Source organism: Rhinatrema bivittatum, chromosome 5, assembly GCF_901001135.1.
Source record: "Rhinatrema bivittatum chromosome 5, aRhiBiv1.1, whole genome shotgun sequence".
NCBI lineage: Eukaryota > Metazoa > Chordata > Amphibia > Gymnophiona > Rhinatrematidae > Rhinatrema > Rhinatrema bivittatum.
Genome location: NC_042619.1, coordinates 4,048,601 through 4,101,973, shown reverse-complemented (window position 1 = coordinate 4,101,973; position 53,373 = coordinate 4,048,601). Strand labels below are relative to the sequence as shown.

The 53,373-nt window shown below is 44.4% G+C and overlaps 1 protein-coding gene across 1 annotated transcript; it reads right to left on the bottom strand.

Annotated features, from left to right (window-relative positions):
• Nucleotides 1–27,440: 27,440 nt before the first annotated feature.
• LOC115091563 (olfactory receptor 56A4-like) lies at nt 27,441–52,995 on the bottom strand. The gene is made up of 3 exons (XM_029601743.1): nt 52,886–52,995; nt 31,733–31,785; nt 27,441–28,381 (listed from the first exon to the last, which is right to left on the bottom strand). The coding sequence occupies exons 1-3, from the start codon at nt 52,993–52,995 to the stop codon at nt 27,441–27,443; spliced, it is 1,104 nt and encodes a 367-aa protein (XP_029457603.1).
• Nucleotides 52,996–53,373: the final 378 nt, after the last annotated feature.

Genomic DNA, 53,373 nt, shown 5'->3' with positions numbered 1-53,373 from the left:
AACAGAGAGTAGGATTATATGGTCAATTTTCTCAGTGGAAAAGGGTAAACAGTGGAGTGCCTCAGGGATCTGTACTTGGACCAGTGCTTTTCAATATATATATACATGATCTGGAAAGGAATACGACAAGTGAGGTTATCAAATTTGCAGATGATACAAAATTATTCAGAGTAGTTAAATCACAAGCAGATTGTGATACATTACAGGAGGACCGGCCAGCCTGAAGAAAAGGTAAGAGCCTGCTCGCGGATCACAACAAGATACATTGAAAAGTTCAGCCAGTGGAACTACCAGGACTTCACTAATTTCCCTTACCACTCTCAGATGTTTCCCATCTGAACTAAGCATCTTATCTACTTTGAGTTTAGTTAGCTCTTCATGAAAATACTTTTCTAAAAATTAAATCTTATTTGTGTTCATTGTATGTGGTCCAGCTCCTGGCCCTTCCACAGTGAACATAGATCAGAAATATTTGTTAAGTAATTCCTCTTTTTCCTCATCAGTCTCTACATCTTCCTCCTCTTCACCTCTGAATCTCACAATGCCATTTTTGCACTTCCTTCTATCATTAACATCTCTAAAAAAGTTTCATCTCCCTGTTTTACCGTATTTGCTATTTTATTTGAATTTTCGCATTCCTGACTGCTTTCCCAGCTTCTCTTAGCTTTTCCAGATATTGTCACCTGACTTCCTCTATCTGCAATCTCTGCCGTTTATGAATGCTAACCTTTTCCCCCTTACCTTTTCAGCTACTTCTTTAGAAAACCATAGCAGCCTCTTTTTCCTTTTTCCTTTACTTTCTTAACAAAAAGGTTATTTGATCTTACAATATCTGCTTTTAGTTTTGCTCACTGCTCTTCTACATCCCCTAGATTTTTTTTATCCAGTTAACAATTCCTTGAGGTTCTTCCCCATTTTAACAAAGTTAGTTTTCCTGAAGTCTATGATCCTCACCTTCGAATGAACCTTCATCTTCTGCAGCATAATACTGAACCACACCATCCAGTGATCAGTGAACCCAGATGATTAGTCACTATGACATCACAAATACTGCCCCCGCTGGCATACAGCAGGTCCAGGATAGCCCATCTGCCATGTGGATTCTGTTACCAGTTGGCAGAACAGTCTTCCCAACAAAGAATTCAGGATCGCACAGCTTCTAGAAGACACTGCAGCTGGGATGTCTCAATCAACATCTGGCAGACTGAAATCCCTAGCATTAGCAGCTCCCCTTTTATAGCAATTTTGTGGATATCCTCTATTAAATCTCTATCCATTTCTTCTGTCTGTGACAGAGTTCGATATGTTATACCAAATAAATATTTGTGACTTGGATTGGCCACTGTTGGAGGTAGGATACTGGGGAATGGAACAACTCCCCTATGAGGAAAGACTAAAGAGGTTAAGACTTTTCAGCTTGGAGAAGAGACGGCTGAGGGGGGATATGATAGAGGTGTTTAAAATCATGAGAGGTCTAGAATGGGTAGATGTGAATCGGTTATTTACTCTTTCGGATAGTAGAAAGACTAGGGGGCACTCCATGAAGTTAGCATGGGGCACATTTAAAACTAATCGGAGAAAGTTCTTTTTTACCCAACGCACAATTAAACTCTGGAATTTGTTGCCAGAGGATGTGGTTAGTGCAGTTAGTATTGCTGTGTTTAAAAAAGGATTGGATAAGTTCTTGGAGGAGAAGTCCATTACCTGCTATTAAGTTCACTTAGAGAATAGCCACTGCCATTAGCAATGGTAACATGGGATAGACTTAGTTTTTGGGTACTTGCCAGGTTCTTATGACCTGGATTGACCACTGTTGGAAACAGGATGCTGGGCTTGATGGACCCTTGGTCTGACCCAGTATGGCATATCTTTTGTTCTTATGTTATGTAAATAAAAGCTTCATTCTCTCTATCCAGATTAGCTGGGTTTAAAAAGGATTGGATAAGTTCTTGGAGGAGAAGTCCATTAACTGCTATTAATCAAGTTTACTTAGGGAATAGCCACTGCTATTAATTGCATCAGTAACATGGGATCTTCTTAGTGTTTGGGTAATTGCCAGATTTTTGTGGCCTGGATTGGCCTCTGTTGGAAACAGGATGCTGGGCTTGATGGACCCTTGGTCTGACCCAGCATGGCATGTTCTTATGTTCTTAACCCACAGTGCCTCCTCCTTATCTTGTAAGCCCAGCAATGCTGTTGCATTATGCTGTTCTTTATATATAATGCCACATCTCCTCCCTTCCTTTGTACATGGTCCTTCCTGAATAGATTGTAGCTGGGTATAACTGTATCCCAGTCACATTTTCTATATACCATATCTCTGGGACTTTATTTCCCTTCCTATGGACATTAGTATATACCTACCGCTTTCCAGATGTTGCCTGCTTTTTCCCATTTTTATACAAGTATTTAATATTTTACTTATATTAAGGTTTTGTTCAGCTGTCCCTGATGATTCTAGTTTAAAGACCCCCTCAATAGGTTTGCCAGTCTGTTGGAAGATGCTGCACCCCTTCTTTGACAGACGGACCCCATCTCTGCTCAGAAGTCCTTGAAATATCATCCCTTGGTCCAGGAAGCTGAAATGCTTTCATCACAAAATCCATTAAGAGAAAGGGCTTGAGGCACCCCCTACTCCTGGGCTGTGTCATATAACTGGAGCAAGGTCTAGGCATTGAAGCTTGGCCAAGTAGTTAAGGACTGGTCCCTATCATGTGACTGGAGCAAGGTCAGGTTGGCACCTGTTATGTGACTGGAGCAAGGTCAGGTTGGCACCTGTTATGTGACTGGAGCAAGGTCAGGTTGGCACCTGTTGTGTGACTGGAGCAAGGTCAGGTTGGCACCTGTTATGTGACTGGAGCAAGGTCAGGTTGGTACCTGTTATGTGACTGGAGCAAGGTCAGGTTGGCACCTGTTATGTGACTGGAGCAAGGTCAGGTTGGCACCTGTTATGTGACTGGAGCAAGGTCAGGTTGGTACCTGTTGTGTGACTGGAGCAAGGTCAGGTTGGCACCTGTTATGTGACTGGAGCAAGGTCAGGTTGGTACCTGTTATGTGACTGGAGCAAGGTCAGGTTGGTACCTGTTGTGTGACTGGAGCAAGGTCAGGTTGGCACCTGTCATGTGACTGGAGCAAGGTCAGGTTGGCACCTGTTATGTGACCGGAGCAAGGTCAGGTTGGCACCTGTTGTGTGACCGGAGCAAGGTCAGGTTGGCACCTGTTGTGTGACTGGAGCAAGGTCAGGTTGGTACCTGTTGTGTGACTGGAGCAAGGTCAGGTTGGCACCTGTCATGTGACTGGAGTAAGGTCAGGTTGGCACCTGTTATGTGACCGGAGCAAGGTCAGGTTGGCACCTGTTATGTGACCGGAGCAAGGTCAGGTTGGCACCTGTTGTGTGACTGGAGCAAGGTCAGGTTGGTACCTGTTATGTGACTGGAGCAAGGTCAGGTTGGCACCTGTCATGTGACTGGAGCAAGGTCAGGTTGGCACCTGTCATGTGACTGGAGTAAGGTCAGGTTGGCACCTGTCATGTGACCGGAGCAAGGTCAGGTTGGCACCTGTTATGTGACTGGAGCAAGGTCAGGTTGGTACCTGTTGTGTGACTGGAGCAAGGTCAGGTTGGCACCTGTTATGTGACTGGAGCTAGGTCAGGTTGGTACCTGTTATGTGACCGGAGCAAGGTCAGGTTGGCACCTGTTATGTGACCGGAGCAAGGTCAGGTTGGCACCTGTTATGTGACCGGAGCAAGGTCAGGTTGGTACCTGTTATGTGACTGGAGCAAGGTCAGGTTGGCACCTGTCATGTGACTGGAGCAAGGTCAGGTTGGCACCTGTTATGTGACTGGAGCAAGGTCAGGTTGGCACCAATTTTAAAAATGGCACCTACTGGGCCCAGGGCTAGGAGGGTGTCTTGGGCCCCTTTCTCTTGACGGATTTCATGCGTTTGAGGTATTAGGGTGTAGAAGACTGATCAAGGACTGTAGGAAGGCCCCGCCCCACTAGAATCAATGATTCATCATGACCAATAAAGTGATTTTTACATTTTGGGAGTTGGGGGTTGGGGGTTAGGTCCAGGGAAGGGAATCTCTCAGATATTTTGTGATATGCTGGTTCTTTTGGACGTTATGGCCTGCTTGTTGATTGAGTTTGGGGAAGGGCATCCATCATCTTATGACCACTGGCTGATATTTATTTTATTTGGGTGCTTGGGCTTCCTCAAGTGCAGCCCCTGGGTAAGGAGGGGGTCAAGTTTGAACCCCATATAGGGGTTTACTTTTTGCCAACTTTATTGTTTGGGTTAAGGTGGCCCTTTAAATTTAATATGGGAGCATCGGGAAGGCAGTAGACGTGGTAATAGCAGTGAAGGTGTTTCCCAGTCATTCTTCAATTGTTGGGTGCTTCTGGGACCTGTTGAAAATAATGAGAAAGACCTACCAAAGTCCCTGTCTTTTCCTCAGCTGTCCTGCAGATTAAATTAGTTTGCCTGTGGAATCTAACTTCCACCTGCACACTCAGAATTCCTGCTTGCGTTCATGTTTGTTTACTTTCTTGTTGCTTGGAAGCACAAAGTGTCTTATCATTTCAGACTACACTATGGACCTGATTTTCAAAAGCATTTACATTCTTAAAACTGGGTTTTATATGTGTAAATGCACTTTACCTATGTACGTGGGCTTTTGAAACTTGCTACAATATGTGCCATTGAATTGTCAATAGTTTTTACCTGCATTAAGTGCACTTAAAGTGGATAGATGGATTTCAAAAGTTGCTCTGATAGTATTTACATTTACATGTGTAACTCTTTTGAAATTGTATGTATTTATAAATCGATGAGGTGCACAGTTTCATGTTGCCATTTTTGTGGATCCTTGTTGCTGAGGTTATAGAACTAAAGAGAGCAACTAGAAATTTTTACTACAAAGATCAAATGCTACCAGTCAAGTTCACAAGAAATAAAAAGGTCCATATTTAGCCACCATGCAGCTCTGCTACTTAGCCAGGAATATTTAACCATCTAACTAATGCTGTATATTCAGCAGCGCAGCCACACCACTAAGTATACCCAGTTATCATAATGTTATGTACAGCAGGCTAACTTTAGGACAGCAAACCAAATCAACTCATCAGAACATGCCATACTGGGTCAGACCAAGGGTCCAGCAAGCCCAGCATCCTGTTTCCAACAGTGGCCAATCCAGGCCATAAGAACCTGGCAAGTACCCAAACATTAGATAGATCACAAGCTACTATTGCTTAAAACTAAGTCTATTCCATGTTACTGTTGCTAGTAATAGCAGTGGCTATTTTCTAAGTCAACTTAATTAATAGCAGGTAATGGGCTTCTCCTCCAAGAACTTATCCAATCCTTTTTTAAACACAGCTACACTAACTGCACTAACCACATCCTCTGGCAACAAATTACAGAGTTTAATTGTGCGTTGAGTGAAAAAACTTTCTCCGATTCATTTTAAATGTACCACATGCTAACTTCATGGAGTGCCCCCTAGTCTTTCTATTATCTGAAAGAGTAAAAAACCGATTCATATCTACCAGTTCTAGACCTCTCATGATCTTAAACACCTCTAACATATCCCCCCTCAGCTGTCTCTTCTCCAAGCTGAAAAGTCCTAACCTTTTTAGTCTTTCCTCATAGGGGAGCTGTTCCATTCCCCTTATCATTTTGGTAGCCCTTCTCTGTACCTTCTCCATCGCAATGGAGAGATTACTTACCTGATAATCTCATTTTCCTTAGTGTATGCAGATGGACTCAGAACAAGTGGGTATAGTGTGCTCGTGCTAGCAGTTGGAGACGGATCTGACGTCAGCAAGGGGTACATATACCCCCACAGGAAGTGCAGCTAATCAGTAATCTTCCTTGCAAAAGCTTTTATGGATATATGTGTAACTGACCGATCGATTAAAGGAACATGATTACCCAGACCGATTGATAGTAGCTGGAGACCACCAGTGTTCATAACCGGAAGGCGTCGACACCCGGCAGGGTGGATGCCCTATATAAGGAAACATGGCTTACCGTGAGTCGGTGAATCCCCATGTATACTGGCAGCCGGGCGGGATGCTGAGTCCATCTGCATACACTAAGGAAAACGAGATTATCAGGTAAGTAATCTCTCCATTTCCTAGAGTGTAGCAGATGGACTCAGAACAAGTGGGATGTACAAAAGCTACTCCCGGACTGGGCGGGAGGCTGCCCGAGGTCCACTTAGGATTGCCCTCGCAAATGCTGTGTCCTACCTGGCCTGGACGTCCAGACGGTAGAATCTGGAGAAGGTATGGATGGAGGACCACGTTGCCGCTTTACATATCTCTGCAGGCTGCAGCATCCTAGTTTCCGCCCAGGAGGCCGCTTGCGCTCTGGTAGAGTGAGCCTTGACCTGTAGAGGTGGTGGTTTTCCTGCCTCTACGTAGGCTGCCTTGATAACTTCTTTGATCCAGCGGGCGATGGTTGCCCGTGAGGCCGCTTCCCCTCGCTTCTTCCCACTGTGAAGGACGAACAGGTGGTCCTTCTTATGTACTGCTTCCGACATTTCCAGGTATCTGGACAGCAGCCTGCCGATGTCGAGATGGCGCATTACTCAACCTTCTTCTGACTTCTTCAAACCTTCCGTGGTGGGCAAGGATATGGTTTGGTTGAGGTGGAAGTGTGAGACTACTTTGGGTAAGAAAGAAGGAACCGCGCGAAGATGGATAGCCCCTGGAGTGATTCGGAGAAACGGATCACGGCAGGACAGCGCTTGTAGTTCTGAGATGCGGCGCGCTGAGCATGCGGCCAGCAAAAACGCCATCTTCAAGGTTAACAAACGGAGGGACAGGCCTCGGAGGGGTCTGAAGGTGGGTCCTGCTAGAAATTCCAAAACTAGGTTGAGGTTCCACAGGGGCACTGGCCACTTCAGTGGCGGGCGAATGTGTTTGACTCCTTTCAGGAAACGTGAAACGTGTGGGTGTGTGGCAATGCTGTTGCCGTCACTCTTGGGACCGTAGCAGGATAGTGCTGCCACCTGAACCTTGATTGAACTGAGGGACAGACCCTTCTGAAGTCCATCTTGCAGGAAATCCAAAATGATGGGGATTTTAGCGGCATGTGGATTGGTGCTGTGAGTGTCGCACCAGGCTTCAAATACTCTCCAGATCCTTATATATGTTAGTGATGTGGAGAATTTGTGTGCTCGGAGGAGTGTATCTATTACCGATCCCGAGTATCCTCTTTTCTTCAGTCTAGCCCTCTCAATGGCCAGACCGTAAGAGAGAATTGAGCTGGATCCTCGTGGAGGATGGGACCTTGCCGCAGCAGGTCCCTGTGTGGAGCCAGGGGTAGTGTTTTCCCTGCCAGTAGTCTTCTCATGTCTGCGTACCAGGGTCTTCTTGGCGAGTCCGGGGCCACAGGTAGGTTTCTTCTATGAATTTAGTCGTAAGAATTTGGAAAAACGCTCAGTGAGCGTGAGGTAGCTCCAAACTGCTTTGGAGACGGAAATTACTGATTAGCTGCACTTCCTGCGGGGGTATATGTACCCCGTGCTGACGTCAGATCCGTCTCCAACTGCTAGCACGAGCACACTATACCCACTTGTTCTGAGTCCATCTGCTACACGCTAGGAAATTATATCTTTTTTGAGATGCGGCGACCAGAATTGTACACAGTATTCAAGGTGTGGTCTTCACCATGGAGCGATACAGAGGCATTATGACATTTCCGTTTTATTCACCATTCCCTTTCTAATAATTCCCAACATTCTGTTTGCTTTTTTGACTGCTGCAGCACACTGAGCCGATGATTTCAATGTGTTATCCACTATGACGCCTAGATCTCTTTCTTGGGTTGTAGCACCCAATATGGAACCCAACATTGTGTAACTATAGCATGGGTTATTTTTTCCCTATATGCATCACCTTGCACTTATCCACATTAAATTTCATCTGCCATTTTGATGCCCAATTTTCCAGTCTCACAAGGTCTTCCTGCAATTTATCACAATCTGCTTGTGATTTAACTACTCTGAACAATTTTGTATCATCTGCAAATCTGATTATCTCACTCGTCAAATTTCTTTCCAGATCATTTATAAATATATTGAAAAGTAAGGGTCCCAAAACAGATCCCTGAGGCACTCCACTGCCCACTCCCTTCCACTGAGAAAATTGCCCATTTAATCCTACTCTCTGTTTCCTGTCTTTTAGCCAGTTTGCAATCCATGAAAGGACATCACCACCTATCCCATGACTTTTTACTTTTCCTAGAAGCCTCTCATGAGGAACTTTGTCAAACGCCTTCTGAAAATCCAAGTATACTATATCTACCGGTTCACCTTCATCCACATGTTTATTAACTCCTTCAAAAAAGTGAAGCAGATTTGTGAGGCAAGACTTGCCTTGGGTAAAGCCATGCTGTCTTTGTTCCATTAAACCATGTCTTTCTATATGTTCTGTGATTTTGATGTTTAGAACACTTTCCACTATTTTTCCTGGCACTGAAGTCAAGCTAACCGGGCTATATTTATTTATTTTATTTAAAATCTTTTCTATACTGTCGTTAAGCTAGTTGCCGTCACAATGGTTCACAATAAGGCTCATAATTTAAAACTTAAATGAGTTGAGTTATATTAAACAGGTGCCATCAAATACTGTAACATAGTTTCATATTAAATAGTATTCTGTGGTTGATAAGTCATGTCCATTTTAAGTATATCAGCTGTAAGATAAATTAACACTTAAGTCTGAGATAAATTAACACTATAGTTTCCTGGATCGCCCCTGGAGCCCTTAAATATTGGGGTTACATTTGCTATCCTCCAGTCTTCAGGTACAATGGATGGTTTTAATGATAGGTTACAAATTTTTACTAATAGGACTGAAATTTCATTTTTTAGTTCCTTCTGAACTCTGGGGTGTATACCATCTGGTCCAGGTGATTTACTACTCTTCAGTTTGTCAATCAGGTCTACCACATCTTCTAGGTTCACCGTGATTTGATTCAGTCCATCTGATACATTACCTATGAAAACCTTCTCCAGTATGGGTACCTCCCCAACATCCTCTTCAGTAAACACCGAAGCAAAGAAATCATTTAATCTTTCCGCAATGGCCTTATCTTCTCTAAGTGCCCCTTTAACCCCTCGATCATCTAACGGTCCAACTGACTGCCTCACAGGCTTTCTGCTTCGGATATATTTTAAAAAGTTTTTACTGTGAGTTTTTGCCTCTACGGCCAACTTCTTTTCAAATTCTCTCTTAGCCTGTCTTATCAATGTCTTACATTTAACTTGCCAACGTTTATGCATTATCCTATTTTCTTTTTTTTTTTTTTTTATAATTTATTCTTTATTCAATTTTCATTCAAAAGAAACTTTTAAACAAAAATATACATAAGTAATATCGAAACAATAAAATTAAACTTAAATAAAATAAACTCTTATTTAAACGTCATGTATCTCAATTACATTTCCAATAATTAGGGGGGAAATAAACTTTATATAACTGGCAATATAATTATAATTGAAAGGAGAGAGAGTATTTTTCTTTATTTTTGACCATCTATACTACCACCTTGTATAAACTTATCCTGTAAGAACGTCTCCAAATGTAATGGGTCTAAGAAACTATACTTATTTCCTTGATATGTAACATAACAAATACAGGGGTATTTTAAGAAAAAAGTACCCCCAATTTCTAATAATTTAACTTTCAAGGAAAGGAAATGTCTCCTCTTAGCCTGCGTGGCCCTTGAGACATCAGGAAACAAATATTCTTTGACCACAAAAGTTCAAATCTTTATGTTTGAGAAAATCTCTAAACAATCTATCTTTGTCAGACTCTAATTGTAGAGAAACAAATAGGGTAGCTCTTTTCTGTATGATGTCTATAGACTCTTCGAGGAATGTTGAGACTCCTATAGTTGAAATCTCAATTTTCTCCTCTTTTTGTTCTGCCAATTTATCAGGAAAATAAAAGGTCTTAGAAATCACTTGTAACTCTTCGTCTCCATGTTGTAATATATCTTTCATGTATTTTTTCAGCATTTCTTTTGGAGATAAGAGTCTAGTCTGGGGAAAATTAGTTAGATATAGGTTTTTATACCTCATCATATTTTCTAATTTTTCCAGCTCTTTATGAGTGGATAAACTCTCTCTTATATGTATTGTTTCAGTTTCTTCCAATAGTTTTATTTATTTATTTATTTATTTAATATTTTTCTATACCGGCTTTCACGACTAGTAGTCGCATCAACCCGGTTTACATTTAACATTTAGTGTAATGAACATAAAACTAGATGAATTGAACTGGTGCAGGAATAGCAGTTACAATAAAACCAGGAAAAATACAACTGGGAGAGGAGGAAGCAAGAAGAAAAATATAGCAATAGGTACAAAAAACAAAATTACAAGATAATATTTACAATATGTACAAAATTAAAGTCAAGACTAAAGGTGGTCATGGGCTGGAAAAATTGAGGCTAAAATAGGAAGAGTATGATGAATAAGGCAGAGTGATGGTCTTTACACTGGGATTCTGGTAACATGGGATAGCCTGATTGAAGGGTAAGGTTTATATGGATCAATCAGAGATCTGATAGGCTTTTTTAAAAAGCCAAGTTTTTAGCCTTTTTCTGAAAGTTAATAGGCACTGTTCTTGGCGTAGCTCAGATGGGATGGAATTCCATAGACGTGGTCCTGCTGAGGATAATGCTCTGACTTCCAATGATTTATGTTGGAAGGTTTTGGCGTGTGGAACATGTAAAGCTTCTTTGTAAAATTCCCTAGTAGGTCTGACAGAGGTGCGTTTTTCAAACGGAATTTGTAGATTTAATGGTGCCTGAAGTTGCGTGGCTTTGAATATAGTAGTGATGGTCTTGTACATAATTCTGTAATGAATCGGTAGCCAGTGGAGGGCTTTCAGGATGGGGGTGATGTGGTCGAATCTCCTAGAGTTGGTCAACATTCTTGCAGCTGTATTCTGCACCATCTGTAAAGGTTTTGTATGAGAGATGGGGAGGCCTAGTAATATGGAATTACAATAATCCAGCTTGGAAAAAATAATTGCTTGAAGAATAGTTCTAAAATCTTTGGAATGGAAAAGATGTCTGATTCTTTTAAGGGTGTATAATTTATGAAAACAATCTTTGGTCGTTTGGTTAATAAATGGTTTTAGGTTTAGTCGGTTGTCAATAATTGCTCCTAGGTCTCTTATGTGTGAGGTTTGCAGGTTAGCTGGTGGGTTTGTGGTAATGTCGTTGTTTTCTGGGGCTATAATGAGAAATTCCGTTTTTGAGGCATTGAGAATGAGGTTTAGACTGTTGAGGAGTTGTTTAATCTCGGTTAGACAGCTCTCCCAGAATTTTAGAGTGTTTGTAATGGTTGTTTTTACGGGGATTACGATCTGAACGTCGTCTGCGTAAAGGAAGTGTTTCAAATTTAGTTTTGTAAGAAGGTGGCAGAGTGGGAGCAGGTATATATTAAATAAGGTGGGTGAGAGGGAGGAACCCTGTGGAACCCCTAATGAAGATGGATGGTAGCGAGATTCTTTGTTGTGGATTTTTACCTTGTATCCTCTGTTCTTCAGAAAGGTTTTAAACCAGGTCTGAACACTGCCTGAAACTCTGATGTTTGCCAGTAGGTTTATAAGGATGTGATGGTTGACCGTGTCGAATGCCGCCGAAAAGTCAAGTAAAATTAGAAGGAATGCGTGTCCTTTGTCGATGCCGGCTAGGAGGAAGTCTGTGAGAGAGAGTAGAAGCGTTTCTGTGCTTGCTGCTCTACGGAATCCAAATTGGTTAGGAGATAAAATTTGGTGGTCCTCAAGATAATTAGATAATTGTGCATTTACTATTTTTTCCATAATTTTTGATATGAAGGGGAGGTTGGAGATGGGGCGGAAATTGCCGGGATCATTTGTGTTAAGGTTTGGTTTTTTGAGTAGAGGTTTTATTGAAGCCGTTTTAAGGTCATCTGGGTAGATTCCCTGTTCAAGGGAGCAATTAATGATGTCCGCTAGAGTTTTGGAAATCGTATCCGGGATTAGTAAGAGTATTTTGGTGGGTAGTTGGTCAAAAGGGTGTGATGAAGGTTTCATTTTCTTCAGGATTGTTTGTATGTCCACGGTAGAGATGGGTTCGAATGAGTTGAAAGCGAAGTCTTTGTTATGGTAGAGAAATGAGGTATTGTAGGATGCATTTGGGTTTGGTGTCAGCTTCATAAGGAGGTCGGCGATTTTTTTATTGAAGTAAAGAGCCAGTTCATCTGCTTTAGTCTGTGCTTGGTCATCTGGGATATCTGGAGTGATGGTTTTTGTGAGACTGGACACGTAGTTGAACAAAGCTTTTGAATCAAATATGAGGTGGTGGATCTTGCAGGCGTAATAGTCTCTTTTGGTTTTTAGTGTGCTGTTTTTGTAGAGGTGTAGGGAGCGTTTGTAATCCTGAAGTGCTGCCGGTGAGGGGGCTTTTCTCCATTTTTTTTCCTTCTGTCTTAAAGTGGTTTTGAGTTTTCTTAATTCCTCATTAAACCATGGTTGATTCTTAGGCGCATTGTGTTTGGGATTTTTTGTTGTTAGGGGACATAATGTGTTGGCTACTGATTCTGTTATTTTAGCCCATGATTGAACAGCTGAGTTAGGAGTGGAGAGGTCAATGAGTGAGAGGTCTGGAGCTAGGTGCTTGGCTAGGTGTTCCGAAGGGCATGTTTTCCTGTAAAGAAATGGTTGAGGGGGGAGCAGATTGTAGCTCGGTTTAAACAGTGAGAATGATGTGGAGATTAATGAATGGTCTGACCATGGGACTTTGATGCACTCCGGGTGTTCTGTGAGTGAAATGCCGGAATTAACAAAAAAGAGGTCCAGCGTATGACCAGCTTTGTGCGTGGGTTTGTTAATTTGTTGCTTGAATCCCAAGGCTGTCATGGCCGTGAGAAAGGCTTCGCAGTTGGGAGAGAGAGGAGACTTATCCACATGAAGATTGAAGTCTCCCAGGATAATGGCTGGTGAGTCTAGGTTTAGGTGAGCTGCTATTATTTCCAGTATAGGAGAGGGATCAGATTCAAGAAAGCTTGGGGGTGCGTAGACTAATAGAATTTGAAGAAATTCAGATTTAAAGAGGCCTATTTCAAGTTTAGTTGAAGAATTGATGGTATGATGTGTAAATCTCAGTGTTTTTTTTGCTGCAAGGAAAATACCCCCTCCTCTTTTTTTTTGCCTTGGAATGGAGAAGAGGTCGTATGTTTGTGAAGGTAGTTGGTTTAAGAGGGCGATGTCTGATGTTTTGAGCCATGTTTCAGTTATGGCACAGAAGTCTGGGTTGTTATCTTGAAGAAGGTCGTTAAGGATCAACGTTTTGTTGGTGATCGATTGAGCGTTGAAGAGGATGAAGGTGAATAATGTTAGTCCTAAGAACTGCGTGGTGGGGGAGATCATGATGGGAATGAGAGATTTGTAAGTGTGTGGCCTGTTGATCATTGTAGGTATAGTAGATAATGAGCAGGCCTGATGAGGAGTAGGATAACTTGTATATGTTGACTCCTGGATGGTAGGTTGATGTGAGTCCTGGATGCAATTGGATGGATGCTGGATGGTGTTGAGTGAGTCCTGGATGCAGCTGGATGGGTGCTGGATGGTGTTGAGTGAGTCCTGGATGCAGCTGGATGGGTGCTGGATGGTGTTGAGTGAGTCCTGGATGCAATTGGATGAATGCTGGATGGTGTTGAGTGAGTCCTGGATGCAGCTGGGTGGGTGCTGGATGGTGTTGAGTGAGTCCTGGATGCAGCTGTGTGGGTGCTGGATGGTGTTGAGTGAGTCCTGGATGCAGCTGGATGGATGCTGGATGGTGTTGAGTGAGTCCTGGATGCAGCTGGATGGGTGCTGGATGGTGTTGAGTGAGTCCTGGATGCAGTTGGATGGGTGCTGGATGGTGTTGAGTGAGTCCTGGATGCAGTTGGATGGGTGCTGGATGGTGTTGAATGCGTGCTGAATACAGTTGCTGGAGAGTTGGACGAGTGAGGATGTGTGTTATTTGAAACGTCCGTTCAAAGTGAAATAGGGTTTACTTTTCTGCGGTCTGTTGGAGCCGAAAAGCTGAGAGGCTAGCTCTAAAGCACAGGGCTATTGGTCTTTTTACGGGGACGCACGAAGGGGCGCACTAAGGGGCAAGCCCCTTAGTTCGCGCTCCTTCGTGCGCGCGACGCCCGGCGCGCAACGCTGTCTTGAGGTTTGTAAAATTTAAAGGTCTCTGCTTCCCTCCCTGATTGGCTGGCTGAGTCCCAGGGGCGTGGTTTACTCACCGCGTTCTTAGATTGTCTGGCCGCTGAATGTTGTTAAATTGCTGGGTTCCGGTGCCTCCTCGGCACGGCTTACTCTAAGTCAGCGAGCAGGCTCTAGCCCGGGTGGGTAACGGGAGCCTCGGTCGAGGAGGTGGAAAAGCGCGGCGTGGTTAGTATCAGGAGCGGGAGGGCGCGAATATGAACGCCGCCTGGAGGTTTGTAAAATTTATTTTATTGTTTGTAAAATTTTATTGTTTTATTGTTATGTAATATTGTTTTATTGTTATGTAATATTTATTGTTATTGTTATAATTTTATTGTTTGTAAAATTTATTTTATTGTTTACCTTCACTAAATCTTCCTTTAAATTGGAGACACCCTTTTTTTGTTCCTCTAATTGCAACTTGTTTGAATTCACAATAGCTGACAGTGACATATTCATTTGGGATACATTTTCATTCATTTTTTACATCATTTGCCATATATCTTTTAATGTAACATCTTCAGGTGGGTCAGTAGGCCATTGATAACGCCTTTTTGACTCTCCTTCAGAGTTACTAATCGCTTCCACATCACAAGAATCAGCAGAGACACTCCCCATTGGTGGGCTGCCCGATTCCAGGTGTAAAAACCCATCTGGTAATGTTGCCAAAGGCTGCAGAGGGAGTGATGGTCCGGTGCCGGGGCTCAGGGAAGCTGAAAATTGCCCACCTGAGATATCCCCTGATGGCAATTCAACCCCCTTGAATATGTGGTTGTCCATTGGTCCCCTTGATGTTATAGGGGATATGGGAAAACTTTTAACTTTCCTTTTCCTCCCCATAATATGAGTTAGATTAGGTCAGAAAGTCTTCCAGTATCCAAAATGAATCTCTGGACTCACCCACTGCTTCTTCCGGTCTTCTCCGGGCTAAGCCGGGCAAAGCTGCGCACCGGCAGCGGCAGTGCGCCACTTCCTGGCGATTATATGGCCAGTGACTTACAAATGACATCACTAGTCCCGCCCCCTCGATCGGGGCTCAGCTGTTCCCTCACGGCGTTTTGATGGTACACAGTCCCGTGCAAATTCCAGAGACTCTGGGGGACCTCTCTCTCTCTCCCTTCAGCAGGTTCCCCAGTTTAAATGCCACTTCCTGGCGATTATATGGCCAGTCACTTACAAATGACATCACTAGTCCCGCCCCCTCAATCGGGGCTCAGCTGTTCCCTCACGGCGTTTTGATGGTACACAGTCCGGTGCAAATTCCAGAGACTCTGGAGGATCTCTCTCTCTCTCCCTTCAGCAGGTTCCCCCCTCAGCAGGTTCCCCCTATCCTATTTTCTTCTGTTGGATCCTTCTTCTAATTTTTGAATGAAGATCTTTTGGCTAAAATATCTTCTTTCACCTCCCCTTTTAACCATGCCGGTAATCGTTTTGCCTTCTTTCCACCTTTCTTAATGTGTGGAATACATCTGGACTGTGCTTCTAGGATGGTATTTTTTTAACAATGATCCTGCCTCTTGAACACTTTTTACTTTTGTAGCTGCTCCTTTCAGTTTTTTTCTAACAATTTTTCTCATTTTATCAAATTGTCCCTATTGAAAGTTTAGCACGAGAGCCGTGGATTTGCTTATTGTCCCCCTTCCAGTCATTAATTCAAATTTGATCATATTATGATCACTATTGCCAAGCGGCCCCACCACTGTTACCTCTCTCACCAAATCCTGTGCTCCAATGAGAATTAGATCTAAAATTGCTCCCTCTCTAGTCGGTTCCTGAACCAATTGTTCCTTAAAGCTATCATTTATTCCATCCAGGAACTGTATCTCTCTAGCATGTCCCAATGATACATTTACCCAGTCTATATTGGGGTAATTGAAGACTGGTGCAGGCAAAAACTTGTCACCACCAAAACTTGTCAGTGAATCTTATTTTAATGTTATAATGTTCCAAAACACTTTATACTTTCATTTAGAATGGCAACTCCGTAAAGCATCAAATTTCAGCAGTCCCCCGACACGGTCCCGTGTTTCGCTAGGCTGCATCGGGAGGGACCAGGTACATGATTATATCTATAAACACAAAACAAATATACATAGTCGATTGGTGGAGAAAGGCTACATCAACTACAGAGAAACTTTTAACATGTATTTCACATACCTGTGATAGCGTTATACGGAGCGCGAGCGCCCTCACAGGTGACAGGTATTTAAAGAGCAGAAAAGGCGCGAATCTAGAGGATCTCGCGAGAGCTGTCAGCCAACCTATCTGTCAAAACGTCAGCAGTTCCATACACTCAGTCAAACAGGAACCATTCTATGTCTTTATTAAGACCTTTTGGGAAAACTGTATCCAAAGTGAAAATCCATCTCTGTTCCCTCCTTCCGAGAATCTCGGGGAAGTCGCCACCCCGAGGCGGGCGGCGAACCACCTCAATTACCGTGAAGGAGAGATCAGAGATGGTGTGGCCCGACTGGGCCCAGTGAGACACCAGGGGCTCGTCCATCCTCAGAGAACGAATGTTAGAACAATGTTCTATCATTCTGGTTTTTAACATCCTAGTAGTTCTCCCAACGTATAGAAGTGGGCAGGGGCAATTGACGACATAGATGACTCCTTTAGTCCTTCACGGTAATTGAGGTGGTTCGCCGCCCGCCTCGGGGTGGCAACTTCCCTGACACACAAGGGATTTCTACCCATAAAGATTCAATTTTGTATTTAGTCTCATGCAGGATGTTTATCCTGTTGGACTCTATGCCATCCCGGACATAAAGCGCCACACCTCCTCCCGACTGCTCCTCTCTGTCATTGCGATATAATTTGTACCCCGGTATAGCACTGTCCCATTGGTTATCCTCTTTCCACCATGTCTCTGAGATGCCAATTAAGTCTATGTCATCATTTACTGCTATACATTCTAATTCTCCCATCTTACTTCTTAGACTTCTGGCATCCGCATACAAACATTTCAAAGTTTGTTTTTTGTTTGTATTTTTATTCTGCTTTTTAATTGATAGGGATGAGTTAGAATTTTTTAGCTCAGGTGAGTTTTTAGCTACAGGCACTTGGACTACTTTTCTAATTATTGGAACCTCACTGTCGGGATGCCCTAATTCTAATGCATCATTAGTATCCTTTAAAGATACCTCTCTCCGAACCATGCGCTGCTGAACGACTGTCGGCTTTCCCCTTTGTTCTAGTTTAAAAGCTGCTCTATCTCCTTTTTAAAGGTTAGCGCCAGCAGTCTGGTTCCACCCTGGTTAAGGTGGAGCCCATCCCTTCGGAAGAGACTCCCCCTTCCCCAAAAGGTTCTCCAGTTCCTAACAAAACTGAATCCCTCTTCCTTGCACCATCGTCTCATCCACTCATTGAGACTCCGGCGCTCTGCCTGGCTCTGGGGACCTGCGCATGGAACAGGGAGCATTTCAGAGAATGCTACCCTGGAGGTTCTGGATTTAATCTTTCTACCTAAGAGCCTAAATTTGGCTTCCAGAACCTCCCTCCCACATTTTCCTATGTCGTTGGTGCCCACATGTACCATGACAGCCGGCTCCTCCCCAGCACTGTCTATAATCCTATCTAGGTGACGCGTGAGGTCCGCCACCTTCGCACCAGGTAGGCATGTTACCAGGCGATCCTCACGCCCACCAGCCACCCAGCTATCTACATTCCTAATAATCGAATCACCTACTATGACGGCCGACCTAACCCTTCCCTCCGGGGCAGTAGGCCTTGGGGAGATATCCTCAGTGCGAAAGGATAATATATCACCTAGAGAGCAGGTCCTTGCTACAGGATCCTTTCCTGCTGCACCCGCTTGATGCTTTCCAATCATGAGACGTTCTTCCTCTAAGGCAGCACCAGGGCTGCCAGTTGAAGTTGGGACTTGACTACTATGTCCCTGAAGGTCTCATCTATATACCTCTCTGTCTGCCTCAGCTCCTCCAGGTCTGCCACTCTAGCCTCCAGAGATCGGACTCGTTCTCTGAGAGCCAGGAGCTCTTTGCATCGCATGCACATGTAACATACCTCTAGGAACTAGGGCAGAGAAATGTTGAATCATCATTGTGACATGAAAAGACTGACAATAGAGTGCTGTCTCTTTAAGAGCTGAGGGGGGGGGGGGGAAAGGAGATTCAAAATTGGATTGTATTGAGCATGTGCGAACAGATCACTGCTCAGCTTGAACAGAGTTCCTGCCCTGCTCTGAACTAATAAATATTATCTGTGCTGATTAAGGTTCTCTTTTCTGGAAACCCTGCTCTGGATGACTTGGGAGTAATTGAACTGTGCCCTGTCAGGATTTGAAGCTCTTCTTTCGGATAGAGGCTGCTGTATTGTGGATTTGACAGTTGAAGCAAAGAGCAGTACTGACGCCCTCTTCAGTTCTAAATTCAAATGGACACACAGTAGGGTACAATCTGGGACTTTGCTTGTTCAGAGACTGCTTAAGGTCGGGTGCTATATCACATGCTGATTCTGGTTGAAATACTTAACATGAGTTTATGACAAAGTTGAGTTTTCTCTTGTACTATATACAAGTGTTTATATGAAAAATGCAGATGCTTAGGAAGTGAACAGATTTATTTCAGTCATTCATTCCAGTAAAGATAAAACTGTTACTCACTAAAGAGCATGTGGATTCATTTCTGATACTGGGTTGGGAATCAAAGTGCAGGTTTCAGACACAAGGAGTCATAAAGAAAATTGAACTGCAAGGGTTACAACAAATTCTGGCGCATCAACGTGGGGCGGTGTTTCTTTTTTTTTTTCTCTCTCTGTCTGACCTGCTACTGAGCGACCCAGCATCATTAGTGAAGTGAGCACAGTATTCTCTTTGTTTCTTTCTCATACAAAATGGAGTATTGCAAGTACTATGATTGTATTCCTGATAGATCTGTTATTCTGAGTTCTGTAAATCCTGAAATATCTTTAGCAAGTGTAGAAGATGCATTAAGCCCAGCAGGTGTAGTTACAAAATTGAAACGTTTAAGAGCTGAGTCATCTGATCAAGTTTTGTGTGAGTTTGAAGAACCGCTTTCTATAATTATTTTAGAAAGAATGAGCTTAAAAGGGGAACTGGACAGTCAGTGGATCATTTTACCTGTCTTAGATGAGACAGTATCAGAACAGAATGTTGAGTCAATGTCCCCTGAAACATGCACTGACCCACTAGTGAGTGACATACTTTTAGATATGACAGATCGACTTCAAGAAGAATTAGCATATATAGCTGACAGTCATAAAATCAATATTCAAGATCTGAGAAAAAGAACATCTGCTCTCATGATTGAGAGTTTGGGGTCACAAGAAAAAGAAACACGAGATATGGATCAATCACCCCAGAGTATATTGCAGACTCCAGTTAAAAGCCGAAAAAGAGTCCCCAACTACTTGGATGCTATGCTAACCCAACATCCTGTGGCAGTCAATTCTTCTCAATATTCCATTCCACCAATTTCTATTCCTGCGGATGTTTCAAAGGTTATAGTGGAGCATGTGATCAAAACTCCTAAGGAAAAGGGTGCAGAGTTGAATCATACGTACTACAAAATTAAAGTTTTCTCTGGAAATGTCCCTAAACCTAGTAATGAAGGAGACTATGAAACTTGGCATATTCAAATTAAGCAATTACTGCAGGATCCAGATCTCACCGCAGGTGCAAAAAAAAGGAAATGAATTGAAAGTCTCCTTCCTCCAGCTTTAAATATTGTCTCTTACATAGGTAAAAGCGCCACAGCAGAGCAGTGTTTAGAGGAACTGGAGAAGGCATATGGCAGTGTAACTAATGGAGAGGAATTATTTTTTCAATTTATTGAAACTTTCCAGAATGGCAAAGAAAAATCTTCAGACTATTTGAGAAGGCTTCAGGTCCTGTTACAGAAAGTCGTGGAGCGGGGAATTTTCTTTGGGCTCGCCCCAGACAGGCAGTTACTACAACAGTTTGTACGTGGGTGCTGGGAGGAGACCCTGATTACCCGACTGCAATTGAGGGACTTATTAGAGAGCCAGTCGAAGAAACTGCCACAGTACTCGGAGCTGCTATTTAAAATCAGAACGATTGAGGAAGAAAGAAACATGAAAGAATCTAGGAGGATACGTCAATTGGGAGTTACCCAGATTAAACCTGTAAGCAGGACTTACCTAGCAAATGACATAAGCATTGCTCAACATATGGCAAGTGAGTTTAAGGTGGGATCTGAGTTGGGAACATTTTCAGGAGAAGATAATGTTTTGCTCGCCCCATTGATCACTCATTGTAGAGCTGCCAATTCAGAAATAGTAAATAGCCCTGTTGCAAACAGCATGATGCGAAGAAACTCTTGGGTAGAGAAGATGCCTCAAAAAGGGAGGCATCATCCCAAGATACTTTCATTTTGCTATAACTGTGGAGAGAATGGACACATGATGGGAGAATGCATCAATCCTGTAAATGCTGCTCTAGTCCAACAGAAATTGCGGGAAAAATTTGAGAAAAAAAAAATACCCAGCATTAGGCAGGTTTCAAATACTCCTTTAAACTAAAAAGGTGCTTTTGCGAGGGGCAGACAAAGGCACCAAATGCAATTCAGATAAGTCCCAAAAGAAAAATATCCAGTGATCATATCCCACCATGTCCTCTACCAGATGATGTTTTGAAACGCCTCGTGGGAAAGGTTTGTTCTGCAACCGCTTATTTGGATGGTGTGCAGTGCCCTTGCTTAGTGGACACTGGCTCTCAAGTGACGTGCATAACACAAACCTTCTATGAAGACTATTTATCACATCGGAAGCTATACCCGCTAGAAGACTTACTTTGTGTTACGGGTGCAGGAGGTCAACCTGTTCCTTATCTGGGGTATATTGAAGTTGAAGTACAGTTTCCCAAGGAGGCCTGTGGAAGTGGGAACAAATATTCTGTCCTTGCTCTAGTCTGTCCCGATCAAAAGAACAAACCCCTGCCTTTAATAGTGGGAACAAATATTCTCAGACATCTAATACATGACTGTAAAGAACTGGCTGGCCCAAATTACCTTAAGGAGTTAGCCATGGACAAAAATTGGGTAACTACATATCAGACCTATGTTTCTCATCAAAGTTCCAATCAAAGAGTTACTAGGCCAATGATGGCTAGATTGACCAGCACCAGACCAATAGTGTTCGAAAGGGATGAAGCGAAGGAAGTGGAATGCATTCTGAGAATGCCCAGACATGGTCAGAGTTTGTCCATATTGCTTGAGGCTTCAGAAAATTATCCTCTACCCGGAGGCTTACTAGTACAACCTCAACTCATCCGAACTGGCAGTAAGTCGCACACAAAGGCTAGGGTGCTATTGAAGAATATATCGGATTGTAGCATCAGTTTGCCTCCTAGAAGGACATTGGGTGTAGGTGAGCCAGTCGATATAGTGAGGACCATGAACGTTACAGGCTCGACCTATAAGGATGGTGCTAAACTAGAATCTATTGGAGAGGGTAACATGGAGTCTGAGAAGGTGTCGCTAGACTTCGGAGATTCTCCAATATCTGAAGAGTTTAAACAGCATATAGAAAAGAGAATTAATCAAGAGGCAAAAGGAGCATTTTCCTGTCATGACCTTGATATTGGATGTATTCCAGGAATAATGCATAAAATCACCCTGTTGGATCCAACTCCATTTAAAGAGCGCACACGTCATGTATCCCCAGCTGACTTTGAGGATCTCAGGCAGCACCTGAAGGAGCTATTAGCCACAGGAGTGATTGAGGAGTCTGATAGCCCTTATGCTTCACCTGTGGTATTGGTTAGAAAGAAGAATGGTACCTTGAGGATGGTTGTTGATTATCATAAATTGAACAACATAACCAGAAAAGACTCCTATCCGTTGCCTCGAATTGAGGAGACATTCACTCTCCTATCAGGTAGCAAGTGGTTCTCAGTACTAGATCTCAAGAGTGGGTACTATCAGATTGAGGTAGAAGAAATGGATAGGCCTAAAACTGCATTCACCACGCCCTTTGGAAACTGGCAGTTTAAGAGAATGGCTCAAGGACTGACAAATGCTCCAGCAAGTTTTCAAAGAATGATAGAGAAAGTAATGACTGATATTAATCTACATGAAGTTGTGGCCTTCTTGGATGATCTTATAATATTCTCGGACACACTGGAAGAGCATGAGGACCGATTGATGAGGGTGTTACAACGACTGTTGAAATGTGGATTGAAGCTCTCTCCATCTAAATGTAAATTCTTTCAGAAGTCAGTGAAATATTTGGGTCATCATATCTCAGAGAAGGGGGTGCTCCCCGATGAAGAGAAAATTTCAGCCATTACTAAGTGGCCACAACCTAAAAACATTAGAGAGCTGCGATCTTTTCTAGGATTTGCGGGCTATTACCGAAGATTCGTGAATCAATACTCACGCTTGGTGAAGCCGCTCAGTAATCTGTTGGTGGGACTAACAAACAGTCGAAAGGATAGGAAAGAAGCCCGGATTCAAAGTCAGCAGCTATTGGGTATGCAGTGGACCTCAGAATGTCAGAAAGCATTCGAAATTATAAAGGAAAAACTCACGGTTGCCCCTGTGTTGGCTTTCGCAAATTGGAAGCTACCTTATGTATTACACACTGATGCCAGCACTACAGGGCTAGGCGCTGCACTTTACCAAATTCAAGAAGGAAAACTGCGAGTGATTTCATATGCCAGTCGTGGGCTCACTAAAAGTGAACGGAATTACCCTATCCACAAATTGGAATTTTTAGCCCTTAAATGGGCAGTTTGTGAAAAATTTCATGATTATCTATATGGTGCAGAGTTTAAAGTAGTGACAGATAATAACCCTCTGACGTACGTCCTGACGACTGCTAAACTGGATGCCACAGGTCATCGATGGTTAGCATCCCTCTCCCTGTACAACTTTGACATCGGATACAAATCTGGTAAAGTCAATATAGATGTTGATGGGTTGTCTAGGAGACCACATGATCCTGAAGAAGATGATGAAGAATTTTTGAAATATGAGGAGAGGGTTGCCAAGATGCTATCTCGTGTGAAGACAGATCAAGAAGGAATGGACACTCTATCTAAGGTAATATGTAAGGCGGCATTCCAGAAGCATGATGTCTCTATTTTGACACATATTTCAGAAGATTCTGGAGACTACGACACTCCCATTACACCTCATTCTACTTCCAAGTTTGAGTGCAGCCCTGGTGCCTTGGTGGAAATCTTACCTGCAGGAGGAGATGCTGTTCCAGATGATTTTGATGACCCGGACCTGTGGCCTGGACAACCCTCCCTACCTGGGTTTACCTTGGGTGACTGGAGAGTGTTCCAGAGGGAAGATCCATGTTTATCCCAAGTCATAATGATGCTGGAGAGAGGTGAGAAATTTGAAGATCGAGACAGGAATCGGGAGCATCCAGAATTGCGATTATTCTTCAGAGAATGGCAAAAACTATGTCTTCAAGAGGGAGTACTTTTCAGAAAAGTGATGAGGAGTGGAGGACCACACCAACAACTTGTGATTCCAAGAAAATATCGTCAGAGAGCTCTGGAGGGGGTACATGATGAAACTGGCCATCTGGGTTGTGAACGGACCTTGGACTTAGCACGTGCACGTTTTTATTGGCCGAGAATGGCACATGGGGTAGAGCAATGGGTGAAGACATGCGAAAGATGTGTGCGGAGAAAAGCTAGAGCAGAAAAAGCAGCCCCCTTGGTAAATATAAAAGCTTACGCCCCCATGGAGCTAGTTTGCATTGACTTCCTTACCTTAGAGCCTGACGACAAGGATACACGAAATGTTTTGGTAGTCACGGATCACTTTACTAAGTATGCTCAGGCATATCCCACTAGAGATCAGACTGCAAGAACTGTTGCTGTTACCCTGTGGGAGAATTTCATCTGCCACTATGGATTTCCAAAACGAATCCATAGTGACCAAGGAGCCAATTTTGAATCTGAACTCATTTCAGAGCTATGTAGAATAGCAGGCACTAAATCCAGAACCATTCCATATCACCCTCGAGGAAATCCAGTAGAACGCTTCAATAGAACCTTAATAGAAATGTTGGGTACATTAGAGGATAAGCGTAAGGAACATTGGAGAAAATATGTTCGGCCACTAGTACATGCCTATAATTGTACTCGGAATGACAGTACTGGAATTTCTCCGTTTTTTCTCATGTTTGGAAGAGAACCTCGACTTCCAATAGACTTATGCTTCGGCATCAGTCCAGTGGGTCATAACGCTAAAACTCATCACCAATATGTACGAGAGTTACGTCAGAGGTTGAAGTATGCATACGAGCTGGCTACTCAGGAAGCTGAGAAACATCAACTAGCCAACAAACGCAGATGGGATGCGAAAGTAATGCCATCCTCAGTGGAAGAGGGTGATAGAGTATTGGTCAAGAATGTGAAGTTGAGGGGCAAGCACAAATTGGCTGATCGGTGGGAGTCTTCAGTGTATATTGTGGTAAAACAAATTGAAGGTATACCAGTCTATGTGGTGAAGCCAGAAACAGGGGATGGACCCGAAAGGACGTTACACAGGGATCTACTGCGCCCCTGTGGATTTATTTCTGGAAGAGAAGAGGCTGATATTCACTGTGAACCATTCAATAGTACCAAGCAATTGATGAAAAAGCAGAAGGAGGACGCTGAGGATAGTATGGATGGCTCTATCATGGAGAGCGGAAGTTCAGATCCAGCTGAACTGGAAGAGAGTCCAATTACTGGTGAAATTCAGTCAAATGGAACATTAAATCCTAATGCGGAGGAGTTTCATCCAGAGTCATGGGAAGAGGATCCTGTGGAAGTTAGTATACCAGTAAATCATAACAATTCATGTGATTTGAACAGCTCAGTCAATGAAGAACAGCGTGCATCCTCCTCGGGGAAGAGGAAAACTCTTGATGAATCAATGACCAAAATAGGACTTCTACCGTTACCTCAAAGATCGCAGAGACCAAGGAGACTGCCTAGTAGATTCGATGACTTTGAAGTGCAATTGCCCAAGGGGTTGCACAGCCACAACATATTGAGACAGTCATATTCAAGGAATCCATTGGAGACGTGTATATCCATGCAGCAACTAAGTAGTATGATGCAAGAGATATTGAGCAAACAAACAGAGTTAATATATAAACTGTGGACATAAATACCTGCCGGGGACGTCAGGTTTTACGAGGGGACCATGTAACATACCTCTAGGAACTAGGGCAGAGAAATGTTGAATCATCATTGTGACATGAAAAGACTGACAATAGAGTGCTGTCTCTTTAAGAGCTGAGGGGGGGGGGGGGAAAGGAGATTCAAAATTTGATTGTATTGAGCGTGTGCGAACAGATCACTGCTCAGCTTGAACAGAGTTCCTGCCCTGCTCTGAACTAATAAATATTATCTGTGCTGATTAAGGTTCTCTTTTCTGGAACCCTGCTGTGGACGACTTGGGAGTAGTTGAACTGTGCCCTGTCAGGGTTTGAAGCTTTTCTTTCGGATAGAGGCTGCTGTATTGTGGATTTGACAGTTGAAGCAAAGAGCAGTACTGACGCCCTCTTCAGCTCTAAATTCAAATGGACACACAGTAGGATACAATCTGGGACTTTGCTTGTTCAGAGACTGCTTAAGGTCGGGTGCTATATCAGATGCTGATTCTGGTTGAAATACTTAACATGAGTTTATGACAACGTTAAGTTTTCTCTTGTACTATATACAAGTGTTTATATGACAAATGCAGATGCTTAGGAAGTGAACAGATTTATTTCAGTCATTCATTCCAGTAAAGATAAAACTGTTACTCACTAAAGAGCGTGTGGATTCATTTCTGATACTGGGTTGGGAATCAAAGTGCAGGTTTCAGACACAAGGAGTCATAAAGAAAATTGAACTGCAAGGGTTACACACATTTACAACTTCTCACTGGTGGGTAAAAAAAGTTTTAAATACAGCTTATTACATCAGCCCCTAGGAAAGATGAGTTTTCTTATTTTTCCTCTAATCCTTCCCTGCTTCTGATTTCATATCATATCATAACTCCTTCTGCTTGAGTTTTTTTTTGTATGGAAAATGTTTTCTTAGTTTATTCGGGAAACCTACTAAATATTTCACAGGCCAATACAGTACAGTGCGCGCCGGTGGAGTTCCGGTGGAGCGCACTGTTAGCCCAGGTTCAGAGTGCGTTTTTGACGCGCTATTTTTACTCCTTACACAGTAAGGGGTAATAGCGCATCGAAAACACACGTCCAGTCCCCCCGAAACTTATAGTGCCCGCAACATGCAAATGCATATTGATGTCCCTATTAGTTATTCCCGCGTGATACAGTAAGTAGAATGTGCAGCCAATCCGCACATTTTACTTTCAGAAATTAGCGCCTACCCAAAGGTAGGCGTTAATTTCTGCCGGCACCAGGGAAGTGCACAGAAAAGCAGTCTGAGGCCCCAAAAGTAAAAAAAAAATTTAAATTTAAAATAAAAACAATTAAAAATCGGCCCATGGGTCGGAAGACGGATGCTCAATTATGCCAGCATTCGTTTTCCAAACCCGTGGCTGTCAGCAGGTTTGAGAACCGATGCCAGCAAAATTGAGCGTTGGCTGTCAAACCCGCTGACAGCCACCGTTCCTGTCAAATAGGAGGCGCTAGGGACGCACTAGTGCCTCCTTTTACCGCGGGCCCTAATTTGCATAGGCCACCCTCCTGAATCGCGCGCCCAGGAGAGTGACCTGTGCACGCGCCGGGAAAGCGAGCGCTCACCAGCTCTACCGTGCATTTTTCTGTATCGGCCTGTCAGTGTTTTCCCTTCAGTCTTCCAGTGCCTACATTTTGGGTTTCTTAAGCCTTTCTTTGTATGGTTTGTGTCGCAGGCCTGCTATCATTATAGAGGACATTTTCTGAGCCACTTTCATCCTGTCAATGGGGCTAATGTACTAAGGATTTTCCTAATAGACACCAAAAGGGGAAAAAACCTTTAGCATATCAACCTCAGTAATCTTAAGAAAGTTTGGTCTCCGGAAATGAACACAATACTCAAGGTGAGGTCTCCTTAGTGACCTGCACATGGTAAAATGACTTCCTTATTTCTTCTAGAGATACACTGATGTACCGGCTGCTTAGCGCGATGATGAGGTGGTCATGACACACTGTGGTAAGCAGAGAAGGCGCGATCTGGTCCCTACACCAGCACATGATGCCACATATACCCCACAGATCCCTGCAGCAACTCGTCTCCTTTTTCCATCAGGCAGCCAGCTTACTTATCCCATAAACCCTCAGGATCCCACGTTTGATCTCCTTGGTCCTCACACCGTAGACAATGGGGTTCAGTGTTGGTGGGACAAGGTGGTGTAAAACATTGAGCAGGATAGGGATATCAGGGGACATCTGGTTCTGCATTTTATTGGTGAAGATCAGAACCAGCAGCACAGAGTAAAAAAAAGCGATGAGAATGAGGTGGGAGGAGCAGGTGCTGAGTGCCTTGACAGCTGCACCTTCTGCCTGCAGCCGCAGCACAGCCCGCAGGATGAAGCCGTAGGAGAAGATGATAAGCACCAAGTCACTGCCCAATAAAGACCAGCCAATGACAAGCTGATAGATGCTGTTGATAGTTCGATCACTGCATGCCAGTGTAGTCACAGCGACATTGGTGCAGATGCAGTGAGCAATGGCATCTCGGGAGCAGTAGTGCAGCAGGGCCGCAAGCACTGGCACAGGCAGGGTAAGCAAGGAGCTCCTTCCCACAATAAACCCAGCGGCTTTTGCCACAAAGCCATTAGTGATTATAGAGGGGTACCTGAGGGGATGGCAAATAGCTACAAAGCGGTCGTAGGCCATGAGCAGAAAGGTAGATGACTCCATGGCCAGGAAGGCATTCATGATGTACATCTGCAAAAAGCAGAACCCTGGGCTAATCGTCTTCCAGTCAAACCAGAAGATGGCCAGGATTTTTGGGATAGTAGCAGTGCAGAGGACAAGGTCCAGGAGAGCCAGCAACCCCAAGAAATAGTACATAGGCTCATGCAGGCTGACCTCGGTGTAGAGAGTGATGAGTAAGGTGAGATTGGCCACAAGGGCCACGAGGAAGAGAAGAGCCAGGGGGATGGAGAGCCAGTGCTGCCAGCTCTGGATCCCAGGGAAGCAGAGCAGCAGGAAGACGGACACAGGAGAGGAGGTGCTGTTCACTGAGGACATGGCAGAAGATGCTCCCCCTACAGGACAGAAAACAGGGTGCAAATAGAAAATATTAGCCTATTATCATCACCACAGGGCAAGGTGTATACTTCTCTAATACTGAAGACATGAAGGCAGCCAGAACTGGTCAGCAGCTTCTCATCTCCTTCTTGCTTTCAGTGGCTCCACTACACTTTCTCTTCCCGATATTCATCCTCCCCAATCTTATTCCCCCCCTGCAAACATCAAGACCATTGCTCCATTTCTTTATATTCCCCACTTCCCTCTGCATGCTTTCTGCAGATCTTCTGCTAATCTGCTGAAATAGCTCACTCGGGTTAGATCCTGGGTTTCAGGAAACGCTTTGAAAGAGACTGTGATAATTAACTTGATCCTTCCAGGCCACACTTGTACTGTAGTAAGTAGAAGGCCTAGTAGAAGTGGAGATGGTCACATTGCCGGGTCTGTCTGGCAGGCTGCACAGAGGAACTGAGAAAGTTCACTAGTAGTGGAGCTATTTGGATCATACTGTGATGATAAAATCAAACCAGCAGTTGGGTCTGTCTGGCAGGCGGCAGGTTCTGCAATTAACTAGGAGTCCTGGCGGAAGTGCAGGTGCTCATGTGGCCAGCTTTGTCTGACAGGCTGCACATGGGAGCTAGGAGCCCAGATGCTTGGGCCACAGACACGTAAGTTTTGCTGGCTATGTAGGTAATTACCAGGGGTTGTGGTTGGATATGGGAAAGGTGGATGCTGGTGAGGCTCCTGTATACTTTTCTACCCAAAGTGGTGAAATACAAAGGCGGAAGACAGAAAGATTGTCCTGTATAAGGAGACAGGGGACCATTGTCTAAGGCTGGCAGCTGGGATATATCCCATGACTGATATGTGTTCCTGAGCTTGAGATCAACATGGAGATGGCAACTGATCCAGAATCCTCGTAGCCTTTCTGGCTAGGTGAATTTTATCTTAGCCTTTCTGGCTAGGTGAATTTTATCTTAGCCTTTCTGGCTAGGTGAATTTTATCTTAGCCTTTCTGGCTAGGTGAATTTTAAATGCCCTACTGAGCCAAGAACACCTGGATAGCAGTTGAAGCTGGCGACAATTTGTGATGCCTAATTATAGGGTCACAAGAGCAGAAGGCAATGGTCAGAACCTCAGCCTAGAATATCATTACAGGGACATCTGTAAACACAGCCTAAGATGTAACGATTGCCCTGAGCAGCAAGATTTTAACAGAACAAAGGATTATCTAAAGAGTGATGGTAAATGGGCCCCACCTTGGAGAACTGGTCAGGGTAATGAAGGGATACTCTTATCATGCTGTTGACATGACAACCTATGTAAATGATACTCCAGGTGGTCACGCAACTTAAGAATTTCTGACCCTAGTACTGTATTGTATTTTACCTATAAAAGAAGGATCAGTTCATGTATACAGACGAGATGCTGGTTAGTCAGTTTGTCAGAGAAATGGCATCCAGCATCTCCCAAGAATACTTATATTGCTCAATAAAAAAGTATACTTTCTACAAAATCTAAGTACAGTTTTCTTGTGACCATGGAGAAGGCCATAAGCGTGTTTGGCGTAATAATTTGGCCCGAGTCCCAGTTCCGGCCCCTAAACCACTAGTGTTTTGTTCATTAACCTCTATTTAAATTTCACTCTGCTTATGTTATGTATTGGGTTGTGTTTCGGTGGTAGCAGGTTGAGAATGGGAACTGTGCCTTTAAGTGCTGCCAATGTCATACGTAAGGTAGGACTCGCTGAGCGCACATGTGACTTTTGTGCAGAGTTTGCTCTATGCTGTTCTGCCAGCTGCTTGGGTCAGAAACTTGTGGAAAGCTAATCTCTTGCATGGCTTCCTTTGGAAGAGTCCCTGGGAGGAATCAGGGAGAATGGCTCCTCCTTTATGCTAACTTCTGAATGAAGGAGCTGTACCAGAAGTTAATTCCATGTGCTCAGGTGTGTGTGTGCACTACTGCTGCTGCTGCTGCTAAAGGTTTTCTTAGCGTTTTCCTACTGCCTGGCTGCTTTCCTGTGCAATCCCGTGGAACTGGAACTTCTGGTGTGTTTAATACATTTTGCAAACATTGGAAGCAGTAGGCAAGCTGTGGTTTGAGCTCATTATTCCAGGCCTTGAGTTCTCCAGAGGTGGTGGCTTTCTATTTTATGTATTCCTGCTAGGAGCTACAGTGTGGACAGAATAATGGGGAAGGCCTGAGAGTCTTTTTCTGCTGTCATTTACTACGTTACTATATTTTGTCAGCTGCTTTCTCCCTCTCTGACAGCCATCCCCGATAGTGCCTCACCCTCATCACTGTTGTCAGAGCTCCACATCTCTCCTCTCTACCTTTCTCCACTCCACCTGTTCTGGATGCCCCTCTCCTTCCTCACATTTCTATTTCCTGCAAGCTTGCCTACATTCATTCTCTCCATCTTCTCATGCAGACTGAGACCTGGATGCCCCTCAGCAGTCCTCACTCACGACTGCAGTGGTTGTGTCCTCCTGCAGGTTTCAGCTCCTTCTTCCTCCTCAACTCCATCCCTTTGAATCCCTTCTATCCACCTTTTCTCTCCATCACCTCGCAGGTCAGCTGCATCTTATGAACCCCATGAGAACTCCCCATCCTCCTTTCTCACTAACTCCAAATCCTGGCCTCCTTTCTTCCTCAAATCATCTCCCCTTTCTTTATTCTTGAAGACTATAACTTCAGTGCTGATCTATTGACTCTTACAGCTCATATCCCCTTGCCTTAATCTCATCTGACCTCCATCTATGATCTACTGTCTCCTCTCACTCAGATGACCACTGCCTTGATCTAATCCCTTCTCCAACTACTCTTGGGACAGACTTCTTCTCTTTTCTACCCGTCCTGTGCCATTTACTCTTCACCAGTATCCTCACAGCCTCCCCCCTCTCCTCCCAGCCTTCATAACGGTAAAAGTTATAACAGGACCCAATCTGGGATGCACTGGTAGTGGCACCGTGTGAACCCTGGATCAAAAGCTAGACTAGAAGAAAGGTCCTAGACTTTGTGTCAGGCATGTTAGCAAAGGAAGAGGGATGAGGAGACCACGATGGATCAGAGAAGGAGCAGGAGAGCACGTGAGAGCAGGCGGAATAACATTCAGGAAATGCAGAATCCAAGGAAGGCAGGAAGGGGAATGGGACAGGAGAGGCACATTAACGCCTTCATTCAGGGGAGGAGAGAAAGCTTTCTGTAGATATCTGTGCAAGAGGGAGAGTAAGGATATCGGGGAGGATGGGCTTAGTGAGGAGGATGAGGATGAGAAGAAGCAGTTTCCTTTGCTTGGAACTCACACGAGAGGGAGAGGGAGCAAAGCTTAAAGTCATTACCAGTTACTGAGGAAGAAGTATCCAAGGTACTCACCTTATGTCCAGAATTAGAACTTTATTTGTAGATTTGACATCGTTAGGAAATTTCACCTATAGCATTAAAGAATATATACAAATTCATTTTTAATTAATTCTTTATGGATTTATCATATTTAAAAACCAAATAAAATAATTATCAAAAGCAACTTTTCAATGGCTTACTGTGTCACTGCTGTGTCACTAGGCTCATACTGATGTAAGGAAAACAAAAACACAATAGATGCCTCAGTCTTATTTCAATGTTTATTAGAACAGAGATGTGCTCAATAATTGCCCGACTCAGGCCGAGTTTCGCAGCTCGTTGGCTGCTGCCTCAGGGGCACACATTGAATCCTGATTCAATGTGAGACTGAGTGTGGTACATCACCCGAAACATTGATCATACATTTGCTGAACGTTTGATGAAACTTACTGTGTGGATTTCAACCGAGAATTTGAAGTGTTCAAGCCCCTGAGGCAGCGGCCAACGAGCTGCGAAACTCGGCCTGAGTCGGGCAATTATTGAGCACATCTCTGTTCTAATAAACATTGAAATAAGACTGAGGCATCTATTGTGTTTTTGTTTTCCTGACGGCTATCATAGATTGCCTACCTCTTTGTTTTCTTGGATCATACTGATGTAAGACAGAAGGAATGTTATCAATGGCTTCCTACATCAAAACTGTGCAATGATTCAGGTCCCCATAACCTAAATTCATTATAAGCACAGTCGCGCTGGGCCTGAGGTTTTATAAACTCTTCCTGCACAGCCAGGGCCACCGTGAGAAGGGCTGAGCTCTGCCTGCTGCCTGCACTTCAGATTGATGTCTTACAGGCTCCTGATTCCTTTGCTCTTCTCCTCAAACATTTTTAAAGTGCAAAGTCCACTAACTTTCCAACAGAGCTGACAGATTGTGCCATCTTTCCAGACGAGTAAAGGGTGGGCACAGTGCATGTTCCCTGTGAAAATCTTAGCTCTCATTTACCTCTGGCCTGCAATTACCTGACAGATTCTCATTAATGTTACTGCACCTCTGGAAACTGCAGTAAGAATGCCTCCGCTGTATAACTGTGAGAGAGCATAAGTTTCAGTGCTCCCCAAACCAGTCCTGGGGACCCCACAGCCACAATCAATATGCAGGAGATAGATTTGCATACACTGAATCTGCATGGCATGCCACTTTATCTCATGCATATTCATTCTGGATATTCTGAACACACGACAGGTTTGCAAGCCCTGTCCGAAGGCTTACGTTTACCACATGGCAAACAAAATAAACATTTTGCACAAGATGCAAAAGGCCATGCCAAAGAATCCAGCTGTAAACTTCGGAATAAGAGGCTTCCAAGTCCTTAAATCCCATTATTCCAGGGTAAAGCTCTCTCTGCTCGGGCTTTTCCAGTCCTTTTTCTGGCACAACCTGAAGAAATGTGAGTAAGATAAAATCTGCTGTGTCACATGGCTCACACTGATGTAAATCACACACTATAGGCCCTTATATACAATATATATTCCAGGTACCACAATTGTAATCAAAACTTCAAAATCTCGGTAAACCCAGTATTCTTTTGTAAACTATAAAGGAATAGCTACACACTATGTTTGTAGGACCATGCCTCACGGGGTCTAGGTATTTTAACCAGACTCTTTCTTATGGGTTTTGGTCCATTTTACTTTAAATTTTTTTCAACATTTTTTTCAATTTTTACATTTTACACTGATGTAAGACAGCAGGAATGTTATCAGTGCCATCGCTATTAATGCAGGAGAGCCGGGTAACTTCAGAGGGACGCAGAATACACCCGGATAAAGTTACACACACAAGTTTAGGACAGCTGACCAGCACCCAATATCTGCTCTCAGCAGCTAAAGCTGAGCCCCACCCAGAACATCCCAGTGCCACCTCCCTTTATCCACTCTGCAGAGTGGGAGCTTTCATGCAGCTAACTCCAGCCTGTAAATATCAACCTCAAAATGTTCCTGCACTGCAGCAGGATCAGATGCTCAGATCTAACACAACATTTTGCACATGGAAATGGGATTAGGGAGGAGGAAGATGAGAGGAAAGCAGATTATAATTTGATTGCAGTTCTGCTGGGCATGAATCCAGCCGGAGATGCAGAAAGTTCAGACGAGACAGGAGGGAGTGACCCCTCTGTGTCTGCCCGGGGAGACAGTGCTACTCACTCACCTGAGACGCCCGTACAGGTCTGAGAGTAAGGACCCTCGGTAGTGTCCATCCAGCTCCAGCCTAACGCTCGTCTCTTCTCAGCTGTCCAGAGGAGTCTGCTTGGTGTCTTATCTCCTCCACGTGTCTGCAGGGAGGCAGGGACAGGGGACCGCGTGCCCCAGAGAGCCATCACTAATGGCCTCTTCATTACTGAACCCTATGTGTGAATACCGAGAACAACGTTACAGCACCGGTCACTCAGCATCCATGGGACGGGCGGAAGGGAGATCCCACTCACTCACTCACTCACTCACGCAGCTGGTGGCCAGCCCAGAGACTTTGTATGAGAGACAGATAGAGGTAGATGAGAGAAAATAAAAAAAGATAATCGAATGGAACAAAAGGATGAGAGAGAGAGAAGAGTGATTGATAAAGGGAGAGCAAAAAGTGGGTGACAGAAAGGGAAAAGAACAGATAGACACAGTGAATAACCCAAAATAAATTTGGCCTCTATATGGTAATAGTGTAAAAAATTATAAATACAGATACTGAAAAGTTATTTGGGTTGTAAAGGAGGAGTAGGAGGAGCTTTAACAGCCTGTGCTGCACCCAGAGCCGACCACAAACATCCCCCATTCCAGGGTCCATGTGACCATGAGGCGGGACTTACACAGTCGCCTAGGGCAGAGTCAGTGGGCGGGGTAATGAGAGGGCTGGCAGCAGTGGCTGAGAGAGAGAGAGAGAGAAGGCTTGCTGCATGGTGTTACATTGGTCTGCCTAGGGCAGAGTCAGTGGGTGGGGTAATGAGAGGGCTGGCAGCAGTGGCTGAGAGAGACAGAGAGAGAAGGCTTGCTGCATGGTGGTTACATTGGTCTGCCTAGGGCAGAGTCAGTGGGCAGGGTAATGAGAGGGCTGGCAAGCAGTGGCTGAGAGAGAGAGAGAGAGAAGGCTTGCTGCACGGTGTTACATTGGTCTGCCTAGGGCAGAGTCAGTGGGCAGGGTAATGAGAGGGCTGGCAGCAGTGGCTGAGAGAGAGAGAAAGAGAAGGCTTGCAGCATGGTGTTACATTGGTCTGCCTAGGGCAGAGTCAGTGGGCAGGGTAATGAGAGGGCTGGCAGCAGTGGCTGAGAGAGAGAGAGAGAGAAGGCTTGCTGCACGGTGCTACATTGGTCTGCCTAGGGCAGAGTCAGTGGGCGGGGTAATGAGAGGGCTGGCAGCAGTGGCTGAGAGAGACAGAGAGAGAAGGCTTGCTGCACGGTGTTACATTGGTCTGCCTAGGGGCAGAGTCAGTGGGTGGGGTAATGAGAGGGCTGGCAGCAGTGGCTGAGAGAGACAGAGAGAGAAGGCTTGCTGCATGGTGTTACATTGGTCTGCCTAGGGCAGAGTCAGTGGGCGGGGTAATGAGAGGGCTGGCAGCAGTGGCTGAGAGAGACAGAGAGAGAAGGCTTGCTGCATGGTGTTACATTGGTCTGCCTAGGGCAGAGTCAGTGGGTGGGGTAATGAGAGGGCTGGCAGCAGTGGCTGAGAGAGACAGAGAGAGAAGGCTTGCTGCATGGTGTTACATTGGTCTGCCTAGGGCAGAGTCAGTGGGCGGGGTAATGAGAGGGCTGGCAGCAGTGGCTGAGAGAGAGAGAGAGAGAAGGCTTGCTGCACGGTGTTACATTGGTCTGCCTAGGGCAGAGTCAGTGGGCGGGGTAATGAGAGGGCTGGCAGCAGTGGCTGAGAGAGACAGAGAGAGAAGGCTTGCTGCATGGTGTTACATTGGTCTGCCTAGGGCAGAGTCAGTGGGTGGGGTAATGAGAGGGCTGGCAGCAGTGGCTGAGAGAGACAGAGAGAGAAGGCTTGCTGCATGGTGTTACATTGGTCTGCCTAGGGCAGAGTCAGTGGGCAGGGTAATGAGAGGGCTGGCAGCAGTGGCTGAGAGAGAGAGAGAGAGAAGGCTTGCTGCACGGTGTTACATTGGTCTGCCTAGGGCAGAGTCAGTGGGCGGGGTAATGAGAGGGCTGGCAGCAGTGGCTGAGAGAGACAGAGAGAGAAGGCTTGCTGCACGGTGTTACATTGGTCTGCCTAGGGCAGAGTCAGTGGGCAGGGTAATGAGAGGGCTGGCAGCAGTGGCTGAGAGAGAGAGAGAGAGAAGGCTTGCTGCACGGTGTTACATTGGTCTGCCTAGGGCAGAGTCAGTGGGCAGGGTAATGAGAGGGCTGGCAGCAGTGGCTGAGAGAGAGAGAAAGAGAAGGCTTGCAGCATGGTGTTACATTGGTCTGCCTAGGGCAGAGTCAGTGGGCAGGGTAATGAGAGGGCTGGCAGCAGTGGCTGAGAGAGAGAGAGAGAGAAGGCTTGCTGCACGGTGCTACATTGGTCTGCCTAGGGCAGAGTCAGTGGGCGGGGTAATGAGAGGGCTGGCAGCAGTGGCTGAGAGAGACAGAGAGAGAAGGCTTGCTGCACGGTGTTACATTGGTCTGCCTAGGGCAGAGTCAGTGGGTGGGGGTAATGAGAGGGCTGGCAGCAGTGGCTGAGAGAGACAGAGAGAGAAGGCTTGCTGCATGGTGTTACATTGGTCTGCCTAGGGCAGAGTCAGTGGGCGGGGTAATGAGAGGGCTGGCAGCAGTGGCTGAGAGAGACAGAGAGAGAAGGCTTGCTGCATGGTGTTACATTGGTCTGCCTAGGGCAGAGTCAGTGGGTGGGGTAATGAGAGGGCTGGCAGCAGTGGCTGAGAGAGACAGAGAGAGAAGGCTTGCTGCATGGTGTTACATTGGTCTGCCTAGGGCAGAGTCAGTGGGCGGGGTAATGAGAGGGCTGGCAGCAGTGGCTGAGAGAGAGAGAGAGAGAAGGCTTGCTGCACGGTGTTACATTGGTCTGCCTAGGGCAGAGTCAGTGGGTGGGGTAATGAGAGGGCTGGCAGCAGTGGCTGAGAGAGAGAGAGAGAGAGAAGGCTTGCTGCATGGTGCTACATTGGTCTGCCTAGGGCAGAGTCAGTGGGCGGGGTAATGAGAGGGCTGGCAGCAGTGGCTGAGAGAGAGAGAGAGAGAAGGCTTGCTGCATGGTGTTACATTGGTCTGCCTAGGGCAGAGTCAGTGGGTGGGGTAATGAGAGGGCTGGCAGCAGTGGCTGAGAGAGAGAGAAAGAGAAGGCTTGCTGCATGGTGTTACATTGGTCTGCCTAGGGCAGAGTCAGTGGGTGGGGTAATGAGAGGGCTGGCAGCAGTGGCTGAGAGAGAGAGAGAGAGAGAGAGCTTGCTGCATGGTGTTACATTGGTCTGCCTAGGGCAGAGTCAGTGGGCGGGGTAATGAGAGGGCTGGCAGCAGTGGCTGAGAGAGAGAGAAAGAGAAGGCTTGCTGCATGGTGTTACATTGGTCTGCCTAGGGCAGAGTCAGTGGGCGGGGTAATGAGAGGGCTGGCAGCAGTGGCTGAGAGAGAGAGAGAGAGAGAGAGAAGGCTTGCTGCATGGTGCTACATTGGTCTGCCTAGGGCAGAGTCAGTGGGCGGGGTAATGAGAGGGCTGGCAGCAGTGGCTGAGAGAGAGAGAGAGAGAAGGCTTGCTGCATGGTGTTACATTGGTCTGCCTAGGGCAGAGTCATTGCGTGGGGTAATGAGAGGGCTGGCAGCAGTGGCTGAGAGAGAGAGAGAGAGAAGGCTTGCTGCATGGTGTTACATTGGTCTGCCTAGGGCTGTACAGATCCTTCGCCAGCCCTGCCCCATTCGCTCAAATACAGATGAATCTTCTCTTCCCCTCTAGGAGTCCTCAGGCACAAATATATTTATTCCTCTCTCAGGTAAAAGTAACTGAGCTCCAATTCATATCCTTGGGAGACAACTCCCTATCTAATATGCCCATAAAATATTTGTCTGTGCTTATCCATGCCCACTTCAATACCTGGGATAAGCATAGAGAATCGAAAAAATGAACAGAGAACTAGAAAAATTAGCAGCTGGGCCTGTGAGGCAAGTTACACATTCCTCGTCCTCTGTTAGCATTTAAATGTCTGTCCATAAAAGTCATTATTGTGGGAGACTCAGTCCCACTCCCTGGCTGCCTACAAAAAGCAAAGAGCGGGGCTCCTCACAAGGGCAAGTAACTAATCAGTGGGGCCACCCACCCCAGTCCTTTTTCCTTTCCACAATGTGAAAATAACGATAGGCTAAATAGTATCAAGTCCCCAGGGCTGGATGGAATCTACCCCAGTTCTAAAAGAGCTAAAGCTAGAAAATTCAGACACAGCTGAGTCTACCCCCTTTCACCCTCATCTCATGACCCCTCGTTCCAGAGTCTCCTTCCATTGAAAAAGGCTCATCCCCTGTGAATGGAAACCTCTGAGATATCTGAATGTCTCTATCCTATCTCCCCTATCTCCCCTCTCCTCCAGGGTGCATCATGTTTAGATCTTTAAGACTGTCCCCATGTGCCATAGAATGAAGACCAGTGACCATGTTAGCAGCCTCCCTCTGGAGCGACTCCATCCTGTTTATATCCTTTTGAAGGTGGGGTCTCCAGAATTGTACTCAGTATCCCAGTGAGGTCTCACCAGGGTCCTATACAGGGGCAGCATCACCTCCCTTTTTCTGCTGACCATTCCTCTCCTTGTGCAGCCAAGCAGCTTTCTGGCTTTTACCATCGCTTTATCCACCTGTTTGGCCACCTTAAGGTCATCAGATACTATTACTCCCATATCTTGCTCCTCTTTTGTGCTTAGAAGAATTCCGTCTCCAAAACTGATCCTTTCACTTGGGTATTGCATCCTACATGTATTACTCTGCATTTTATAATATAAAATCTTAGCTGCCAGCCTCTAGACTATTCTTTGAACTTCACTAGAACTTCACCATTTTTTCCACACTTTCCTGGCTGTCTACTCCTGCAGAATTAGGTATCATCAGCAAAAAGACAAATCTTTCCCAACAACCATTCCATTTTGTCGCTCATAAAAATGTTGAAAAGAACTGGTCCCAGGCCTGATCCCTGAAGCACATAAGAACATAAGAACATGCCATACTGGGTCAGACCAAGGGTCCATGAAGCCCAGCATCCTGTTTCCAACACTGGCCAATCCAGGCCATAAGAACCTGGCAAGTACCCAAAAACTAAGTCTATTCCATGTTACCGTTGCTAATAATAGCAGTGGCTATTTTCTAAGTCAACTTAATTAATACCAGGTAGTGGACTTCTCCTCCAAGAACTTATCCAATCCTTTTTTAAACACATCTATACTAACTGCACTAACCACATCCTCTGGCAACAAATTCCAGAGTTTAATTGTGCGTTGAGTAAAAAAGAACTTTCTCCAATTAGTTTTAAATGTGCTACATGCTAACTTCATGGAGTACCCCCTACTCCTTCTATTATCTGAAAGACTAATTAACCGATTCACATCTACCCGTTCTAGACCTCTCATGATTTTAAACACCTCTATCATATCCCCCCTCAGCTGTCGCTTCTCCAAGCTGAAAAGTCCTAACCTCTTTAGTCTTTCCTCATAGGGGAGCTGTTCCATCCCCTTTATCATTTTGGTAGCCCTTCTCTGTATCTTCTCCATCGCAATTATATCTTTTTTGAGATGCGGCGACCAGAATTGTACACAGTATTCAAGGTTTGGTCTCACCATGGAGCGATACAGAGGCATTATGACATTTTCCATTTTATTCACCATTCCCTTTCTAATAATTCCCAACATTGTTTGCTTTTTTGACTGCTGCAGCACACTGAACCGACGATTTCTATGTGTTATCCACTATGACACCTAGATCTCTTTCTTGGGTTGTAGCACCTAATATGGCTCTTTATGTCAGAAATAATATCCAAGCATCTGAGCTGCAAGGAAGTTGGGGCAAGGAAGAAGCACTATGGGTCGACCTAAAAACAGATGATGGAGCATCCATTTATATTGGAGTGGTTTACAGGCCTCCAAACCAAAAGGAAGAGCTGGACAGAGATCTGGTTGAAGACATCCATAAGATAGGTAAGAAAGGGGAAGTGGTGATCGTTGGTGACTTTAATATGCCAGATGTAGACTGGAAAATCCCATCTGCAGAATCTAAAAACAGTAGAGCAATAGTGGATGCCATGCAAGTATCTTTGTTCAAACAAATGGTATTGGAACCCACAAGAGAAGGAACTATTCTCGACTTAGTGCTCAATAATGGAGATATCGTCTCTGATGTCAAGGTGGGCACCCACCTCAGCACCAGTGATCATCAAACGGTATGGTTTAATATCACTAAAAGAATATGGAAAAGAAGCACAAAGACCAGAGTTTTACAGTTCAAAAACACAGACTTAGAGGAAATGGGGAAGTACTTAGAGGAAGAACTAACTGGATGGGAAAATGAGAGAGATGTGGATCAGCAGTGGACCAATCTAAAAGGAGCAATCGCCAAGGCAACTGCTCTATATGTTAGAAATGTAAAGAAAAGCAAAAGAAAAATGAAACCTATCTGGTTCTCAAAGGAGGTGGCTGACAAAATTAAAGCTAAAAGAACTGCATACAAGAAATACAAAAGAACCCAAAGGGAGGAGCACAAAGAAGAATATCTGATTCAACTGAGGGAGACTAAGAAATTAATCAAGTTGGCAAAAAGTCAAGCGGAAGAGAGGATTGCCAAGGAGATAAAATATGGTGACAAAACATTTTTCAGATACATCAGCGAAAAGAGAAAAGTCCAAAGTGGTATAGTGAAATTGAAAGGTGGAAATGATCAATGTGTGGAGAGAGACGAAGAAATGGCAGAAATATTAAACGAATACTTCAGCTCTGTGTTCACTAAAGAAGACCCTGGAGAAGGACCATCTCTACACAACAAGAAACTGGAGGGAAGCGGAACAGAGGAAAATCCATTTACAGTAGATAATGTATGGGAAGAGCTAAAGAATCTGAAAGTGGACAAAGACATGGGGCCTGATGGGATTCATCCAAGGATACTGAGGGAGCTCAGAGATGTGCTGGCGGGACCGCTGTGCGACCTGTTCAATAGATCCCTAGAAACGGGAGTGGTGCCGAGTGATTGGAGAAGAGCGGTGGTGGTCCCGCTTCACAAGTGTGGGAACAGAGAGGAGGCTGGTAACTACAGACCGGTTAGCCTCACTTCGGTGGTGGGAAAAGTAATGGAGTCACTGTTGAAAGAGAGAATAGTGAACTATCTACAGTCCGGAGAATTGATGGACCAGAGGCAGCATGGATTCACCAGAGGAAGATCCTGTCAGACAAATCTGATTGACTTTTTTGACTGGGTAACCAAGGAATTGGATCAAGGAAGAGCGCTCGATATCATATACTTGGATTTCAGCAAAGCTTTTGATACGGTTCCGCACAGGAGACTGGTGAATAAAACGAGAAGCTTAGGAGTGAGTGCCGAGGTGGTGACCTGGATTGCAAATTGGTTGACGGACAGAAGACAATGTGTGATGGTAAATGGAACCTTCTCTGAAGAGAGAGCGGTTTTAAGTGGTGTACCGCAAGGATCGGTGTTGGGACCGGTCCTGTTCAATATCTTTGTGAGCGACATTGCGGACGGGATAGAAGGTAAGGTTTGTCTTTTTGCGGATGACACTAAGATCTGCAACAGAGTGGACACGCCGGAAGGAGTGGAGAGAATGAGACGAGATCTAAGGAAACTGGAAGAGTGGTCGAAGATATGGCAGCTGAGATTCAATGCCAAGAAGTGCAAAGTCATGCATATGGGGAGTGGAAATCCGAATGAACTATATTCGATGGGGGGGGGGGGAAAGGCTGATGTGCACGGAGCAGGAGAGGGACCTTGGGGTGATAGTGTCTAATGATCTGAAGTCGACGAAACAATGTGACAAGGCGATAGCTAAAGCCAGAAGAATGCTGGGCTGCATAGAGAGAGGAATATCGAGTAAGAAAAGGGAAGTGATTATTCCCTTATACAGGTCCTTGGTGAGGCTTCACCTGGAGTACTGTGTTCAGTTCTGGAGACCGTATCTTCAAAAGGACAAAGACAAGATGGAGGCGGTACAGAGAAGGGCGACCAGGAAGGTGGAGGATCTTCATCGGATGACGTACGAGGAGAGATTGAAGAATCTAAATATGTACACCCTGGAGGAAAGGAGGAGCAGAGGTGATATGATACAGACTTTCAGATACTTGAAAGGTGTTAATGATCCAAAGACGACGACAAACCTTTTCCGTAGGAAAAAAATCAGCAGAACCAGGGGTCATGATTTGAAGCTCCAGGGAGGAAGATTCAGAACCAATGTCAGGAAGTATTTCTTCACGGAGAGGGTGGTGGATGCCTGGAATGCCCTTCCGGAGGATGTGGTGAAGACCAGAACTGTGAAGGACTTCAAACGGGCGTGGGATAAACACTGTGGATCCATAAAGTCAAGAGGCCGCCAATGAAGAGTGGGTGACTCGCCAGAATGATGGCTACTGCCTGGAGACAATACCCTTATTAAATAAACATACACATGCTTACTGTGACTCCAACATCGCTCTAAGCTTCAACAGCAAGAGGAAATGTGGTAAAAAGGATTCACACTCACAAAGAGGGGAGTAGCTGGCTTGTTACGGCGGTTACTACCCCAAATCAAATAAGCCTGATACTTCACTTTCAATGCATATACAGCAGAGTTCTCTGCTTCAATGGCAGGGGAGAATAAAAACATACTTCACACATCCAGCAGAGCTCTCTGCTTCAACGGCAGGGGAGAAGAAAAGAGGGTTAGCACTCACAAAGCGGGGAGTAGCTGGCTTGTTACGGCGGTTACTACCCCAAACCAAATGTGCCTGATACTTCACTTTCGATGCATATCCAGCATGGCTCTCTGCTTCAACAGCATGGGAGAACACTGATACTTCACGCATATCCAGCATAGCTCCCTGCTTCAACGGCAGGGGAGAAGAAAAACAACCGATAAGGGCTGTATAACATAGTCTGGGTAAAACAAATAAGCATGGGTGTAGCTTGCTTATTACGGCGGCTACTACCCCTAACTAATCAAGCTAGATATTTCACTTGGATGCAGCTCCATCACTGCTATCTACATTAAAGGTGGGGGTGGAAGGGAAATAGAACCAAAGAGCTAAGAGAAACAGATAAGTATGAGAGAAAAAATGTGTGAAGCTTGCTGGGCAGACTGGATGGGCCATTTGGTCTTCTTCTGCCTTCATTTCTATGTTTCTATGTAATATGGAACCCAACATTGTGTAATTATAGCATGGGTTATTTTTCCCTATATGCATCACCTTGCACTTATCCACATTAAATTTCATCTGCCATTTTGATGCCCAATTTTCCAGCCTCACAAGGTGTGATTTAACTACTATGAACAATTTTGTATCATCTGCAAATTTGATTATCTCACTCGTCGTATTTCTTTCCAGATCATTTATAAATATATTGAAAAGTAAGGGGCCCAATACAGATCCCTGAGGCACTCAGTAATGCCCCCTCCATGAAGTAAACTCCATTTACCACTCCCCTTGTAGCCTGTCACGCAGCCACTTTCTAATCCAGTCAGTCACTCTAGGGTCCATACTAAAGGCACAGTCTATTTATAAGTCTCCTGTGTGGAGCCATGTCAAAGGCCTTACTGAAACCCAAATAAACTAAGTCTAGCACTGTCCCTTAATCCAACTCTCTAGTCATCAATCAAAGAAAATTAATCAGATTCATCTAATAAGATATACCACTGGTTAGCCATCAAATTCAGGATTCTCTTCAAAGTCCTCATGATGATCCACAAAGATATTCACAACATCTCCCCCCTCAAGCTAAGCTTCCAGCTATGTCCACACACATCGGACAGACCCACAAAGGCACTCTCTATGCCCCCCCCCCCCTGCAAAAACATCCTTAAGGAAGCGAGCCCTATCCACAGCGGGTCCCACCCTCTGGAACACTCTCCCTCCTGATCTCCGACAAGAACTCTGCCATCAGACCTTCAAAAAAAACCCTTAAAACTTGGCTCTTCAGGCAAGCCTTTGCCGGAGAGTTAAGCTCTCTCTGAAGCCGCCTCCCAGTCTAGGTTATGTCGCACTCTCCAATTAATCCTCCCAGCCCTTTTCAGGGCCCCCCCCCCCTTCAAATCTAGCGTGCTCATCTGCCCTCTTCATATCCTGCACCTTATAATCCTTCCCTTAGGGCATCCCAGTCCTGTTCGCCTCTAATCTACTCTCCTACCTGCTCAAGTTAACCTGTATTTATGCTGTAACTCAGCAGATATCATTTCACAACCCAACACTCTCCCTTAACCAGCTCCTCAAGCTGTGAGTTCTCCACCTAAAACTCTACAGCTCCGTAGTTTTTTCCGGGTTCATTTCTTGATTGTAACATAATAATAATCTTGAAATACTCTGAAGTTATTTTTCTCTTTACTAAATTATTCATCTACATGATGTAACTGTTGATTTAACCTGTACTGAAGTTATTTTCTACTTGATTTAATTGTTCCTTGTTTTAAATTGCAAATTGTAATTGTTCCTTGTATCGCCACCAAGCGACTGTTATGTGTTCATTGTAAACCGGTGTGATCTGTATTCCTTACAGGAACGTCGGTATAGAAGAAATCAAAATAAATAAATAAAAACAATGCTGCCTCAGACCTTGTAATCCATTGCATTCCAGAATCTGCTCAATACTCTGTTTTCGAGTGATTCCATTAATTTTCTCACAGCGGAGACTAACTTGCCTGTAGTTCTCAGACTCCTCCTTACTTTCACTTTTATAAATAGAAATCACATCCGCCCATCCCAGTCCTCGGGAACAACTCCAGACTGTAAAGAAGCACTGAGAAGGTCACCAGTGGAGCTGCCAGGACTGCTGTAAGTTCCCTCAATACCCTCCCATGTATCCTATCTGCTTCCATCGCCCTATCTACTTTGTTAGCTCCTCACAAGCACACTGCTGTGAAAATCAATTGAGTTTTATTTCACTTCTAATCTGATTTTTCTTTGTTTTATGTAGATAACAGTGGATAAAGGTGAGCCAGTATAGTGTATCTGAATTTCCAGAAAGCATTTGACAAAGCCTCTCATGAGAAACTACTTAAGAAATTAGAAAGTCATGGGATAGGTGGCAGTGTCCTTTTATGGATTGCCATCAAGTTAAAAGATAGAAAACAGAGAATAGGGCTAAATGGTAAATTTTCCCAATGGAAAAAGGTGAATAGTGGACAGGGATCTGTTCTGGGGCCACTGTTTTTTAATATATTTATTTATAAATGAGCTGGAAATGAGAACAAATGAGGTGATCACATTTGCTGATAACACAAAATTATTCAAAGTTGTCAAATCATAAGAGGATTGTGAGAAATTGCAAGAGGACACTGCAAAACTGAGAGACCAAGCATGCAAATGGAAAACTGAAATTTAATGTAGAAAAGTGCAAATTGATGCACTTAGGAAAGTGAAACCCCAATTATAACTACAAAATGCAAGGTTCCACATTAGGAGTCACCAATCAGAAATAGGATCGAGGTGTCATTGTTGAAAATACATTGAAATCTCCTGCTCAGTGTGCAGCAGCAGCCAAGAAAGCAAAGAGAACGCTAGGGATTATTAGGAAAGGAAAGGAGAATAAAACAGAGAATATCCTAATGCCTCTGTATCACTCCATGGTGCAACCTCATCTTGTGTTCATGTATCATACACAAACAGAATGCTGGGGATTATTAGGAAAGGAAAGGAGAATAAAACAGAGAATATCCTAATGCCTCTGTATCACTCCATGGTGCAACCTCATCTTATGTACATATATCATACACAAACAGAATGCTGGGGATTATTAGGAAAGGAATGGAGAATAAAACAGAGAATATCATAATGCCTCTGTATCACTCCATGGTGCATCCTCATCTTGTGTTCATATATCATACACAAACAGAATGCTGGGGATTATTAGGAAAGGAATGAAGAATAAATCAGAGAATATCATAATGTCTCTGTATCACTCCATGGTGCATCCTCATCTTGTGTTCATGTATCATACACAAACAGAATGCTGGGGATTATTAGGAAAGGAATGGAGAATAAAACAGAGAATATCATAATGTCTCTGTATCACTCCATGGTGCATCCTCATCTTGTGTTCATATATCATACACAAACAGAATGCTGGGGATTATTAGGAAAGGAATGGAGAATAAAACAGAGAATATCATAATGTCTCTGTATCACTCCATGGTGCATCCTCATCTTGTGTTCATATATCATACACAAACAGAATGCTGGGGATTATTAGGGAAGGAATGGAGAAGAAAACAGAGAATATCCTAATGCCTCTGTATCACTCCATGGTGCATCCTCATCTTGTGTTCATATATCATACACAAACAGAATGCTGGGGATTATTAGGGAAGGAATGAGAATAAAACAGAGAATATCATAATGTCTCTGTATCACTCCATGGTGCATCCTCATCTTGTGTTCATATATCATACACAAACAGAATGCTGGGGATTATTAGGGAAGGAATGGAGAATAAAACAGAGAATATCATAATGTCTCTGTATCACTCCATGGTGCATCCTCATCTTGTGTTCATATATCATACACAAACAGAATGCTGGGGATTATTAGGGAAGGAATGGAGAATAAAACAGAGAATATCATAATGTCTCTGTATCACTCCATGGTGCGACCTCATCTTGTGTTCATATATCATACACAAACAGAATGCTGGGGATTATTAGGAAAGGAATGGAGAATAAAACAGAGACTATCATATTGCCTCTGTATCACTCCATGGTGCGACCTCATCTTGTGTTCATATATCATACACAAACAGAATGCTGGGGATTATTAGGAAAGGAATGGAGAATAAAACAGAGAATATCATAATGTCTCTGTATCACTCCATGGTGCATCCTCATCTTGTGTTCATATGTCATACACAAACAGAATGCTGGGGATTATTAGGAAAGGAATGGAGAATAAAACAGAGAATATCATAATGTCTCTGTATCACTTCATGGTGCGACCTCATCTTGTGTTCATATATCATACACAAACAGAATGCTGGGGATTATTAGGAAAGGAATGGAGAATAAAACAGAGAATATCCTAATGCCTCTGTATCACTCCATGGTGCATCCTCATCTTGTGTTCATATATCATACACAAACAGAATGCTGGGGATTATTAGGAAAGGAATGGAGAATAAAACAGAGAATATCATAATGTCTCTGTATCACTCCATGGCGCATCCTCACCTTGTGTTCATATATCATACACAAACAGAATGCTGGGGATTATTAGGAAAGGAATGGAGAATAAAACAGAGAATATCCTAATGCCTCTGTATCACTCCATGGTGCATCCTCATCTTGTGTTCATATATCATACACAAACAGAATGCGGGGATTATTAGGAAAGGAATGGAGAATAAAACAGAGAATATCATAATGTCTCTGTATCACTCCATGGTGCATCCTCATCTTGTGGTCATATATCATACACAAACAGAATGCTGGGGATTATTAGGAAAGGAATGGAGAATAAAACAGAGAATATCATAATGTCTCTGTATCACTCCATGGTGCATCCTCATCTTGTGTTCATATATCATACACAAACAGAATGCTGGGGATTATTAGGAAAGGAATGGAGAATAAAACAGAGAATATCATAATGCCTCTGTATCACTCCATGGTGCATCCTCATCTTGTGTTCATATATCATACACAAACAGAATGCTGGGGATTATTAGGAAAGGAATGGAGAATAAAACAGAGAATATCATAATGCCTCTGTATCACTCCATGGTGCAACCTCATCTTGAGTATTGTGTGCAGTTCTGTTCACCACATCTCAAGAAAGATATAGCAGAAAAGGTACAGTTCAAAATAATAAAAGGGATGGAACAGCTCCCCTATGAAGAAAGAGGTTAGGACTCTTCAGCTTGGAGAAGAGATGGCTAAGGGGAGATATGATAAGGGTCTATAAAATGATGAGTGGAATGGAATGAGTAAATGTAAATTGGTGGTTTATTCTTTTGAAAAGTACAAAGTCCAGGGGACACACAATGAAGTTACTAAGTAATACATAAGAGAAAATATTTTTTTACTCATTGTATTAAGCTCTGGAATTCATTACCAGAGGATGTGGAGAAAGCTATTAGAATAGCTGTGTTTAAAAAAGGTTTGGATAAGTTCCTGGAGGAAAAGTCCATTAACCATTATTAAAGTAGAGTTGCAGAGATCTACTGCTTATTCTTGGGATAAGCAGCTTGAAATCTCTCTACCCCTTGGGATCCTGCCAGGTACTTGTGACCTGGATTGGCCACTGTTGGAAACAGGATACTGGGCTTGATGGACCCTTGATCTGACCCAGTATGGCAAACCTTATGTTCTTATGGTCCTGCGCCAGGCTCTTCCACATTGAACACCGAACAGATATTTATTAAGCAATTTTACATTTTTTCTCATCAGGATCTACATATTCCTCCCCTTCACCTTTGAGTCTCACAATGCACTTTTGCACTTCCATCTTCTACTAACATATCTAAAAAAATCTTGTCCCCATTTTACCGTATTTGCTATTTTTCTTCTATTTGAATGTTTGCTTTCCCTAATACTTTCCCAGCTTATCTTAATTTTTCCAGATGTCACTTGTCTTCCTTTTTCTATAATCTTTTGTAGTTTATGAATTCTAACTGTTGCATTGGAGATGGACCCTTAGCCCGAGGTGGGATTGACACTACCCACAGGGCAAGCCCTACGAGTCCCCACCTTCAGGAGATGGAGGCTGACTGGAGCTTCGCCAATACCAGCCCACATTCCCCACAGGTTGAGCCCTTGCATGCCGGAGCCAGCTGGTCTTAGGCGGCCCTCAGTCAGACGACTCCCAGTTGAAGAAGTGGTAGCTAGCCCGGAACCAGCAGAGATAACAGGAAGACCAAAGCAGATCCAGATGAGGCAGGGAACCAGAGACCTGAGTGCCAAGGAGGGCCAGGAACAAGAATGGGTGACGCCCGGGTAGTAGTAGGCCGGAGCCTGAGAGGGTCAAGTCCAGGAAGATTCCAAAAGGCATAATGAAGAACAGGCTGGTGTCAGGGCAGGCAGCTGAATTAGGCGAGGTACGGAGTTCAACAGAGCAAGGGTCAAAGCCAGGCGTCAGTCCAAAGCATAGTCCAAAACTTAGCAAAAGGTCAAAGCCAGAGATCAGTCCTGAGCGTAGTCCAAAATATAGCAAGGGTCAAGCCAGAGATCAGTCCAAGCAAGGCTAGGAAGGGACCAGGAACAAAACAGGAACCAGGAACAAAGTCAGGACCAAGCAACTAGCACACGACAAGCATGGAGACCTGTTACCAAGGAGAGGAACTAGTGGCGGGCCCTGCCTTAAGTAGCAGGGCCCGGTGATGTCATCATCCGGGGCTGCGGGTTAGTTTCCCACCGCGGCCCCTTTAAAAAGACAGTAAAGTGCATATGCACATGCCTAGAGGGCAGCAGGACACTGGACAGCGGCATCTCCCCATGGGACACATGGGGAGACCCACCGGGAGCTGGGGAGGTCTGCACTGGAGCCAGGAATGGCCAAGGAGGCAACGGAGGCTCAGGAACGTAGGCAGCTGCCTACAGCCACGAGGGAGGATGGGCCAGGACCGGGAGCTGGGTGCCAGAGATGAGTAGGCCTGCGCAGACAGGATATGCAACACTAATCTTTTCAGTCTTTTTCCCTCTTCTCTTTATTTAAAGATTAGTTGTCCTTATCATATCTCATTTTAGTTCTGACCACTGCTCTTCTACTTCCCCTAGGTTTTCCCAACCAGCTAACGACTCCTTGAGGTATTCCCCCATTTTAACAAAATTAGTTTTCCTGAAATCTAGCACCCTTGCCGTTGAATGAACAATCATCTTTTATGCTCCAGTACTGAACCACAACATCCACCTAGCATGATTCTATTACTATAGGCGGATTATAAATACTAAAAAATAAATAAATCACTGGATAAAGGATGATCATCTACTACAAAAACAGAGATTATTGTCCCCATTGACAAGCACCAGGTCCAGTATCTCCCTCTCCTATGTGAGTTCTGTTACTGTAAACAGTGGGATGAGTTGTGCTATATTATGTCATAGAACACACAAGCACAGATTTGTAAAAACAAAAACTTACAAGTGAATTTTCAAAGGCCTACGAGCATAAAAACCGGGATTTACACACATGGCTGGGCCTTGTGTGCGCAGCACGCATTTCACTATGGGCCTGGCCACGTGTAAACCTCGGTACATGCACAAGTGCCAGCCGAGGGAAAAGGAGCAGCCCAGGGGGGTATGAACTCAGTGGGGAGGGGTGGGGGGCAGACCGGGACAGTGCCACTAGCCACTGTCCCTGGTAAGCACACACCAGCAGCCAGCCAGTGCATAAAAATTACTTACTGCTCCTCCTGGAGCAGAAGTAATCTATAAAAAAAAAAAGCAAGTAGGAAGGAGAGGAGAGGTGATAGGGTAGGAAGGATAGGTAGAGCTATAGGGAAGTTCCTTCCCAGTCCACTCCTTAATTGAAGCGGACTGGGCGGAAACTGGGGAAGCCCTACTTCCATCACTGCACGTGGGATTTTAAAATCCCCCTCCCCCCTCCCACGCACAGAAGATGCCATCCACCTGCACATGCACATGTGGATGTGAAAATCTACCTCATATGTGCACACGAATATCATATTTTATAACACATGCGAATGTTGTAAACTAGCCATATGCGTGCGCATAGGTCTAAAAATTGACCTTTTAGTTTACTAAATATTGTAAACTATGGTAAAAATCAACAAAGGCTAATAGTATCACAATAAATATCAGTTAAGGCAAATAGCATTACAATAATAAAAAAAAACCCAAAGATTTATACAAAGAGCATAAAGATTTATAAAGAGATACCTGCCTCACAGTTTTTCTTATGTGAGTTATCATATCTTGGAAAACCGGAAGACAAACAGGCCTAGAGAAACAGCAAGAAATGGCTAATGGTGCTCTTTCTCTGATGATTCTGAGGAAAATTGTTAATTACAATTAACTTTATATTCTTCTTTCTGGCTCTAGTTTAGGTTTTGCAAGAACTTACAATTTCAGCAAGATGTATGCCCTAAGAGGAAGGCATCCTGTTACTGCATAATTCTAGATTAATCAAGTCCAGTGCTTGAACAGACAGAAAAACAGATGTTTCTTGTTTCAGAAATCAGTTTCAGTTAGCAAAAGTCTCACTGATATGGACAAGTAAAAACGGAATCACACAATGGGTAGTCCCGCAGTCCCATAGGGAAATCATGCTGCAGCATGCCAGTGATGAGTCATGTGCTGGTCACCAGGGTCACTTATGAAGCACTGAAACAAGTAGCATATTGGCCTCACATGTACCAGGATGTCAAATCATACCCAAAAGGTTGTCTCACCTGCTGCAGCTTCCAGCCCACTTTGCCTACACATAGAACACCGTTATAGAACCGGGGCGTTACTACGCCCCTGCTCTGATATTCAAATATCAGACCAGAGCATGTTGTCCAATCCTCGAGGGGTAATAAATATATATGCTCACAGTGACCACTTGTTGAATAAGTGGGTAGAGTGCATTTCTGCCCTTAACAATACTGCTGAGACCACAGCCAGCCTACACTTGAATAATGTGTTCAGTCATTGGGGCCTGCCCATGAAGGAAAATTCAGACCCACATTTTACTGGACAGGTAATTATATAGGGAAACTGTTGGGTGTGAAAAGTAAGCTCCACATATCATACCACCCCCAGTCGTCAGGACAAGTGGCGAGAGCACAGAAAACCATAGTCAGCATTCTAAAGAAGTAGGCGTCCTCATCAGGTAAGGAGTGGGATATCAAATTACCCTTTGTGTTAATGGCTATCCGAGCCACACCACACCGTACTACAGGGCCCTCCCCATTTCAGATGATGACAGGAAGAGAAAGGACCTTACCTCTGCATTTGCTTTACAGGACGCAGGATGCTAATTTGGCTAGGGCTACGACTGCACATGAACATGTTACCCATCTGCAGGAACGTTTGCAAAACACCTTTGCCCAAAAGAATCTGGAGATGAAGGTCAGAGGTAGAAAGGCTACTATTATGATTTAATAGCTACCTCTAAAAAGTATAAAATTGGAAACAAAATCTTTTACTAGGATTACATCAGAAACAAAGCCAAAGAAAGCACATTTTTGCCCTTCTGGAAAGGAGCTTTCATAATTGTGGATAAAGTCTCACCAGTCGCTTATCTTACCTGAATTAAGACAAATCCTGATGGTGAAGATGTCCTTAAATGGGTCCACATTAATCAGCTCATAAATTAGCAGATGAAAATGCTGTGCCCGGCGATACTGACATCAACAATAAAACAGAGGAATGGTTCTCAGATGGAGAGTGGAGCCCTGCTGATTGGAGCAAAGGTTGCCAATGGCCAAGTCAGGCCCTTCCTCCGCACTGTAACGCAAGACATTACCCAGTCGCAGACAGTCACCCAGAAAGTCTGTGCGTCTGAGACAAAGCACAGTTTTGGTTTGATATTTTATACATTGAAGGGAAAATTTAACTTGTTAATAATTATTTCCTTCCCCTATTTAAGGAGTTTTCATTTAGATCCCTAAAGTTATAAAAGGGGTCCTGAGATGGAAACTATTCCCTACTGTGACATCAGTCAGGCAAGTAGGGATGTGCAGGGGGGGAAAATCTGTTTTCATTTTTGGTTTGTTTTTGGGAGGGTTTTTCCCCATGAATTAAACAATAATTAAAAAACAAAATCGGCCAAGAAATGAAAATGAAGCCTCCCTCCCACCATTCTGGAAAAATGCCAGGAGCCAGTTCCCCCCAGCTCCCACGTACCCAGTCCAGTGGGGATCCACCAGCTGAGACTAGGCCGAAGCCTCAGACTTGCATAGATCGAGGCTGCACTAGTCGCCGCAGCCTCGGCCTACTAAAGACCTGTGCCTCGACCAGACCCAGGACCAACACCTGGTCATCAGCATAGGCCTGAGCTCGGACCCAGGCATGACGCCACGACCTAACCTGGAGGCTGGGTCCTGACATGGCTTCAGCCTAGGCTGGAACCCAGGCTCAATGATGTGACCCGACCCAAAGACCAGGTCCTGACCCCCTGGGCCCAGGCCCAACGCCATGACCTGACCCAAAGGTCAGATCCCGATGCCAGGGCCTCGGCCCTGTCCCAGGCCTAATTCTGTGACCCAAACCAGAGGCTGGGTCCCTACACCAGGGCCTTGGCCAGGAGGTCCTGTCCCAATGCCAGGCCTGGGAGCTCCTCTTCTTGGGTCCTCTTCTTTCTTTGGTGCTTGAAAGTCAAATAATGCCATCCACTGGGATCACACCAATGTTAATTAACTTCAATGCATTCACCCCAGTGGACAGCGTCCACTGGGGTGAATGCATAACTTTATTCTTCTTGTTCTACTTATGGTTTTAGTTACAATTCCCCTATTCGATGTAAACCGATCTGATATGGTCTTCAACCATGAAGGTCGGTATAGAAAAGTGTTAAA

Bases quoted from the DNA above. Each gene is read 5' to 3' on its own strand.
- LOC115091563 (XM_029601743.1), bottom strand. From the start codon at position 52,995: ATGGCGTTGGGCCTGGGCCCAGGGGGTCAGGACCTGGTCTTTGGGTCG. The intron at 31,786-52,885 runs GTTAGGTCGTGG...CTACAAATAAAG, and splicing joins TGTCAGGACCCAGCCTCCAG to TTCTAATTCTGGACATAAGG. The intron at 28,382-31,732 runs GTAATGACTTTA...CCATGTCCTCAG, and splicing joins TACTTCTTCCTCAGTAACTG to TGAACAGCACCTCCTCTCCT.